At 42.2% G+C, this 71922-nt stretch overlaps 2 protein-coding genes, 2 long non-coding RNA genes and 1 pseudogene across 4 annotated transcripts; all 5 read right to left on the reverse strand.

Moving 5' to 3' along the window:
• Nucleotides 1-28663: 28663 nt before the first annotated feature.
• On the reverse strand, nt 28664-29611 carry LOC121775565. The gene is made up of 2 exons (XR_006045153.1): nt 29016-29611; nt 28664-28880 (listed from the first exon to the last, which is right to left on the reverse strand). It is a non-coding gene; the product is annotated as an uncharacterized LOC121775565 (long non-coding RNA).
• A 2745-nt stretch (nt 29612-32356) lies between these two features.
• LOC121775564 lies at nt 32357-33403 on the reverse strand. Its single transcript, XR_006045152.1, has 2 exons — nt 33003-33403; nt 32357-32664 (listed from the first exon to the last, which is right to left on the reverse strand). It is a non-coding gene; the product is annotated as an uncharacterized LOC121775564 (long non-coding RNA).
• Nucleotides 33404-37328: 3925 nt separating this feature from the next.
• On the reverse strand, nt 37329-38717 carry LOC121774385 (annotated as a pseudogene).
• Nucleotides 38718-54113: 15396 nt separating this feature from the next.
• On the reverse strand, nt 54114-54596 carry LOC121774387. Its single transcript, XM_042171272.1, has one exon. It carries the CDS (start codon nt 54594-54596, stop codon nt 54114-54116), a length of 483 nt encoding a protein of 160 aa, XP_042027206.1.
• A 2762-nt stretch (nt 54597-57358) lies between these two features.
• On the reverse strand, nt 57359-59161 carry LOC121774388. Its single transcript, XM_042171273.1, has 3 exons — nt 58767-59161; nt 58261-58699; nt 57359-58207 (listed from the first exon to the last, which is right to left on the reverse strand). The coding sequence occupies exons 1-3, from the start codon at nt 59159-59161 to the stop codon at nt 57359-57361; spliced, it is 1683 nt and encodes a 560-aa protein (XP_042027207.1).
• Between the last annotated feature and the right edge of the window lie 12761 nt (nt 59162-71922).

Consider the following 71922-nt stretch of genomic DNA (forward strand, 5'->3'; position numbering starts at 1 on the left):
CACTCCCTGATATCGCCTAATCAATCTATGAAGGAAGTGTTCTTGAAGAAATCCTAGGTCAAGTAGATTGAGAAGTTTTTTTTTATCCATGCCCTGACCTTGGGAATCTCAAGAATACTTGAAACATAATGTAAATATTTAAATGATTTCCTTAAATCAAGAAAACTCAAACAAATCAGAAAAAAATAATCTTCCAAATATATATTCGAAATTCTAGACTCCTTAGGAATTTTTTTCATACTATCATATCCTTGACCTGGGAGTCTGGCGTTTCATTTTTAGTTTGATGTTTTTCTAAGTGTGATATTGCAGAGAGTATTCACATGGGGCAGGGAGTTGAGGAGTAAAATTTTGGAGGGAGTTAGCACCGGTTCGAATTTCAAAAGATAACTTTATGGGGAGGTGTATGGTCGCTCGCGTCACGCCTGCAACCACCAACAAAACCGTCCTTTCCCATACCTACAGGCTATAACCATGCTCTCTCTTTTATTTTCCATATCATACTCACTCTCTCTACGAAAAAAATCCCCAAATTTTCTCTCTCAAATTCTCTCTCTAACCCTAATCGACGAAATTTTTTCTTCCAAGTTGTTGCGAAATTCTACAGATTCCGTCATGGAGAACACACAAAACACAGGAAGCACCTCTGGATCCGCCGAATCTAACGCAGCGTCGTTCATGGCCGATCTATTGCAGAAACTTGGGGGGCCAGATGAGGCGATAAAGGCGTTCGCCATGCTCATCACTATGATGGGGAAAACCACTGCACCACCACCACCACAAGTTTCAGAGACTGCGAAACCCCAACCGGAAGCCGTACATTCGATGGCCGAACCAGCCACCAGTGTAGCCGGAACAACCGCCGCAAACGTACCTGAGGAGGAAATGGATCTGGCTACGGGTTTGGAGCTTTTGGCGGTCAGTGAACCAAGGTTAGACCATGTTTCTAAGGGGGAAACCTCTGCCATTACTGCTGATGGTGTATCTGAGGGGGTAACCCGTGTTGTGTCAGAAAGTGTGGGTGTATCTGCTGTTTTGTCTACTAGTAATCCTGAGGGGGAAACCTTAGAACAAGATTTGGTTGGGGTGGAAACCCCTGTTTATATCACGGGGGCAACCCCTTTGCTGTCTGAGGGTGGAAAAAGGGATATATATAGAAAAAGAAAAAAAAACAGGGCAGGAATGCAATCGCAACCTGACCCAGGAAATCAATATGGAAAAGGAGTAGTAAGAAGGAGAAACTCTAATAACCCGACGCATTAGTGGTATAACTTTAACTTTGGAGCGTTTCGATCCTAACATCCCTGGTGAGGAATGAGTGATCGAGCGAACCTAACTGCTGGAAAATCAATAGGCTATCTTGACAAACTGACAGATCGTTTAAGTAGAAGAGGGAAGGGGGAGGATTTGAAGACTGTAGACGATCGGATAGGACTTATGCTTGTGGGGACGGTCGCCTAAAAGTTGAAACTAGTTCATGCTTATCTGTTGTGTTTTGTTTTTGTATGTTGTTTTCTTTTGTGAGTCTGTAGTTGTCTAGGTCTAGGAGTCGGTGCTTTGTTTGTGTTTTGCTTGTAGAGTCTTTCTTGGGAACCGTGCATTGAAATTCACCTTATTTCTTTTTCTTGTCTTTTATGCTTGAGGACAAGCATGGTTTAAGTGTGAGCAGTTTGATAAGGCTAATTTCATGCATAGGTCTAGGGGATAACTTCGTGGATTTACTGGGTCTAACACACGTTTTAAGCCAGGTGTGTAGAAGAATTTCACCAGGTCCAGGAAAAGAAGAGGACAGTCACATGTCCGAGGAAACTGGCGAAGAAGTGAGCATTGTGGAGGAAAATTACAAGACGGAGGAAATCTCGGAGCTGAAGGGTAGAATGGAGATTTCTACGAAGGCTTCTAGAAGATTATGTCTGCACCTATATAAGGAAGGAAGCATGCATTCTGAAAAGGGGAGAAAAGAACCTTCTGGGGTGGAGGCCTCATTAACAGTCTGTGGCTCGTAGCTCACTTTTCTTTTATACACATGGGTTCTTTAGAGGGAAATTCTGGGGGTTTGCATTTTTGGTTCACTTTTCGCTTTCTCGCATTTCAGTTGGGTTGTAACACCGTCCTGTTGAGGGCGAAGAAACAAGTTCCATTTTAATTCCTCGTATTTTGTGGATTTCACCGAGCTTCGCTGTTCGGAGCTCGGCTCTCTTTTTTTTACCGAATATTTTTGTGTTTAATGCAAGTTTAATTTCTGTTATGTCGTTGATGTTGATTTCCGATTTCACTACTGTGATTTTCTGGAGTTTGAGTTAGTTTACTTGTGTTGGATGCGTTTCTCAATTGCTCACTGAATCTGTGCAGAGTAATGGCTGGATCGGGTTGATCAGAGTTTGTTGGTGGTTGAATCGGAGGTTTGAATTCGGTGTTGTAGCTGAGTTGATTGGAATCGTTTGAATTCGGTGTTGATCGGAGTAGATCTGTTAGATCAGAAGATAGGGAGTTGATTGAGGATGTTGTTTGGTTCGGATCGCTTGGATCCGGAGTGGATTAAGCATCCGACGTGAATCTGAGTAGAGTTGGTTTAAATTTATGCCTAGCCTTCGTGTTTTCATTTCATTCCGTCTAGTATATGTAGATCTGTGTTATTTCCGGTTTGTTGTAAGTTTCCGACGACCCAACTTTTATATTCTGTTCGAATCTAGGTACGTGCTCTGTTTTCTTCTTCGTTTTTGATTCAGTTAAAAAATGGCATGTCGTTCTTAGTTAGAGTTTCAGTTTGTTATTTGCAGCCTTTCTGTCGTACTTGCTAATTCTAGAATTATGGTCTCCACTGTTATATGCTTCCTGTCTGGTTCTATTAAGTAGCCGTTTACACGGTCTAGGAAGGGAATTTAATATCCCGTAGTCTTGATGATGTTTGATCTCAGCATGTTTACAGTTTCCTAGGTTTAGTGTTTACATTTTCCATATCATACTCACTCTCTCTACGAAAAAAATCCCCAAATTTTCTCTCTCAAATTCTCTCTCTAACCCTAATCGACGTAATTTTTTCTTCTGAGTTCTTGCGAAATTCTACAGATTCCGCCATGGATAACACACAAAACACAGGAAGCACATCTGGATCCGCCGAATCTAACGCAGCGTTGTTCATGGCCGATCTATTGCAGAAACTTGGGGGGCCAGGGGAGGCGATGAAGGCGTTTGCCATGCTCACCACTATGATGGGGAAAACCACTGCACCACCACCACCCCGAGTTTCAGAGACTGCGAAACCCCAACCGGAAGTCGTACATTCGATGGCCAAACCAGCCACCAATGTAGCCGGAACAACCGCCGCAAACGTACCTGAGGAGGAAGCGGATTTGGCTACGGATTTGGAGCTTTTGGCGGTCAGTGAACCAAGGTTAGACCATGTTTCTGAGGGGGAAACCTCTGCCATTACTGCTGATGGTGTATCTGAGGGGGTAACCCCTGTTATTGCTGCTATTGATGTCGTTGAGAGAGAAACCCGTGTTGTGTCAGAAAGTGTGGGTGTATCTACTGTTTTGTCTACTAGTAATCCTGAGGGGGAAACCTTAGAACATGTTGAGGGCGATGAGGCCCTAATTTCTGAGAAAGCTATGGAGGGGGAAACCCTAGAAAAAGTTGGGGGCGATGAGGCCCAAGTCTCTGTTGAGAACGATGATGAGGGGAGGACCCCTGAAAAGGTTGTGGGTACTGAGACCCACAATGAACAAGATTTGGTTGGGGTGGAAACCCCTGTCTATATCACGGGGGCAACCCCTTTCCTGTCTGAGGAGGGAGAGGCCCTCGTTACTGAAGATGTACAGGAACCCATCGACGAGAAGGTAAATCTAGTCGTGGATTTGACTGATGTCCCGGAGGGGACGATTTCACCGGTAAATAAAAGGGAAGCCCGGAGACAAGCTCGCTGGAGCTTGATAGATTAAATTAATGACTCTGTCCAGAAGACGGAAGGAGAAGCGCTGGGTCCGGAGACCGTAGCCCAAGAGCAGGACATCTCTCCTAGACCCAGTGGTGGGGAGAGTGACGAGGAAGAACGCCGCCAGGCGGCTGAAAGAAAAGGAAGGGAAAGCAGGCCGCTCCTTCCTTGACCAAGAAATCGAAAGGAAAATCTGTTAAAACCTCTCTTCCTCCACCCGCAAAGGTTCCATACGCTGTCTAAGTGTGAGAAGGGCTTGTTCTGTTTTTGCATGTTTTGGTTTTGTTTGTTGCGCCTTCTCCCACTTAGCCCGTTGTACGGTCTAAGTGTGAGAAGTTTGTTTTGTTTTATGCACGTTGTTTGCTTGTTTGTGTTGTTTGGTCTGTTTTGTGCTGTTCATACTTCCCTATTTCCCCACTTCACTAGGATAGCTTGGGGACAAGCTTGAGTGAAGTGGGAGGTGGAGGGAGTAAGTGCAGTATTTGTTTTTGTAAATAGGAGTCTTAGAGTCACTAGGTCTAGCGTTTTTGTGTGTTGCATGAGCTAGTAAGATAATAAGGCAAGATTCCCTTAGTGAGAGCGATTGAAGATAGAATACATGTCAACTTTGATGCATTTTTCCTTAATAAACTAAAAGCGGTCTGGATGAAGTAAGGATGATAGAAAAGGCCTTAGATAACCTAGCTGTGCAGCCCTACTATAAGAGCGAGTTATAAGCCTAAACACTTCGAGCTAACATGTAAAAATGGGCTGCCACTTGATACTTAGGGAGTAGAGTATAAAGGAGAAAAAATGGGTTATGGAGGTATAAGCTGGACGAAGTCCAGGAACTGGTGGTATAAGCTGGACGAAGTCCAGGAAAAGGAGGTATAAGCTGGACGAAGTCCAAGGGAAAAAAATAAAACAGGAAAATGAGGTATAAGCTGGACAAAGTCCAGGGGAAAAGGGATATATATAGAAAAAGAAAAAAAAAACAAGGCAGGAATGCAATCGCAACCTGACCCAGGAAATCAATATGGAAAAGGAGTAGTAAGAAGGAGAAAATCTCATAACCCGACGCATTAGTGGTATAACTTTAACTTTGGAGCATTTCGATCCTAACATCCCTGGTGAGGAATGAGTGATCGAGCGAACCTAACTGCTGGAAAATCAATAGGCTATATTGACAAACTGACAGATCGTTTAAGTAGAAGAGGGAAGGGGAAGAATTTGAAGACTGTAGACGATCGAATAGGACTTATGCTTGTGGGGACGGTCGCCTAAAAGTTGAAACTAGTTCATGCTTATCTGTTGTGTTTTGTTTTTGTATGTTGTTTTCTTTTTTGAGTCTGTAGTTGTCTAGGTCTAGGAGTCGGTGCTTTGTTTGTGTTTTGCTTGTAGAGTCGTTCTTAGGAACCGTGCATTGAAATTCGCCTTATTTCTTTTTCTTGTCTTGTATGCTTGAGGACAAGCATGGTTTAAGTGTGAGCAGTTTGATAAGGCTAATTTCATGCATAGGTCTAGGGGATAACTTCGTGGATTTACTGGGTCTAACACACGTTTTAAGCCAGGTGTGTAGAAGAATTTCACCAGGTCCAGGAAAAGAAGAGGACAGTCACATGTCCGAGGAAACTGGCGAAGAAGTGAGCATTGTGGAGGAAAATTGCAAGACGGAGGAAATCTCGGAGCTGAAGGGTAGAATGGAGATTTCTACGAAGGCTTCTAGAAGATTATGTCCGCGCCTATATAAGGAAGGAAGCATGCATTCTGAAAAGGGGAGAAAAGAACCTTCTCGGGCGGAGGCCTCATTAACAGTCTGTGGCTCGTAGCTCACTTTTCTTTTAATACACTTGGGTTCTTTAGAGGGAAATTCTGGGGGTTTGCATTTTTGGTTCACTTTTCGCTTTCTCGCATTTCAGTTGGGTTGTAACACCGTCCTGTTGAGGGCGAAGAAACAAGTTCCATTTTAATTCCTCGTATTTTGTGGATTTCACCGAGCTTCGCTATTCGGAGCTCGGCTCTCTTTTTTTTACCGAATATTTTTGTGTTTAATGCAAGTTTAATTTTCTTTTATGTCGTTGATGTTGATTTCTGATTTCGCTACTGTGATTTTCTGGAGTTTGAGTTAGTTTACTTGTGTTGGATGCGTTTCGCAATTGCTCACTGAATCTGTGCAGAGTAATGGCTGGATCGGGTTGATCAGAGTTTATTGGTGGTTGAATCGGAGGTTTGAATTCGGTGTTGTAGCTGAGTTGATTGGAATCGTTTGAATTCGGTGTTGATCGGAGTAGATCTGTTAGATCATAAGATATGGAGTTGATTGAGGTTGTTGTTTGGTTCGGATCGCTTGGATTCGGAGTGGATTAAGCATCCGACGTGAATCTGAGCAGAGTTGGTTTAAATTTATGCCTAGCCTTCATGTTTTCATTTCATTCCGTCTAGTATATGTAGATCTGTGTTATTTCCGGTTTGTTGTAAGTTTCCGACGACCCAACTTTTATATTCTGTTCGGATCTAGGTACGTGCTCTGTTTTCTTCATCTTCGTTTTTGATTCAGTTAAAAAAATGCATGTCGTTGTTAGTTAGAGTTTCAGTTTGTTATTTGCAGCCTTTCTGTCGTACTTGCTAATTCTGGAATTATGGTCCCCACTGTTATATGCTTCCTGTCTGGTTCTATTAGGTAGCCGTTTACACGGTCTAGGAAGGGAATTTAATATCCCGTAGTCTTGATGATGTTTGATCTCAGCATGTTTACAGTTTCCTAGGTCTAGTGTTTACATTTCTTGCCTAGGTCTAGTCGTAGTTAAACCTCAACCCAGTTTGCGTGGCAGCAGCCGCCCTTGTCCAAAGTTTCTAAATGCTTTCTTACGTGTCCATCTTCGTGGGATCGACCCCTGCTTCTCTATACTAATCCATAGTATTCGGGTTGAGGGATCTTTGAAGGGGAGTTTAGTGTGCCCAACGACAGAGCATTCCGTGTTCTCTTGAGTTCCTAGACCAAGTGATCTAGTGGATTCATAGGACTTGGCATCTCGACCTAGCATAACACCAGAAGCACGCACGAGTACTTTTGCTATTCTCACCACACTTCAAGCAACTAACAAATCATATGCAAAATAGTAAGCACCATTTAATACCTGTTTACAGCTTTGGCATTTTGAGATGTTCCCATTTTGTTATAAAATGATTAGAATGTTGTTGTTATACCTTGTCATTCAGATTTTCATTTTACCCTTCAGTTTTGGTTTCCTTGAGCAAAAATTTGAGGCTGTTGCATAAAGTTTGTGGGGAGGGATTCTAATGCTGCGAAGGCCTCAGATATATACAATAGCATCAAAGATGACTCTACAAGGAGCAATGTATCTGTTTGTAACTCCACATTAAATGTGGCAAGTTCAACAGCAGCCTCAGGCTATTTAATCAAATGAAGCAAGCTGGTCTCATACCTGACATTATAACATATAGTACGGTATGTTACTCTATGTTTAACACCACCTCCTTCTTTTAAAAACAAAAACTTTTGAAACACCACGGGTTTTAATGCACAATTGATAAAGTAAGAGAGAGATAGAAAGAAAAAGTGATTTGAAATATTGTTAGTGGAGAATAGGTCTCACCTAATTAGAGAGAATTTTTTTTTCTAAAATAGAAAGTTTCTAATTTTAAGGGGACGGACTAAAATGGAAATAGTTTCTATTTTTAAGGGGCGGAGGTAGTATTACAAATAGAAGGCGATGTGGATTGAATAATCATATGCAAAAACACTCTTTTTCATGTTGTTATTCACATAGGGCAAGAGTACCCAATATATTAATAAAAATCTTAAATTATGAACTCACATGTACAAGAGTTGATACCATAGCTGCTTGTAAAATATATATTCAGATAGGTAAGAAAATTAACAATTTCTTGTTGTTATCAAATGGGTGTTTGTGGAGTTGTTCAGTTTTCATATGACCTCACAATTTTTATTTTCGTCATTTTAGCTACTTTCGGGTTGTCCAAGGTCAAAGGTGGTTACTCTCAGGCAATGGAACGGGTCCATTAAATGAAATCCAGGGGATTGAGTATGGATGATGTACTGTACGGAACACTAATATCAGTTTTGTGCTTCAAATAATCAATGCGATGAAGCAGAAAAATACTTTGATGAGATGAAGTCGGAAGGAAATTTACCTAATGTCTTTCACTGCAGCTCTTTGTTAAATGCATATGCTATTGCATGATGGGAATTATAGGAAGGCTGATAAAGTAATTCAAGACATGAGATCTGCAGGATTAACTTTGAACCAGGTTATTTATGAATTCCCAGCCTTTATTATGCAGACCTTATCCAATTATATGGCAATGTGCTGGTATTATCGCAGAGAATTAATCTATGTTCATGTCTATTAAAAGTAATGATGTAGAAAAATTTCATCGAGTATCTTTGTGCACATTTAACCTTAGAATTGGAGATATGGGGAAAAAAGGGAAATAATTGGTATGAGCAAGCAAGGCAGAAAGCATTAACTTATTTTATTGCTCCCTTTCTCGCTAAAGTTGAGGGCCTGATACGTTTATTATTCCACATATCTTGCATTATTATTTAATTGCATTATTTAGTTAGATATTTAGGGATTACATATCTTTTTCATATCTTTTGTCTTGCTCATTAAGTTAATATCCCTATTATAAATAGGGCTATTATTATTCTCATTAATCAATCAATGAAATAATCGTTTATCGCCTTTCTTCTTTTTTTATCGTTTTTCTGCCTTTCTTGTTTTCTTTATCGTTTTTGTGCCTTTCTTGTTTTCTTTATCATTTTTCTGCAAACCCTAGTTGTCGACGGGATTTCACCTCCCGGGACTTCTAATCTATCTTCCGGCGTCGCGTTAAGGAGATTATATATCTATATGAAGATCCCCATATCTTTATTAATTAGTTAATTAGTGATTTGTCATATCTTTTTCATATATGTTTAGGATATTTTCTTGTTCCTTAAGTTAGGGTAATTACATTATAAATAGGTGTCATTGTTATTCCTTTCAATCATCGAATGAATGAATTTATGAATTTACGTTTCTTTCTGTTTTATTTTACGCACTTTGTTTAAGCTTGAGTTGTCGACGGGATTCCACCTCCCGGGACTTCACTTTTATCTTGTTTATCTCCTCCGGCATCGTGATAAGGGAAATACCCTTATCAAATTGGTGCTTTCATCGTGATCTCTTCCTCCGAATCGCTGTCAACATGTCGTACACCTACACCGAATATCAACTCCGGCAGGCGGATTACCACCCATGGCAGCCCGTATATCAACCCCCACACCATCGGATCAGAGCGTTAGATCAACAACCACCACATCCACAGGATGGCCCAATCCACCAACAACACCATCCCTACCAAGCCCGTCAGCCCACTTCCTGGGACCCGCCATGGCTGCGCCAGGAAACTGCGTATCAGCAACCATCGTCCTACAAGCTAGATCTGTACTCGCCACCACCGCCCTCTTGTTGGGACCCGCCGTGGTTGTGCACGCAGCAGGGATACTCACCGTATGATCAGCCACTGCCCCTTGACCCTAATTCACGTTGGAATCGGCCCTGCATGACACGTGAAACAGCGGCGCAGCCGCACACCTTTGACAGTGGGTATTCCACTACACAGCCCACCTCTTGGCAGCCTTGTCCAACCACCACCACGGCAAATCCGATTCTCACACAGCTTCAACAATTATTGGAAGCGTGCTACAGGATGGAGTCTCGCCTTGATGCAGCCGACCGACGCATCGACAACATGCTTCCTCCCGAGCAGCCTGAACCTGCGCAGCCCAAAAGCTCCCAAACTTTCGGGTCTGGGGACCTTGTTCAATACCTTCCTCCATCAGGAAATAGCAAGTCTTCGCTGGGGCCGTCGGGTTTGGTCTCCTACGACTCATTGGCTCCGCTGCAGCAGTCGAGTACAACACCACTACCCTTTGCACTGCTTCCCGATACCGCCCTCGAGCCGCCGCCGTCGTACGCTGCATCGCAAATACGCGATCAAAACTTCTTCCTTGGCAAGTGGAATATCGCTCGTCGGCTTATGCTCTGTCCAAGACTTCAGATGGGGATGTTTTGGAGTGTAATAAGAAAGAGATTTTTATTCTTAACTGTGATCGAGTCGAGGAAGGATTTGATGATTCTTCGGAGAAGATTTTACATTCTTCTTCTCGCTTTTGTGGTGTTGAAAAGGTTGATATTGATGGGAATTTGGAAGCACATGAAGATGATGTTGCGAGAGAATTGAAATCTGTAGAGGAAAAGAAGTCAATTTTTATTATAAAAGATAAATTTGTGCATATGTGTGTTGAAGAAGAAGAAGCTACGCCTGATCATGGAGTTTTGACTCCCCTGAAGAATTGGCTCAAGCTACTATCTGATGGGAGTTTGCCAAGCATTAACGTCTGTGCTGCTATTCTGAGGATTTTCTTTGATCTTCCAATTAGTTTGGATCAGTTTGGTCAAAGAGAACAATTGAAGAAAAATGACCATGGAAAGGACATCATGTTTTTGTCTAAGCCGGATGAGATGACCAGAAGCAACCAGAAAATTGCTCAAGATTTAGTTTTCAACAAGAGTCCTCCCTCGGTGTATTTTTATGGGAATAATGAAGGGAGACCTTCAACCATTCGGTATGCGTTTGATCCCGGAGGAGATAGCTCGCCAAAGTTTTGTTCGCAACTTGTGCCATGGTTCCCACCTTGAGGGCAAGGTGGATTTTAACCGCGGGGGAGTTGATACGTTTATTATTCCACATATCTTGCATTATTATTTAATTGCATTATTTAGTTAGATATTTAGGGATTGCATATCTTTTTCATATCTTTTGTTTTGCTCATTAAGTTAATATCCCTATTATAAATAGAGCTATTATTATTCTCATTAATCAATCAATGAAATAATCGTTTATCGCATTTCTGGTTTTCTTTATCGTTTTTCTGCCTTTCTTGTTTTCTTTATCGTTTTTCTGCAAACCCTAGTTGTCGACGGGATTTCACCTCCCGGGACTTCTAATCTATCTTCCGGCATCGCGTTAAGGAGATTATCCTTAACAGGGCCCTACTTAGTGTTTATTGTAATGATATAGCAAACTATAATTATTATCAGCCTTTGTAGGTAACTCGAGCATATTATTTGTGCTCTGAAACTCCATCTTTTCTTATTTAGAAAAGATCAGTTAGGTAGGTCTAGGCATACTTATGAGTTATAGATGTGTAATTCTACTGAGTGCCAATGCTTCGTGAATATAGCTCCTTGTGCCCAATGATGACTGCTTGAAGTTGGGGAATGATTTCTGCTAGTATTTTACATCTTGCCGACTGTGTGATTTTTTTTCATCATGCTGTGCATTATTATGAAAAGGGTAAAATTGTAAGAGTGGTTCTGCTTTACAACATTATGTTTTAGTTTGTAATATCTTTACTTTGTTTTTTATCACTACAATTGCAGCATGCCATACTTTTTGCTGAGTCTGGGAAACTTGTAGAGGCTAAAATAGTTTTTGATGAAATGAGGAGAAAGGAAGTGAAAAATGTTAAGTGCATGGAAACGGTGGAAACTTTGTGTCTAATAATAGGAAACAAATTATTTTTGTAACACCCACTAACCTCACAGCCTGAAACCAAATGAAATAAGTTTGGAAAATTTCGTTGAGTGATTTAATCTTTCATCTTTACTAGATCTTCAGCAAGGTTGTTTCTTGAACTTTGTTTGGAACAGATATAAGAACCAGAAATTTAAAATCTTTTCGATCACAATTCACAAGATTTAACGCACATATTAGAATAGCTAGCCGTCAGTAGCAAATTCTCTAGTAATGGTCTGAAGGAGCGGAGACAATTTTAAAATGTTGCAAATTCTCTATTTGTTTCTATGTAGTTTGAAATGCAGAATAATATCACGATGTGGACATGTATTTTAGTTTAGTTTTTTATGTTACATTTCTGAATCTCCTTTTGGAGTTACCTACCTTACCATAGTAATTACAATCTTGGCTCAAAACACATGTAGATGGTTACTACTCCTACAGCATTATGATTTCAGCCCTCTGCCGTGGCAAACTTATTGATGAAGCAAAACAGCTGGGTAGTGAATTTGAGATGAAGTATGACAAATACGATGTGTTTATTTTTGAATTCAATGCTATGTGCCTATTGTAGATCAACGAAGATGATGAAGAAAATGGATGAGTCAGCAATTAGTCCTGATTGGAAAATTTTAATAAAATATTTCTATATTTAACTTGCCTATCGTACAATGGTGGATATGCACAGCAAAGGGTCACCAGGTAATAGTTTGTATGCAGTTTTCTGAGCCCCAAATGATTTTATTTGTTCTTATAGCTTTTACCTGAGGCATAATCAATATGCTCACATGTTCTTCTCATTTAGGAACCACGCTAAGAGGCAGTTTTCTTTTGTCCTCAACATTCTGTAAAATTATAAATAACAGTTGAGGACTTATATTTGCAACACCAAATTCAATGAACTTGTTTGCAATGAGTTTTATAAATATTTTTTAAATTATTTTTTACTGATTCTGGATTTTGTTAAGAGTCCTCTAAATCATCCCACCAAGTCCGTTTTCTGGAGACTATTAGTTGAGTTATGCAATTATTTGAACTATTATATTTGGTTGATTTTGTAATCGTTTTATTACTTTAAGTATTCAAACTTTACTTTAGCCTTTCCTCACCCTTTTACCTCACTGATAATTGTCATCTCATGATTTAATGAATATAATAATCCTACATGTGGTGAAGCAGTAACTGCTAAAAGATCAAACAATGTAAAGATGATGGAAATGACTCCAGTTACTATGATAGGACATGCTAAGAATAGTAAAACTCATTGAATTAGCTCTACATTTATTTAAAGTTTTTTATCTTTGCAGGATCTGTGTGTCTCTTTGATGAAATCTCTCGGTTCAATGGGTGCATATTCAGAAGCATTTTCAGTATATAGTATGCTGAAATATAGCAGGCCCTTGATGGAAAATTTTTATACATTTTACTTTCAGGTGGACTTCTTAAAGATGCATATCTAGTTGTCAAGGTACGAGTTCTGTTTTGAGTATCAAAATAGATTATCGTTCTCTGTGCCCTATCTATTTATTGCTCTTCCACTTCATCAGGATAATGTAGAGTTAATCCCTAAGCCAGCCATTAAGAAGTTTGCTATCTCCTTTATGAGGAACGGCAACATAAACTTAGTGAATGATGTGATCAAGTCTATTCACAACTCAAACTACAAGATTGATCAGGTAGTCATATATCACCATGGCCTTTACCTGTTCTTGCTTCATGTACAAATATCCCATTGTACTCAAGTGTAGTACAGGGCTTAATTCTAAGCTACATAAAGTTTTGTAGTTAACCTTGACATCTATCTTGCTTTAAACCTCATTGAATTTTTGTACAGGATATATTTCACTTGGCCATTTCCCGTTACATTGAGCAACCCGAAAAGAAAGACCTGCTTCTTCATTTGCTACAGTGGATGCCTGCCTGGCCTAGGTTATGCTGTTGATTCAACTACAAGTGATATGATACTCAAGAATTCACACTTCTTTGGGCACCGGATAATGTATAAGCATCATACCGTGTTGAAGACAAATAAATTACGTGGAGAGGAGCAACGGATAAACACGAGTTCTTAGCTTTTTAAGGTGTGCTTTTGATACAGATTGAGAATAAAGTTATGCATGATATTTAGGCTTACCTTTATCCTACGAGTTTGTTATTTTTCCATGTTTATCTTTAGTAGATTTGATTTAGATTTCATTTCAATTCTTCTCAAACAATTGAAGAGAGAGGTATCCAAGGGATCAAACAAGTGCCGTGGGGGTTAGGATTTTGTTCCTTTCTTGGTTAGGGTTCGTCCCAATCTTTTCTTTATCAATTTCAGTTTTCTATATTATATTCCAGATTTCTTTATCTATGGTTCAGTATGTTTCATATGCATCTATATTTTCGAATGCATTCAGTGAGTCCGCCTGTCACTCCGTATCAGCATAAATTTAATATGCCCTTGTTAGATGAATGCAAAGGTTGACTTAATGAAGAGGTACTTAAAACTGGTTCCCAGGCAAAACTAGGGTTGGGGAATAATACCGAAAAAATGATATATCGCTCGTATCGTATTGAAAAATATCGAAAAATTATCAAATTTGGTATATCGTAATTTTCGATACGATACAATACCGTATCGTAAGTTTTCGATACGATAACGATATGAATTTCCTTATACCGCGATATATCGTTTTATATCGAATATACGATATATATCGATATTTTAGGTATATCGAATTATATTGAAAATCAATACATATTGAATTATCGATATATACCGTATATGTCGAAATATATTGAAATTTCGATACGATATTGAAGTATCGATCTTTGATATATCGTTCTGAACGGCATACCATATCGAAAGTTCGAAATATCGATACGGTAATGATATTGATATTATCCATATCGAAAGTTCGATATATCGAAACTTTCGATACGATAACGATATGAAATTCTTTCATACCGATATTTTCGATACGATACACGATACAACGTTTCGATACGATACACGATACAAAGTTTTCGATACGATATATCGCATCAACCCACCCCTAGGCAAAACCTTGGAACTTAGCTTTGTAACCTTTTGCATTCTGATGACTATATATCTTGTACTTGCAGCTGCATATCTTCAGCTGTCACAATTTACTCATAATTCCTTACTGGAAATTGTGCAAAGTTTTCTCCCAGTGGATTCGGTGGATGGATCAATAATGGTATGAAAAGTAGTAGGCCCAACCTCAGTGAATTTTCCTGCAGTTGGAAAATGGAAATCTGCCCTTTTCTGGATTTTTTGTCATGCGAAAAGTGGCCTTGGTCTCTGATGTAACTCGTTTTCTTGCTGAATCTGCACAAGGTACAATCTTCTTGTTCCAGAAGTTTAAAGAATGCTACTAGAAAAGTTACTGTATGGCATGATAACAAACTCATGGAGATTAGCTTCATGAATGCAGATGAATGAAAGAGGGAGAGAAAAAGATATTTTGAGATAATGGTGAAATCTTATTCAATGAATTCAGAGAAGTACATACACCTCTCTGCCTCTCTTCCTGAATCACCAGTGAGGAAACCTTAGATAGAGAAGGTAGAGGAATCATTGATAAAATGTGAGATCTGAGTTGAGAAAAAGATGCATTCAAGCCAATGAGGAATTGCATGGTGCAATCATTCTTTTGATGTTGATTCCACTTCAAAGCACTATCACAAGTACATCTAGTACAAGTACACCAGGAGATCGCTTGAGAGTTTTTGTATTCATCCCAAACAATGCGTAGATTGGTGAAATATGTGTTGACATCAGAGGATCCTTGAGAGAGAGACATGAGCTGTTGTCGAAGTTGATAGATCCTAGCCGAATCACCTGTGGAGAATCGCTCCTTTAGATCGAACCAGATTGCACAAGCATCATCAATGTACATGATGCTCGAGCATATTTGTTGAGATATAGAGTTGCGTAGCCATGAAGTGACCATGCTATTGCAACGAATCCATGGTTGATAGAGTAGATCATCACGAGCTGGACGAAGAATAGATCCATCAACAAAAACAAGTTTGTTTTTGGCGAGTAGAGCGGTGCTGAATGATCTGCTCCAAGCGGTGTAATTGGATCCAGTGAGTTGTTGTTGAATAAGGATGATCCCCAGATTATCACTTGGCTGAAGGAAGTAAGGACTAGAAGTGTCCTCTGCAGGTAACAGAACACGATTTCGATTGGCCATCGCGAGAGAGAAGAGGAAGGCAATAGAGATTTGAAGCAGATTAGAGAGAGAATGCGGAAGCTTTTGTCACTAATACCATAACAAACTCATGGAGATTAGCTTCATGAATGCAAATGAATGAAACAGGGAGAGAAAAAGATATTTTGAGGTAATGGTGAAATCTTATTCAATGAATTCAGAGAAGTACATACACCTTATATATTCGGTGCAAAGGTGTAAAGCTAACTAACACACTTAATTAACTAACTACCATCCAGTTGTTACTAACTAACTAACTAATTATTAACTGCTCGTTTCATTCCATAGTCGAGCTCAAGTGTAGGTGAGGTGCATGGACGTAGCTGCAACAGCTGCATGATGTAGATGATGAGATAGCATCATTAATAGGCCCCCTCAAGATGGACTATATAGTCTCTTGAAGTCCATCTTGAATAACAGATTGTTGAAAGGAGTAGTGACTAGAGGTTTTGTGAAAATATCAACAAGTTGTAGATTGTTGTGAACATGAACTGTCTTGATTACTCCTTCAAGGATCTTGTCTCGAAGGCAATCAATTTTTATGTGTTTAGTGCGTTCATGAAACACAGGATTACTGCAGATATGAACAGCAGCCTGACTATCACAATATAATGGAACCGGTTTCTACACTTCCAAGGCAAAGTCTTTTTTTTTTAACAAACACCTTCGCGGCGGAGGGTTCGTGAGTCCCTCATCCCTTTATATCATCATCAGAAACCGTTACAACCTTGTACAATCCCAATCGAACTTACGGACTCAAAACCAAAGACAGAGTGCCAAGGTATCCTACCCTCTAGGGCGGATACCTCTCTACTCTTATCTATCATACTGTACACTACAATACAAGGACAAAATAAACAATTGATCAAACAATCAATTACGAGGTCTTTACTATCTGCTGAACCTAAAGTTCGGGAGAGCCCCAGTTGCTCCAACCTAACCATGGTCGTGATCAAATTTGATGCCGAATGACCCTCAACCAATTCAAAAATTGCTGTGTTGCACCCCTGCTGTGCCAGGTGATGGGCCACTTTATTACCTTCTCTTGGGATGTGGGAGCAGTTTACCTCCAGCGATTTCATTTTGTATATTGCCTCCGTAAATCTGTGTCGTATATCGGCTGATCCATGTTGCCTTTTGGCCAACATTGTAACCTATCCTTGATCTCCCATTTCAATCCAAATTCTTCGACCTCTTCCCATCGCCAAGTTAATACCGAGGCACACGACTTGTAGAATTGCATCCCTCCGGGAGCTTGCGATGATCTTTCCTCTAAAACCGCAGATGAGGCTTCCGGTGTCGTCTCGAAGTATACCTCCTGCTCCTGCTCCCGCACTGCTCCATGCTCCGTCAATGTTAAGTTTGTTCCTGCCCGTGTCAGGTGGGATCCACCTGATCATCCTTACTTGTTTTCGTGGCATCTCTTTCCACACGGAGGTATCAAGCCCTCTCTGACTTCACAACCGGTCCACTTTTCTTTCCCGAGCCTCCCCGACGTCATTAGATGCTGCAAGTGTTGTTTGACTCGGTTGAACACGATTTCTGCTGTGAATTGTGTCCCTCGATGTATCTTATTGTTTCATTCCGACCATAAGAACCAAAGAACCAAACATGGGATGATCGAGCTTACGTGTGGTTTATCAGACCTATTTAACCATCTTTGCCAGAACTTGATTCTCCCCTCCAAATCAGTGGATGCCCTGTTCCATGTAGGCAGGTTTGAGAACCAGCTTGCAAACCTATCCCATACTTGTCTCGCCACTTCATCCTGCAAGAAAAGATGCTCTCTTGTTTCCACACCCGGCGCACAAAAACACCTACACTTAGACGCCATTTGGATTTTCCTCCATTGGAGTTTTGCGTTCACCGGGACTCGGTTAGCTAGAAGCCTCCAGATGAATATGGAGATAGATGGGAGGATGAACTCATTCCAAGTTAGCCGGAGACTTGCAGGAGGGGTAACCAATCCCTGCAAAGTTCCCACGCTGAACCCGTTGTGAAATTTCCGTGAGGAGATGGCTTCCATCGGAGTGTATCCTTGGCCCCTGTATCAAATGGGGTTTTTACGATGTTCGCAGCTACTTCTGAAGGTACTCCAAGTGGTGCAAGCACACTCTGTACCAGATTTTCATCCCATGCCCCTGCCCTCCAGAAATCTTTTACTTTCAGAGTTGGTAGTCTCGCCCCTGGGTTACATAAATCACTGATTGGTTTGTCACCCCACCAAATGTCCTCCCAGAAATTAATATCCCCATCACCGAGGGCCCATTGGATGTTATTATGAATCCTGTTTCCAGCTCTCGCCATACGTTTCCATGTGAGACTTTGTTTCTTTGAGTAAGAGGCTTTTGATGGGGCCACATTTCGGCAGTAGTTCTGTAGCATAAAGGCCGCCCATAACGAATTTTGTTGCCTAAATCTTACCCAAAGTTTCATTCCGAAGGCTTCAACCATTTCCTCAAACTTCCGAATACTTAAGCCTTCTTCTTCCGTAGGGTGACAAATCTGCTCCCAACTTAACCAATGTATAGTTTTTTTCTCGTGTGTTGTGCCCCAAAAGAACCTGGCTAGAAGGTCCTCCATTTGTTTAAGCGCCACCTTTGTAGGTTCTAGAACTTGGAACACATGCAATGGGATTGCACTGAGAGTGCTCTTGATTAGCAGGAGTCTGCCCCCGAAAGATAGGTATTTGTGTGACCTGTGTGTATACGTGCTGAAATCTTCTCTCTGAGGAACAAGAACATGTCCGTTCTCTTCCTCCCCTTGAAGATTGGGACACCAAGATAAATGAAGGGGAAGTCCCCTCGTTGAAATCCACTGATACTCTCAATGTTCTGTTCCCAATCGGCATGTTTATCAGCTAGGTAGAACTGGCTTTTCTCCATATTTATCTTCTGGCCGGACGTTGCAGCATAATGGTTCAGGCATTCAACGAGCTCCTGCATCGATTCTTTTCTAGCTTGAGTGAAGATAATGATATCATCAGCGTATGCTAGATGAGAGATTTCCAGCCCATGTCGTGTAGTGGCGAATCTCATTTCTCTTCTTCCAATAATAAGATTATCGAGGCACCTTGAGAGATATTCCGCCGCAATGATAAACAGGTATGGTGAAAGGGGGTCACCTTGTCGGAGGCCCCTTGAAGACTTGAAAAAGCCTGCTGCAGTCCCATTGATCAAAACCGAGTACCAACAAGAGTTAATGCACCGTTCAATCAAACTAATCCGCTTTTCTTTTAACCCCATTTGACGTAGAACTTTCATGAAAAACAGCCACTGCACTCGGTCATATGCTTTCGCCATATCTAACTTGATAGCAACATTTGGCGTAGGAGAACACTTATCCAGGTCACGGATTATTTCTTGTGCAAGAAGTACATTGTCGCTTAGAAGTCTACCTTTGACGAATCCGCTCTGATTTGGAGCAGTGAGGGTGGCAGTAGGGTTGCGAGTCTCTCTGAGATCACTTTAGAGATAATTTTGTTTGTGATGTTACAGAGGCTGATCGGCTGGAAGTCTGACCACGTATGGGGGTTATCCTTTTTTGGTAGTAGCACAATCATGGTAGCGGTGAAACTGGAGGCATGTACACCCCGTTGAAGAAATCTCTAACTGTTTCTAAGATGTTTTCCTTAACTATCTCCCAGCAGACCTGGAAGAAGAGCGAGGAGAATCCATCTGGCCCTGGGGTGCTATCAGACGAAATCCCGAATACCACACTCTTAACTTACGCCATTGTCGGCGTGTCGCTTAGACTCTCGGCACCCATGTTCTCTGGCATTGGTCTGAGGATGTTGATGTGCGGTTCCTCGAGTGTGAGGTGAGGAGGTTTCGATAGAATGCTGCTGCTGAGTTCCTTATCTCCTCCTCATTTGTGATTACAGTATCTCCCGCTTGAATTTCATGTATGCGGGACTTGGTTCTTCTTTGTCGAGCCCAACTTTGAAGAACTTAGTATTTCACTCCCCCTCGAGCACCCAACGGACCGTCGCCTTCTGACGCCAATAATCTTCTTCCATTCTGAGCCATAATTGGTCTGAGCATTAGCAGCCTCTAGCTCTGCATTTATGAGGCATACGAACAGATTTCCAAACACTTCCTTGTTCCATCGTTTCAGTCCCTCTTTGACTAGCCCCAGTTTGATTTGTAGATTTTTCATTCTGAGGAATCCAGTTTCCACATTCCATAATCTCTGGATTTCCTCGAGGAATAAGTGATGTCTGGTCCACATGGCTTGGAATCTAAACGGGCTACCTCCTATGGTTCCTGACCCCTTGGTACGGATCAAGAGTGGCCCATCGTCCGATACAATCCTTGGCAAGACCGAGACTCTTGTTGCATCGAAGTTAATCGCCCAGCCTTTGTTGATGAGGACTCTATCAAGTCTTTCAAAAAGTTCCCCCCTCGCCCAAGTAAAAAGAGGCCATCGTGCCCCGGGTCAAGTAGATGGCAGTCGCTAATTGTCTCTGCAAAATCCAACATTTCCAATGACTTGGTCCTCGACACCTCCGATGCTCCACCCCGTCTTTCCATTTCATTTAAGTAGATATTGAAATCTCCCCCTACTGCCCACGGTTGCTCCTCCATCCCTTCTGCAATGTCCCGTAAAGATTCCCACAGAGGTACTCTCCCCCCGAGAACACTTTCCATAGACCACAGATATGAAGATTGGCTTTCTAAGGCAGTTTGCTGTGATCTGCACATGGATCATCTGTTCTGTATCAACCAAGGCCTCCACCTTCCATTCTCGCTCCGCAAAGAGCCATATTTTATTAGCCATGTTCCCCCCTTTGAATTCCAGTTTGGCCAGCCTGCAGGTCTCCGGTCTCGGAAGAGTTAATGGCTCGATTATAGTCAAGAAGGACAATTTATGTAGTATAATTAAATGATTTAACACACTCCAGGTCTTAGCATTAGCCATGCCCCGTGCGTTCCAAATCATTAAGCTTTGCACCATGGTTCTATTACACCAGCTTCGGGGCGGAATGCCCCTCTGTCAATAGTAGCGGTTCTTTTCCTGTTTTCAACTTGGCTGCCCGGGCTACGATCTCCCTCGTTATAACATAGTTGTGCTCTTTCTCCTGCCCCCTAGTTCTTCCTCCATGTGTGTTACAGTTATACCTTCCTCCACCATATATTCATCATGTTCAAGTTGTTGAAAAAGGTTACTTTCCTCAAACTGTTGCAGCACCCTTTCCATAGTTCCATTCAGCTTTTGCGCTATCGAGTTTCCCTGTTGTATGGTTTCTGTTGTGGCTGAGTAAATCCTCCCTTCCACTCCTGTTGTCTCCTTGTGTGTTCCTACTAGATTAACTTGATTTGCCGAGTTCGACCTTTGGATATTTTTCTCGACGATATTCCCCTGTTTGCCTCTTCTCCCTTTACGTCCTTGTTTAATGAACCCCTCGTCCCCAATGTAGTCTGCAAAGGTCAGGGACATCGGCCGAAGAACTGTGTCGGGGTTCCCTTGACGTCTCTGGTCCAACTCTCTGGCTTTTTCTTGTCCCTTTTGCTTCCCCATTTCATTCTCATCTCTTCGGATAGTTCTCTCTCCCCTCTGTGTGGTCCAGCTGTTTCCTCCTATACTCTCCTTGCCCCCCGAAGAATTTTGGCCTAGGGTATCTTTCTGGTTGCGCCTCTTTCTTGCCGAATGCGTGGTAGTTCCGACTTGCATGCCCAACATGTTTGCAATCCCTACAATAGAACAGAATTTTGTCCCATTTAACTTTGAGTACCATCTTCTTGCCCATGACGTCAAGAACCACTTCTTCCGTTGGAGGTTTAGAGATGTCTATCTCCACGCAGATGCAGGCGAAGGATAACCGTTTTCTGTTGGCCTTGTTGTGGTCTAGTTTGATGGGGTTACCCAATAGAGAGCCGATTGCGTATAATGCCGAGACTTCAAATAAATGGATCGGCACTGCAAATCACATTGCACCACACGGCTGCAATGGGTGTCTCAAAGAATGAGTCAAATGTAGGAGTCCATTTGAACACCCTCATCGGGTGATGATCAATGAACCACACTGGAGAACCATTTGGTCCATTAAGTATCTTTGTGAATCTTCTACATTCTCAAGCTGGATGATGATATGTTTGGCGTTTATGTAGTTCCAGCTGTAGCTCCTTGTGAACCAGATATTTTCAAGCATTTTTTGCACTTGGTTAGATGATGGTATTGAGTGTGAGAACTTACCTACTATGGCATGCCCCATTTTGGCCGAGAGGTAGCTCGTGTCTTCTACCGAGAGGCATAGCGATGGCCGTCCTTCACTTGTTCCCACGCAACCAATTCTTGTGATTTTGTTAGGCTGGAGTACAAAAGGTTCGTTTGTCTTGCTTGACGGACCTCCGTTCTTCACCTTACTCGCCGCCGTGGGGGATGTAGGGTCGGCCCTTTTGGAGCATCTTTGTTTGGGATCGTATGTTGCACTTCTCTAATATCTCCTTCAACTGGTTCATTGGGCCGACACGATGATCCTGTCCCGTTCCTCACCCGTTCCTATTCCTTATTGCCGTGTGTTAACCCCTCGAACCTTGCCGCCAACAGCTTTGTGGATCCTTGCGCTAAGGGAGGGAAATTTTTTTTAAATCCGCCATTTGTTCCAACTCCTCTCTCATGACCCCATCCTCATCCTCAGATTATGTGTGTTTACTATTCAAAATAGAGGGTGGCACGCAAACTAGAGGCTGGGAGCTGACTAGGTCCAGTAGGATGTCGTTATCCGTGCACGAGACATTAGGGTTATTTGTCTTTGTTGACCAGACTGAATCCATATTTGACTTTGAAATTATACTTCTTTGCTCCACTCTTACCAAATCTTTCCTGTTTTGGAGTTCAAACAAGGATCCCGCCCAGATAGTGGCTTGCGTGTCCTGTACCCCAATTTTGTCTAATTGCAACCTGTGCGCTTCACCGTCAACGGCCATATTTTCCTTCTCATGCGGCGCTGGCTCCTTTTTCCGGCAGGTGCATTTGTATCACGTGTTTCCCCCTCCTCTCCACATTCGCTACCGGCGTGATTTCACCGCCTTTTCCCTCTCTCTCTACCCTTCGTGGTTTCAGGTTGGTTCCATCTCTGATTTACGATCCGATCGTGTACCGTCTGAATCCTGCCTCCTCTCCTCTGGTAGTTGTGCTATTACCTTCACCCTTGTTATCAGCGGCATCATTCATAACCTTGAGGAGGTTTCTATTAAGTGCCTCCTCTGTTTTTAACCCACCGGCGAGGACGGAGAGATTTGCGCGCTTGCGCACCGGCTTCTGGTCTTGGGCCGGAGATAGGTTTAACCTTTTTTTGCCGGACCCTTTCATAATCTGTCGGGGAGTGGACTTGCGTCTTCTCAGCCGTTACCCAATGCTTGCTTTTGTTTCCTTTTTGCTACCGGCAGTTTTGGGACTCTTTGTTTCCGTAGCCGTAAACACAACCGGTGTTCCGGTCTGGTCAGGGTCGCCGATTGTGCTTGTTCCCCCCTTACCAGCTTGATGTTGGTCGCCTTTGTTATTCCCTCCGGCGATGTGGACCGCCGAGGCCATTGTTAACCGTCCACTATTCCGTGGGCTCACACTTGCCACCGTTTCACCGCCTCATGTAGTGCCTTGTTCGAGAGACCACCCGTCCCCTCGGTCGATTCGTCAGTGGGGCATCCGCCAAGGTTGCCGTCGGCGACGTGGATTGTAGAGAGAAGTTAGAGAGAAGTTGTGTAAGCAAGAGAAGTTGCTACTGATATGTCGAATCTCCAAGGCAAAGTCTTCGAGTAAGGCAATAATCCATACTACTTCACAGCAAGCAAGGGCCATTGATCTATATTCGGCCTCGGCTGAAGATCTGGATATAGTATGTTGCTTCTTGGATCTCCAAGAAATTAAAGAAGTCACAAGAAATAGGCAAAAACCAGAGATGGATCTTCTAGTGTCTGGACATCCAGCCCAATCAGCCTCAGAGAGGATGCTTAAAGAGGGAGCTGTCTGGGTTGAATAGAAAAGACCATGGCCTATGGTGCCCTTTAAGTACTTGAGGACTCTTTCAGCAGCAATGAGATGATCGGAGCATGGTTTAGACAAGAATTGGCTGAGTTTGTTGACAGAAAATGTGACAGTGCGTGTGATGCAGAGATATACAAGTCTTCCAATGAGTCTTCTATAAACTTTAGGGTCAGAGAGGGGTTTCCCTGCATCCATCTGCAGCTGCGTGGTGGAGTCCATGGGAGTGGATGCTGGTTTGCAACCAAGTAATCCAGCATCAGTTACAAGATCAAGAGCATATTTGTGTTGAGAGATGAAAATTCCAGTGCTATTTCTATTTCAATACCAAGAAAGTATTTAGGCTTTCCCAAATCATTGAACTTGAAGTGGTTAGTGAGGAAGGCTTTAAAGTCAGAGATCATGGAGTCCTCACTACTAGCCACCAAAATGTCATCAACATAAATGACAACTCCAAAAAATTTCCCATCAGAAGAGTGTTTGTAGGAGAAGGAATGGTCAGAGGCAGATTGGACCAATCCAAAACCAGCAAGAACATGAGAGAATTTAAGATACCACTGTCTGGAAGCTTGTTTGTGGCCGTATAGAGATCTTTTCAACCTGCAAACTAGCTGACCAGAACCCGGTGGAGGATCTGTGATGATCAGACCAGGAGATAGAGTCATGTAGATTTCTTCATTTAGATCTCCATACAAAAAGGCATTGTTGATGTCCAGATGAGCTAAGAACCATCCTTTTATGACAGCAAGAGATAACAACAATTTAACTGTGGTGAGTTTTGCAACAGGGGAGAAGGTGTCATGGTAATCCACACCAGCCTGTTGAGTGAAGCCTTTGGCAACTAATCGTGCTTTATATCTTTCCACAGTGGCATCAGCCTTGAATTTGATTTTATGCACCCATTTGCAAGAGATAGGTATCTTGCCTGGAGGTAGATATGTGATCAACCAAGTATTGGTTCTGATCAAAGCTTACAGCTCATCTTGCATAGCCAAAACCCACTTTGGGCATTGAGAAGCTTTCTTATATGATGAGGGTTCAGTGAGCATGGAGAGAAGGCTAATGAAGTTGAGATATGGCTGAGATAGCTTGGAAAGAGAGAAGTAAGATGAGATAGGATATTTAGAGGATGTAGTTACTGAGTTACAAATGTAATCAGTGAGATGAGATGAAGTTTTGAGGGATCTCCCAGATTTTGAGTGAGGAGGATATGATGAAGATGATGAGCTGGGAACATTTTGAGGGATGATAGGAAGGTCAGTGTGAGATTAAGAGTGGGTGGGAGGGTGTGAGATATTTGTTGGAAAAACAGACTGAGTTAGAGAGGAAAGAGGGAATTCAGATTCATGAAATGAGACATTTCGGCTAATGAAGATGTCATTGGTGGCTATATTCATCACTTTGTATCCTTTTTATAGCCAGAGGGATATCCAATGAAGATACACATGATGGCTCTTGGAGAGAATTTGTGTTTGCTCTTATCCAAAGTGGAGGCAAAGCAAAGATATCCAAAAACTTTTAGGCGTGTGTAGGATGGAGGCTTTTTGAAGAGAGCTCGAAAAGGAGTGATATTATCTGGCAGAACATATGAGGGGGTTCGATTTACAAGAAATGAGGTTGTGAGAATGCACTCTCCCCAGAAAGATATGGGCAAGTGAGACTGAAACAAGAGGCTGCGGGCTACATTGAGTACATGCTGATGTTTCCTCTCAACTCTAGCATTTTGTTGCGGAGTTTCTACACAAGAATGATGAGCTATAGTCCCATAGGCTGAAAGAAGAGAATGGAGGTTGAATTCAGGTGCATTGTCACTTCTTATGGCCTTTATTTTCTTGGAGAATTGAGTGTTGACAGTGGAGAAAAACTGGGTTAAGACTGATTGAACCTCAGATTTGTGTATGAGAAGGAAAGTCTAAACAAAACGTAAGAAATCATCAACTATAGTCAAGAAATATTTGAAACCATCATGTGTAGGGGTAGAAAAAGGTCCCCATACATCACAATGAATCATGTCAAAAATTTCAGATGAAGTATAAGTTGAGATGGGGAAGGGAAGTTTCTTTTGTTTGGCAATGGGACAAATTTGACAGGTAGTAAGATGTGAATTTGAAGGAGACAAAATACTGGATAAAAGTTTCATTTTATTGAATGAAGGATACCCCAAACGTTGATGCCAAATATCATGCTTACAATAGAGTTTACAGAGGCAGAAATCAAAGAAGGCTGAACACAATCTCTGGAATGAGTCTGAGATGCATCAGTGTTACAGCATAGTGGTTCTGAAAACTCAAAGATGTAGAGATTTCCCACTCGATTACCCTTCACAATCACTGTCCCCAGTGAAGCTTCCTGGATTTTGAAGTTATTGTGAGTAAAAGTGACAATGCAAGCTGAATTTTGGGTGAGAGCACTGACTGAGATCAGATTGAATGAAAAGGATGGTACATGTAGAACTGGAGAAAGAGTGATGAGAGAGGTAAGTTTTACAATACCTAGATGAGTGACAGGAGCTGTATTACCATTAGGAAGGTTGACAGATGCATTTGCTATTGGTGAGGCAGAATTGAAGAGAGATTGATCATAGCATACATGGTGGGTGGCTCCTGTATCTAGAATCCATGTAGATGAGATAGAACATGAAGATGAGATAGAATTTACAAAATGAGTGAAGAAAACAGTACCAGAGAAATTGTTTGTGGTATGAGTTGAGGATTGAGCAGGGAGATAACTGACTGATGTGAAGGTTGAAGTGGAGGGACTGTGGAGTTTATGACTTTGCAAGAGGCTGATAAGCTGTTGATATTGATCAAAACTTAGTAGATTTGTAGAGTCTTCAACAAGATTAACAGACCGTTGTTGATGAGAATTAGGATTTCCAGCAATTCCAGATGATTGTGGATATTTTCTTTTTCCTCTGACAAATCCAGGTGGATAGCCATGAAGAATGAAGCATTTTTCAACTGGGTGATTGTTTCTTCCACAGTGAGAACAGATGAGTTTGCCTTTACCATAAGAAGATGCTGCATTGGCAAAAGGTAATTCACTAGTGACTGGAGCTCGAACAGGAGCAGGAGATATGTTGTTGCCATCAATCAATCTCTGCCTCTCTTCCTGAATCACCAGTGAGAAAACCTTAGATAGAGAAGGTAGAGGAATCATTGATAAAATGTGAGCTCTGAGTTGAGAAAAAGAAGCATTCAAGCCAATGAGGAATTGCATGGTGCAATCATTCTCTTGATGTTGATTCCACTTCAAAGCACTATCACAAGTACATCTAGTACAAATACACCAGGAGATCGGTTGAGAGTTTTTGTATTCATCCCAAACAATACGTAGATTGGTGAAATATGTGTTGACATCAGAGGATCCTTGAGAGAGAGACATGAGTTGTTGTCGAAGTTGATAGATCCTAGCTGAATCACCTGTGGAGAATCGCTCCTTTAGGTCGATTGCATAAGCATCATCAATGTACATGATGCTCGAGCATATTTGTGGAGATACAAAGTTGCGTAGCCATGAAGTGACCATGCTATTGCAATGAATCCATGGTTGATAGAGTAGATCATCACGAGATGGATGAAGAATAGATCCATCAATAAAAACAGGTTTGTTTTTGGGGAGTAGAGCGGTGCTGAATGATCTGCTCCAAGCGGTGTAATTGGATCCAGTGAGTTGTTGTTGAACAATGATGATCCCCGGATTATCACTTGGATGAAGGAAGTAAGGACTAGAAGTGTCCTCTGCAGGTAACGGAGCACGATTTCGATTGGCCATCCCGAGGGAGAAGAGGAAGGCAACAAAGATCTGAAGGAGATTAGAGAGAGAATGCGGAAGCTTTTGTCACTGATACCATAACAAACTCATGGAGATTAGCTTCATGAATGCAAATGAATGAAAGAGGGAGAGAAAAAGATATTTTGAGATAATGGTGAAATCTTATTCAATAAATTCAGAGAAGTACATACACCTTATATATTCGGTGCAAAGGTGTAAAGCTAACTAACACACTTAACTAACTAACTACCATCCAGCTGTTATTAACTAACTAACTAATTATTAACTGCTCGTTTCATTCCATAGTCGAGCTCAAGTGTAGGTGAGGTGCATGGACGTAGCTGCAGCTGCATGATGTAGATGATGAGATAGCATCATTAATACATGACTGAAGTAGGATAACACTAGTAATAGCTTGAAACTATTTACCAGTTTTATATTTGTAACTTCTTGATAGTTTCAAATTAAAACTACTCTAGTGATGTTAAATTTTGAGAAATGGACGGTCATGTGATTTGCTATTCATAGCAATTGTCTGCATAAGAATTTTGATGGGTACTTCCTCTCACTCAGTTGGCAAGTTAGATTCACATTTGGGTATTTTCACGATTATAGTTTTTATAGATGTAGATTCTGTTATTGGCTTCAACAATTTCAAGGAAAAAATTTTACTTCGTATTTATCCCCCTATAATTTTTTTTTCTTTTACATCAGTGTCTTACTATATAAGATGTACTTATAAACAGATTCAACCATCCAAGTATGACATTATCATAGAGAAATGTATTAAGAAATTGTTTGATTTATGAGCTCTGGAAGATCATACACTATAAGTATTTGTAAAGTCTATGAACGAAGTACTTGTAAGGTTACAAGAAGTTGTAAAAACAGGTAGCGGAAATTGATCGTGAATAAAACTGGACAGGACAAGGTTGTGAAGGACAAGTAAGACTGGTTTTATTTTGTGGAGGTCAAAATGTGTAACACCCGTACTTTTTAAGTACTAAATTAATATATATCATGAATAAAAAAAATATAATAATAAAATGTTATCGTCATGTTATGCTTCTCGTTAAATGTGCTTTGGAAAGTATGTATTTATTTTGGGCTTTTCAAATTTAATTAGAGTCCAATTGTCTACAAATAGCTTGGACTCTAATTATTTTAAATCCACTAAATAATAATAGTAACACCAACTTGGGCTTACAACATTTGAGCCCAACAACATGTAATTAATTTAATTGGAGCCCAATATCTCTCCAAGAAAATGGGGTAAGCCCAAGAACTCTTCTTCCTTCTTTTTCTTTCCCTCTCGGCCGGTTCCTTTGTTCATGGAGACCCTCCGCCTTTCAAAACTTCCATCTTCCTCATTAATCCTACAAATCAAAGGTCACACAGTACTTATTCATGAAACCTCTTCCCTAACTCTTCCCAATACACATTACAACTTCACACAAAAAAAAATTGAGAGAGAGGGCCGAGAGATAGAGAAGAGCCGAGAGAGAAGAGACCTTGCTACCATTCTTGCTCATCCACCACCAAGTTCAATCTTTGTTTGAGGTATAATCTAATCCCCAAAGCATGAGTCTTAGCATCTCTATCATACATCATTTCACAATTTTCTTTTCCTTAACCAACTCAACAATTTAGCAATTGAAACAAATCGAATAGTTGCCGTATGAAATAAAAAACACAAAAGAACTTAACTTTATAATGATAACGTATATTGCGGGACGTTTCGGGGTGGTTCCGGGCGTGTTCGGGGCTGCGCGGTGCCTGGCCGGCGGCTGGACTCCCGGCGACGGCAGGAGGGTGGCCGCTCCAGCGGCTGGGTTGCCTCCACTCCAGGAGCGACGACCGACGGCGAGCTGCAGCGGGCGACGGCGGCGTTCCTCCTCGCTGCGGCAGCAGCTTCTCCCGGCGACTCTGCGACGGCGGACGGACAGAGGCGGCGAGGCAGCAGCAGCTGGCGACTTCCTGGCGACCGCCGCGGCAGCTCCGACGGCGGCGTCGAGCCGGAGAGAGAGCGACGGAAGGGGGATGGCTTCTGCGATTGAGGGAGCGGGTAGAGAGAGAAGAAAGAAGAAAGAAGATAGAGGGAGAGAGAGTTGACCGATTTGGGGAAAATGGGAGTCAAAATTGGGCAATTGTATTGATAAAAGAATTTGGGCCTTTACTTGTTTTCTTGGGCCTATTAATTAAAATGGGATGGTTGCTAGATTGGGCTCCTTTATTTGTTTAATTGGGGCTTTTAAATTAAATGAGAAGTAAGAGGTGAGGTAAATAATTAAGTATTGAGTTTTTAATTAAATCTTTGGGCCAAACTAATTAAATCCCAGAATTTCGAAAGGCGAATAATTTTATTCCAAGTGCGAAATAAATAAAATTACGAAGAGAAATAGTTGTGATAATTTAATTATACGCTTAAATAATTTTTGGGAATTTATTCCGACATCGTGGAGGAAAATTATGAGGAGTCAACGAAGGAGTTATAAGCGTAAATGGCCGACCGGCGCCGCAAGCGACGCCTTGGGCGGCCGCCGAATAATCGAAAATACACAAAAATCGAGAAAACGAAATAAAAGACTTAAATTAGAGTGCATGCATTCTAAATACCTTCGTTACCGAGATTTGATGTGAACTTTATGTATTTTCAGAAAAGGTGGTTCGCACGCACGCTAAAAGTCGGAACGAGGAACTGTTTACGGAAATCCTAAGCTTTTGAGGTGGGCTTTCTAACTAAGTATTTTGTGAGCATTCGAACTAAATTATTTTCAAGAGCTTGCGATTTATTATATCCGGTTTGAGCATCTTTTAAAGTGATGAATTGCTTTCTAAGTGTGATTGCCAAGAAATGGCCCAAATTAAGTTAGAATTGGGCAGCCCCAATTTATACTAAGCTCCGTCAGCTCCTTTTCCTTTCTCTCAATTATATGTCTTCTTCTTAAACAAAACCTTCTCAACGTAAATTCCCAATTTGGAGAACACAGTAGCGGTGGTTCCTTCTCACTCCGCTCCTTTCGGCGAAATCGTCTCCCCCTTGCGTCGCCAGTGTGCTGCCGGCTTCGCCTCCTATCTCAATTTCACCATTTGTTCCTTCCCCAAATGGAGAAGAACAGCAGCTTCTTCCCCTTCCTCCGCCAGCGCCAGCCGTCTCTCGGCTTTCTCTCCAATTTCAAATCGGTAAATCTCTGAAAAAAAGAAAGGTAATATAGGATGCAGAATACAAAAAAAAAATTAGAAAATAAACTCCAAATTTAGCCAACTGGATTTACCAAAATGCCCTCTCACATACTATAATGTTTTCCCGCCAAAAAGGGTAAATACGTCTTTTCATTAAACTGTCACTTTATATTAGTATAGATTCGGGTCCTAGCAAGGGTGCGTCCCTACTCGGACTAGTGTACACGATGAGGACCGTGAGTCATCGAACAGGTTGGCCGGTTTTCGTGCTCGTGGTAAGTGGCCCCTTACACGGCACCCTAAAGAACAGATATGGCAGTTTCTTAAGTAAATCAAGGAGAAATGATTGTTTTTGAAATGATGAGGAAATGATTTTAGTGTTTCTCGGCATTTTTAAAGTAAAACCCGAGTTTCACTCAACGGTGGCTTGACATAACTTTATTGATGAAATGTATTTTGGGCATGAGTTCACTGAGTGCATCAAGTACTCAGCCCCTGCATATGTTTTCCCTATGTGCAGGTTGAGCGTTGACGAGGACGGAGGATGTTGAGTATTTGGACAAAGACAGGATTCAATAAACGTTCCGGTTACTATTGTGTCTTCATACATAGTAGTAGCTAACTCTCAAATGCTTCCGCTATGCCAAGTTTTAAGAATTTCTTTGTTTTCCTTTGAATTGTCAAACTATGTCATTCACGTACGTACCTTCGGGATTTGAAACTTTGATTTGATAATGGAATTTCGCCTTTTGATCTACATGTTGTACCCCTTGATTGTTTTTCCCATTCTTCTCCGCTTCTTAATTCCCCCACTAGTCGCGATCCACCGTGTTTTCTATCCTCAGGAAGTGCGGTCGTGACAGAATGATATCAGAGCAACTTTTCCTTCCGCTCTGGACCGAGAGTCTTTTATTCAATCTAGTCTAGACTCGTTTCGCTAGACTAAAAGAGTATTCATTGAAGGCTCAACATTCCGTCTCGCCGCGCTCAACGAAAGAGAAGGTAAAATGTTTTGAAATGAGAAATGTTTATGCAATTGATGTTGGACATGATAATGAATGGAGTATGATTGATAATATTATGAGATGTAGACTTCGAAGGCCTTAGATGTAGGCTAAGTATACGCCCGGACTATGCTTTCTTTTAAGGCAATATATTTATCGATGGAACGAATGAGGCATAGAAAAGAGTGAATTCCAAGGGGTGATGAGATGACGAGACAATGACAACCCTGTGAAGCACGACTTGTTCTAGTTTGAAAGATTGACGAGATTGCAAATTACTACGTTCTTTCATACCAGGGCGAAATGCTCGAACAAAAATAACGCACGAAACATCTATCCTTAGATGATAACTGTAAAAGAAAGAATCATTTGGGTGAATGCAGAATTGGGACTAATATGTGCTACGAATGTGGTGGACTTGGACATTTTACCAAAGAGTGCCCGAGCAACAACCATGCTGGTTATGAGGAGGCTACCTGAGAACTCGAGGATAAAAGGAAAGAGAAGTACCCGGATTTGTTTGTTAGAAATGAGCAAATTTCGGGATGAAATTTTTATTAGGGTGGATAGAATGTAACACCCGTACTTTTTAAGTACTAAATTAATATATATCATGAATAAAAAAAATATAATAATAAAATGTTATCGTCATGTTACGCTTCTCGTTAAATGTACTTTGGAAAGTATGTATTTATTTTGGGCTTTTCAAATTTAATTAGAGTCCAATTGTCTACAAATAGCTTGGACTCTAATTATTTTAAATCCACGAAATAATAATAGTAACACCAACTTGGGCCTTACAACATTTGAACCCAACAACATGTAATTAATTTAATTGGAGCCCAATATCTCTCCATGAAAATGGGGTAAGCCCAAGAACTCTTCTTCTTCCTTCTTTTTCTTTCCCTCTCGGCCGGTTCCTTTGTTCATGGAGACCCTCCGCCTTTCAAACCTTCCATCTTCCTCATTAATCCTACAAACCAAAGGTCACACAGTACTTATTCATGAAACCTCTTCCCTAACTCTTCCCAATACACATTACAACTTCACACAAAAAAAAAATTGAGAGAGAGGGCTGAAAAATAGAGAAGAGCCGAGAGAGAAGGGACCTTGCTACCATTCTTGCTCATCCACTACCAAGTTCAATCTTTGTTTGAGGTATAATCTATATCTAATCCCCAAAGCATGAGTCTTAGCATCTCTATCATACATCATTTCACAATTTTCTTTTCCTTAACCAACTCAACAATTTAGCAATTGAAACAAATCGAATAGTTGTCGTATGAAATCAAAAACACAAAAGAACTTAACTTTATAATGATAACGTATATTGCGGGACGTTTCGGGGTGGTTCCGGGCGTGTTCGGGGCTGCGCGGTGCCTGGCCGGCGGCTGGACTCCCGGCGACGGCAGGAGGGTGGCCGCTCCAGCGGCTGGGTTGCCTCCACTCCAGGAGCGACGACCGACGGCGAGCTGCAGCGGGCGACGGCGGCGTTCCTCCTCGCTGCGGCAGCAGCTTCTCCCGGCGACTCTGCGACGGCGGACGGACAGAGGCGGCGAGGCAGCAGCAGCTGGCGACTTCCTGGCGACCGCCGCGGCAGCTCCGACGGCGGCGTCGAGCCGGAGAGAGAGCGACGGAAGGGGGATGGCTTCTGCGATTGAGGGAGGCGGGTAGAGAGAGAAGAAAGAAGAAAGAAGATAGAGGGAGAGAGAGTTGACCGATTTGGGGAAAATGGGAGTCAAAATTGGGCAATTGTATTGATAAAAGAATTTGGGCCTTTACTTGTTTTCTTGGGCCTATTAATTAAAATGGGATGGTTGCTAGATTGGGCTCCTTTATTTGTTTAATTGGGGCTTTTAAATTAAATGAGAAGTAAGAGGTGAGGTAAATAATTAAGTATTGGGTTTTTAATTAAATCTTTGGGCCAAACTAATTAAATCCCAGAATTTCGAAAGGCGAATAATTTTATTCCAAGTGCGAAATAAATAAAATTGCGAAGAGAAATAGTTGCGATAATTTAATTATACGCTTAAATAATTTTTGGGAATTTATTCCGACATCGTGGAGGAAAATTATGAGGAGTCAACGAAGGAGTTATAAGCGTAAATGGCCGACCGGCGCCGCAAGTGACGCCTTGGGCGGCCGCCGAATAATCAAAAATACACAAAAATCGAGAAAACGAAATAAAAGACTTAAATTAGAGTGCATGCATTCTAAATACCTTCGTTACCGAGATTTGATGTGAACTTTATGTATTTTCCGAAAAGGTGGTTCGCACGCACGCTAAAAGTCGGAACGAGGAACTGTTTACGGAAATCCTAAGCTTTTGAGGTGGGCTTTCTAACTAAGTATTTTGTGAGCATTCGAACTAAATTATTTTCAAGAGCTTGCGATTTATTATATCCGGTTTGAGCATCTTTTAAAGTGATGAATTGCTTTCTAAGTGTGATTGCCAAGTATTATTTCATTCCATGACGATGTGATATATGTGTTTAAGGTGTGAAAGTGATGGTCATATGTTGTGAATTGATTGTGAAAGTGATAGCTTTTGAGTGGTTGTGAATTGCTCAACTTTGTGGATGTGATATGATGATGCTCGAGCTTGACAGAAAAATGAGTTATGTTTTAAATATGTTTTTGAGGAAAAATAAAGTTTGCAAAGGGTATGTCATGCCATGTTTTTGTTTTGGAGAAATGCCTATCTGTTTGTTTAGCAAGGGAGTTGTCTCTACTAGACCTATTGAAATCGAATTCGGGTCTGACTGGGGAGTGAGTCCCTACTCAGGCTAGTGTACACCAATGGAGATCGTGAGCCGTCTTTTGGGTCGGCCGGTCTAGTGAACGAGTTTGCGGCCACATTCTCGTTCACAGGATGTTGATGAGATTGATGTTGATGTTGATGATTGCTTAGTGGGGAGTGAGTCCCTACTATGAGTTTAATCGAATTCGGGTCCTAGCAAGGGTGCGTCCCTACTCGGACTAGTGTGCACGATGAGGACCGTGAGTCATCGAACAGGTTGGCCGGTTTTCGTGCTCGTGGTAAGTGGCCCCTTACACGGCACCCTAAAGAACAGATAGGGCAGTTTCTTAAGTAAATCAAGGAGAAATGATTGTTTTTGAAATGATGAGGAAATGATTTTAGTGTTTCTCGGCATTTTTAAAGTAAAACCCGAGTTTCACTCAACGGTGGCTTGACATAACTTTATTGATGAAATGTATTTTGGGCATGAGTTCACTGAGTGCATCAAGTACTCAGCCCCTGCATATGTTTTCCCTATGTGCAGGTTGAGCGTTGATGAGGACGGAGGATGTTGAGCATTTGGACAAAGACAGGATTCAATAAACGTTCAGGTTACTATTGTGTCTTCATACATAGTAGTAACTAACTCTCAAATGCTTCCGCTATGCCAAGTTTTAAGAATTTCTTTGTTTTCCTTTGAATTGTCAAACTATGTCATTCACGTACGTACCTTCGGGATTTGAAACTTTGATTTGATAATGGAATTTCGCCTTTTGATCTACATGTTATACCCCTTGATTGTTTTCCCCCTTCTTCCCCGCTTCTTAATTCCCTCACTAGTCGCGATCCACCGTGTTTTCTATCCTTAGGAAGTGCGGTCGTGACAAAATGTTATGATCAATATGGTGTTTTGTGTGTAAGTTAAAACCGTTATTTTTCATTGTATTTATCACTAAACATAACACTATATATTGAGATAGAAATATAAACTGTTAAATGCTATGTTTCATGGAGTATCAAACTTAGTATGACATTCAATCTTCATGTATCATGGAATTTTAAACTTCGTATAACATAAAATGTTACTTCTTTAGTTAGATAATGATTTGATTTAACTATAAGTAGGTATATTGAGCTAAAATATGTAGCTAAAAGAAGACACGTTGATCCTTGGCACTATCTCGAGAAGATAACTGGAATATCCCTTGTAATAACTACTAAGCCCCAAAGCATAAAAAACCATATTATTGAGAATGTTAACAGAAACACCTCAGTTTGTAACTATTTAAAAAGATCGTTTCTTATTCTTAAAATAAATCTTATGCAGAACTCTCTAGTTTTAATATCTTAATATGAATCATCAGATCTTAAAGCTCCATGGCTAAGACACTTGGTCTAACGTCAGGCTCATATACAAGTTGTATTTAGGGGCATATGATCTTCCAAATAAATGTAGTTTATGTTCTGCTCATGAAAATTAATTTTCAGCATTATCGGTATTTTCTTCTACTGTGTTTTTTTTCAAGAAAACCTTGGAACCAATTATCTAGTATGCAATAGTAATTGTTTTGGAATATCTTATTTATGTTGGCTAGTGTTTCTCCCTTGAATACTAGTACATTGGAGCACCCCCAGATGAAACTCCATTAAGCATATAGAGTCTACATTTTTCAGTTACTAACACAGTCTTCCAGTTCGCCGTTATAGAGTTTTCACAGGTAATATATGATAAAAAAAGGTTGATTTTGTAGGCTTAATTGTGTTCCAGAAAGAAGCTAAAAAGCAAGCTTAACCGGCGAGAGCACTATAGTTTCTTTTATCAGACCAACTTTTGGTATCACAGCAAGGAGAACGATTACATGTCTTCCCCCTTATCTTTTCCTGCATAAAAGAGCTTAAACCCGGGGACGAGGAGAACGATTAGATGCTAAAGATAACTTTATATATTAGGATTTACACCATGTTGGAATAAATATCAGATTCCATCTTTAGGTGATACTTCTAACTGTTTCTGCGTAATAGAATGGCCTGTTTGTATATTACAGTTATTATAGTCATACTTTATTTACTTTATAGTTGTGAAACTGATCAACTTTCACAACGCATCCTTTTTAGTAATGCTAGCATGAAAGGCATTTCAAAACTCAATGCTGATGAGAGTATCAAAGTTGTGTCTAAAACTAAGAGTGAATTGCACTACCTGGCGGCCTGGCCTTTCCCTTTGTTGCTATTTGTCTATAGTTACTGAAAGGGCATGTGCTTAATTCCAATAAGCAGAATTGACACTGCTCCACTCAGCATAGCATAGTTCTGTTTCTTTTAGCATCTGTAACTATTGCAAATTTTGGTACAGTATGTTATAATTGCATCAAGTCCAATAACTAAACTATGTTATATGATAGATTCTGGACCAAGTACAGTAAACTATGCACCATTACATGTTGATTTGTGCACAACTGTGTATGTACAAATACTCACCTGTGTTATTTTTTTGCATATGGATATTAGATGCTAGCGTGTGTCTAATGCCCGCAGAACTATAAATTGCTAAAATAAAGTTTTCAGAGAGCGATGCCAGGTCAACTAGTGTGTGTGTGTGTGCGTGCATAAAACTTTTGGGAGCACTAAGTTAGATGGAAAAGGGAAAGTTCTTAAGTGTCTTGCTCCGGAGCACCCAATGCTTGTACAATGTACATTTAACTTGTAATGACTCGATAAATATCTAATGATACATTAATTCCCAGATAGTATGCTTGATATAACATCTTAGAATTTTGATTGTCTATCAGACCTTTAGTTTTCGTAAGGTGTTCTGGTGTTTCTAATCTGTATTGATGTTGCATCTATGAATAATGAAACATTGCAAGTTTAAAAGATTAGCGGGCATCAAGGGCTCATTACTGATCTGTTACATTAGGGATCTGAACTGGGTACACATGTATGCTACTTGACCAAGCTTTTCGAATGTTATGATCGAGTTCAGATATGCATTCCCAAACTGCGCTATTGCATTTGAAGCCACTACAAAATGCAATTTGCCACACCCGGTCACCCTTTCTAATCCTGCCTTTCGCCTCCAGATAGCTCAACTCGTACCAAACAGAAGAAGATGAAGTGTTGCCGAATCTGTGGAGGGTCATCCTGGATGCTTTGCCATCTTCTTTTTTCAGCCTCAGCCTTTCCTCCACAGCATCAATGATTCCCTTTCCACCTACATGTATGCAGAAATGCTCAAACGCTTTCTTGAAGTTTGGTACGTATACTTCCTGCTTTGTTGCTGCATTCTGAAATTTCCCTTGCAAGACTGACCATCCATACAGAAGCTGCTCAGAAAGTGGTAAGCAAGAAGGGCCTAATTCTATTAAATTTATCTTCAGGGCATTTGCTGCGACATGTAGAAGAGATCTCGATAGTGCAACACCTACAGAGCCTGCTCCATCTTCGTTTTGGATGACTGATTGGTATGACTGATCATCTGACCCCATATGTGTTCGTAAGAGATGGTGAAGTTTGTATTTGGCTCTCAACCTGTCTTGCTTCTTGTTCGACAACAAGACAACAACGCCTCTCATGCGAAAAAACATGTTGGCTAAAATCATGAAGCTGATGCTTCCATCATAGCCACAAGGGTCACTGCTTCCATGCTGAGAACCAGAGCCAACAAGTTTCCTTGTATTCTCAAAAGATCTTTCGCTAAACCAATGGTCACAAGGCTAGCACTGCATCCCATTCCACTGAGGCTGACACTCTTGATATTGTTTCTGAACCCAAACTTGTTTATGATCATAACTGTAATGGATGGTGTGGGGCAGAAGATGCTACAATTGGTTACTAGAATGTCAATGCTTTTGGGGTTGATACTTTGCTTGTTGAGGTCTTTCACAACCGTGAAAATAACTGTTTCTGTTTCTTCTTGGGTGCAGCTGAGAGATTTATCAGGTGGGATTCGATGTACTGAAACAGGAAGACATGCCTCACAACCAATACCTGATCTTTGGACCATCTTGGTTTGGAAGTCGATAGCTTCTCTCTCATGAGCAGCACATAGTTCAAAGTGTTCTATATAGTTTGCTTTTGTGGCACGAAGATTAGGAGGTGGTAGGTAGCAGCAGGAGTCTAGTAGGTAAATCGGACGGGTTTTGGAGGAAAAAGAGAAGTATACAAGTAACAGCGAGGCGATGGTGATAGCAATAGCTACTCCATATTCAGAGAAGAAGATATTGTTTGTATCTGCCAAGGTAATAGACATTTTCTCAGAAGCAAATTCTTAATTTTTTTGCAGGTTGCATCGGTCTTCTGTTATAAATTAGTTGTGGTTAATGGGATTACTACTTTAATCATGAATAGTGCATGCATCGAAGTTGGAGCTTGTTGGTATCATGCATTTTGCTTGTCGTCTGTTACTATATATGCGTCAAGCAAGCAAAATTATTAAACATTGTGTTTAGTTTCGTATCAAACTTGGAACCTTTTTCCTCGTTTCTCCCTTACGTTTGTGATTTCTTCTTGGAATAAGTAGTTAGATTGCATATAACATGCCAACTTGATCGAATGGTACTTGTTCTCGACTAATATTAGTGGTGTATCTCTATTCAATTCGGCCCCTCCAGAACAAAAATTGATGAACCGAAAAGCAAAGATTTGGTTGAACTGATTAACTGAATTTGGATGACCAATCGAAAATCAAACTGACGAAACAATTGGTTTTGGTTGGCCTTCCGAACAGATCCGAAAGTTGCACTTTTGCTTAAAATTGAATGCAGACGCAAGGTGATGCGATGACGGTGGATGACTAGTTTTGGCAATGAGACAATAAGTGATGTGGCAAAGCAACAACATAGAGGGACGAGGTGGTGGACCAACAAGTTGACGCAATAATGATAAGTGGTAATGCATGCAATGAGTCGTCCAAGTAGCAGAGGGACGGGGAGAGGAAGAGGGTGTCTGGAAATACAGAGATCAAGTAATATAAAAATATAACCGATCAGTTGGATCAGTTTGCAATTGTCGTTGCGACTTGATCAAGGCGCCTCTCTCTCTTCCAAAACTATTTATAACTCCCTAACTGCAACATACTTTAAACAGTAAGCGGCAAGTACGGGGTTGATCCCACAGAGAAGCCGGTGCGTTGAGTGTGTGTTTAGTGAACAGGGTTTTGGCTGTGGCCACGCTTTAAGTTGGGAGTTTTTTTTGTAAAACCACTGAATTAAGCTAGGCAGAATGTAAACTATCTACTTGATCAAGTGACATATCATGCCGGAAATAGTGAACAGATCAGGTAAGTGACAAACTAAAATAAATGACTTAACTACTTAAGCATGCTACGAATCTACGAATTACTTTACCATTCAACATTATGCAAGTTCAAACATTGGATCTGGGAATTTAAAACTGAAACTGAGCTAGAACAGTCGACGAGATTTTCGAAAACAAATAACTTTGATTCGAAACAGTATTTAGAACAAAACTTGGAAAGTGCAGAATACAAACCAAGAATGATTTTTCAACTACGTAATAAACATGGAATTTAACTAAGTGACTAGATCTGAAATGTAAGAAAGCGATAAATCCAAAAGGTCCTCGGTTCGAAACTGAAACTGCGCCGAACAGATCTGGGTTTCTCTATCGCGCTCCTTTATGTCGCACTCGTTCTTACTCTCTAGCTAACCATTGCTAACTCTCGAAACTGGAACGTAACTTCTAAAATGTAACAGAAAGAAAACTAAAAAGCGGAACTAAAAAGAAGATAAAAGGAATAAAGATCATCCTCTATGGCGATGCGTCCTCTATTTATAGACTCTTCATAACAACTTCCAGCCGTGATAAAAACTTTGGCAGAGAATCTTAGTCCTTGCTGGAATTGCGCATCTTATCCGTCGAGTCAGCTTATACGTGTCTCCTTTCTGTTTCGCAGTGGTTCTTGATAACCGATTGAGGATCACTTTCCAGCGCATCGGCTATATGTGTCCTCTTCTGCAATGTACTGGTCCCCGGTTAAATGCTTGCACATCACCTTGATCAACTCACACTGTTTTGGGCCTTTTTCGCCTTCTGCGCCAGCATGATCAGTTTGGCCTTGCCGTCCTTGGTCAAGCGGCATTCCTGTACAATTAACACTCGATTTCCACGTGAAACTGATCAAGTAGCCTACATTTTACCCTCTAAACCGATGCATGAAATAGGCTTTATTAAACTACTCACACTTAAAACATACTTGTCCTCAAGTATAAAGAAAAAGAAAAGAAACAAATTTCAGGCATGGTTTCTCGTTTCAAGAAAGTAAAAGAAGAAGAATCAAAACACAAGACTCGAAACATAGACACATATTCACATAGATGCATAAAACCGAATAAACTTCTAACAATCGTACCTGAGGTTGAGGTTAATCCATTTGCCAGCAGCTTTTGTTTCCAGCCTTTCACGTTCACTTGATCAAGGTGTTAGTTCGTCAAGATAGCTCAAATTTAAACCAACTGTTGGATTCACTCAGTCACTCATTTCTCACCAGAGATGTTAGGACTGTTCACTCAGTAATTGCTACACATTTAATACCTCGAGTCTGACTGCACAAGATAGTTCCTTAAGGTCTTTGTTTTTGTTGTAATGGGGCTTAGGGTAGTAAAGTGTTTAGGTAAGGTCCTAGGGGTTCTAGGTTAAAATTTAAAAATATAAACTGGAAAAAGAAAAATGAAAAGCACATGAGTCAAGAGACCAAGATCTGAACAACTTTGCAAGATCAAGCTAGGTTTACTTCTTTGCCACTTGGCAGCTCACTTGGTCAAGCTACGACCTTAGCCTTTAACTTTCTGGCTTATTTCTTAACTATCGACTTACTGGGTCAGGTTACAAACTTCTTTCCTGCCCTTTTTCAACATTTTTTTTATCAACCTAACTGATTAACTTGATCAACCTGGCTACCCATTTATTTCGACCCCTCTATCGCTATTCCCTTTCCTTTTGAAATAGTCCATCTCTCGACCCATTTTTCTCATGTGCTTATGAAATGTAAAAAAATGGGTTTTAGGTTTCAAAAGACGGGTAAAAGTATATACAGGCTCAACTTGGTTTACTAGGGGGTGCCTTGTTTGATGAGGTGGGTTTGAGAAACGATGGAAAAAGTGGCTCAAATGGTTAATTCCTAATGCCTTTAGTCCTTATTACTTGTGCAGTTTTCATCTAACTATCAAAAGGCAGCCTCTCTTTTTTAGTAAAAATAGTAGAAAGTGTTCTACTTTGGCTTATAACTCACATTTTAGAGAGGCTTTACAGAAGCATTTCCATCATACTTACATCATCCAAACTGATCAAGTTGAGAGCAATTAAGTTTTCACATGTAAACATGTTGTATCCTTTTTCTAACTCTTCCCCAGGCATTCATATATTTCATTTACTCAATTTCATGCATACTACTCTAATTAATTCTATCTGTTTGTTTGGTTTTTAAATCTGACATGTGTGATTACAATTAGGTTAACCCTTCCCCCTCCCACTGCATTATAGCTCGCCCTCGAGCGACTTGATGAAGTGAAAAAATGGTTAGGCAACGACACAAGTATATCAAAAACCAAGTAAAACTTCTCATACTTAGACCAGACACTGAGCTAAATGGGAGATAGTGCCCAAATCAAAATCATGCCGAAAACAAGAAAAACAAGAGTAAAACAAAAACACTCAGTCAAGAAAAAGAACAAGAAATCCATAAACATCTCACACTTAGACCAGGCACTGGGCTAAGTGTGAAATGGATAAAAACATGGTAATTACAGACCAAAAAAAACAAAAATAAAAACAGAGATTGTTTTAAAAATTGAAACGAGCTGGGGTAAGATGTCACTGCTACTTCTTCCTTGGTGGCTGGGCAGCTTGAGTAGAGGTGGGCTTGGTTGGAGTAGTGGCATGCCTTGCTTGAGGGGAGCGAGTAGATGGAGGTGGTGGGTGTCGTGCGCTGGGTTGTCGCACTAAGAAACTGCTGGATCACGCACTGACTCCAACAACTTTTCCATGACAGTGCCAATCCTGGTCATCTGAACCAGGTGGGCTTGGGAGTTCTCCACCAGCTGCGCCATTATCTACTCAATGCGCAGCTTCCAGTCGGCGTCTTTCTAGGCGGCCTCCTCTGTTTACTCGACCCCTGGGGTGGCCACTATCGCCAATTGGGGCCCTTGATGCTTGCTTGGGTTGGCTGGGAGTTCAGTAAGCCTCTGCCTTGTTTCTAGCTGGCCTCTTGTCTGCTCACGCTGGCCGAGAGTGTAGAAATGGAATCTCCCCAGTCTTCCCTTCTCTAACACCTGTATTCTGAAAAAAAGTCGATGTCAAAAAGTTCAGGAAGGCAACGAAGGGGGCGCCTGACACTCTCTTGGTTCTCCAAGTTCCAATTCCTCCATAGGTAGGCGCCAAGGAGATGGCACACATTCAGGCGGCGTGCCGGGCGTGTAGCGATCTGATTGATCGAGTAGGCTAGCCAGAACCACATATGGACCTTCCGCTGCTCCGTCATACACCACATAAAGTAAAGTTCAGCCAAAGTATTTATTGCGGTGGTGTTGGCTTGGCCCAATAGATTACAACCAAGATAGACTTGAGCAAGACGGAGGGCAGGGTCGGCAATGTGGTTCCCCCGGGACTCAGATGCCTTGAAAGCTGGAGCACGGTCTTGGCTGATTGCTTGCCAGACTGCCTGCTGGTCAAAATCAGCCTTCTTGCCTGGGAGGCCTATGTCGTGCCCAAACCACTCTCCGTTGGCCACCTGATCATCGTTATAAAGTCCCATACGGATAGAGAACTCATTGAGGCAAATTTGTTGAGGGCGGCCAAATACCCTAATTGTGATGCTCCTGGCATCGAGGTTGGTCTCTCCAGTGAACCGGAATGAGGTAAAGAACTCCTTGGCTAGAGCCTCGGGAACAGGGGTTGCATTGATCTCCAGCAACCACTCTAAGCCTATCCCGGTGATATACTAGGCAAATTTCTCCTCTACCTCTATCTTCTCCAAGGTGGGCTGGTGGAGCTTCTTCCTGGACCTGAGCCGTTTCTGCTTGATAACCCTATGATTAACCTCCTCTTGCCATTTCGGGTTGTCAAATTCAAGCATTCGCTTGAGGAGATTTGCCGTCAGAACCACAGATTGTTTGGAGTAGTTCACAACAGCGACTGGCTCAAGACTCCTCTCCATGCTTCGCTTGGAGGTCCTGGTCCAGCGTAGTTCAGGCTCTCCAGTCTCACTGCCTTCGTCATTATCGCGCGACAGTGGGAGAGTTTCTTGGTCAGCTTCCTGAATGAATATCCCCTGGTTGTCAGGGCGTGTTCTCTTGGGGGAAGGCTGGGCTAGCTCCTTCCCCTTCCTCTTTTTCTCCATTCTTAACTGGCTGTCATCCACAGCCTCTTCTTCGTCTATAAGGGTCCGCACACGGCGCGGCCTTCTGTGTAATTCCTCCTCCTCCCTCTCGAGGATGGGTTCATCATCGAACGTCTGCAGGAGGTTCCAGTCTGCCCCCTGCTCTGAAGCAAGATGTCGCTGGGGAGGGGTTGACGGACCTCCATGTGGTCGGAGTTAGAGCCTCCGCCACTCGGTGGTGACGGGATATTGAAGGCATGGGCGTCTTCTTCTTGCCTAGGGCTAGGTCTACCAGACCCCTCGACTGGCAACTCGACTTCTGCCCCCTCCAGCCTTGAGGTAGGGCGACCAATTTCCACGAATGATAGCTCGACGTTCTTCTCCTCCAGCCTTGAGGTAGGTTTAGCAGTGTCCTCGGCTGGGTGAGCAATAGGCTGTTCAACATCCTCCCCCTTCTCTATAGCTTCCAGGTCTTCCGCCAGTACAGTAGCTCCACTGTAGTTGTCCTCTATATCCGTTGGTGTAGGTGTGTTGTGCACGGGTGGGTTGGATATGGGATTGTGGAATCTAGGGGAGGAAGGCTGAATTTGTGATTTGGGAGAATATGCTGAAATTTGGGCCGCAGAAGTAGGAATGAGATTTTGATATCTGGAAAATACCAAATTCGCTCTAAGGTGGGCGAAAGTCGTCGCGGCGTCCGTCCCTATGGGCAGGCTGTGTAGGAGCCTCTCCAGTTGCTCTGACAATCGTGGATCTACTATTGGAAGTGGGGGAAGTGGAGCGGTGGTGCTAGGGTTTGCAGGCAGCGGTGCCAAGGCTGGGACGGAAGACCGTCGTCCACTGCCACTGCTACCGGAAACGACGTTCCTTAAGGAGGTGGCTTGGTCGCGTGCTCCGTTCTTCTTCATTTGGACGGTATTTGGTGGATTCTTTGTTGAAAGTTGTGGCGATTTTGGCTAGGGTTCCTCCGATTTGAGAGAGAAAAAATGAGAGTGAAATCTGGGCACAGTTAGCACGTGAGGGAAAAGGTGAGTGATATTTCAGATGAAATCCCTTTTATTTGGAAGAGCAACGGTTGGCTTCCCCTCGACGCTTCATTAATTAAGCGCGCCTTTTCATCGATCCTGTCTTGAACAAGCCATTTATTTTTAAAATTTTTATACTTTTTAGTTGTTTAACTTTAATAAAGAGAAAATCATATTTACACTAAGTTACTGGCGAGCTAGGAAACGCGCGGATTAAGATTGGATCAAGTTATATGGAGGATAACTGAATCAGTTGGACCAGTTAGCAAATTGTCGTTGCCACTTAATCGAATCAATCCTCGAACCGAAACGCGCTAAAGATAATATTTATAACTCCCGATTTCGCACTACTTTAACAGTAAAGCGGCAAGTTCGAGGTCGATCCCACAGAGAAGTTGGTGTGTCGAGTGTGTGAGTAGTGAACAGGGGGGTTGGCTGCTGCCACGCTTTAACTTGGGAGTTTTAACTACGGTTTTTATCTAGGCAGAATTCAAACTAGCTAGCTCGATCAACGGAAATTTAAACACTGGGTCAAGTAAATTGCAGGTAATAAGAGAAAAGTAAATGCGTGATTTAAAAGAGAGAATAACTTCGATTAAATTAAGATGCGATTACAGCGTGAAAATAAACTAAGCTAACACTTCGAAAATAAAGAAAGCGGTAAACTGAGAAGAATCTCAGCGGGAAACTTAAGTTACGCCGATAGAAATGGTTATTCTGCAGTGCTCCCTTCGGTCGCCCTTTTAACTACGCTATCTAAGCTAAACTAGAGATCTGAACTAAACTAAGCTAAGAGAGCAGAACTAAGCTAAACTAAGCTAGAGAGATGAACTAAGCTAAACTAAGTTAAACTAGGCAGAAAGTAAAGTCTCGGATACTTTCTTGTGGTGGCGCAGCCTCTATTTATAAGCTCGATTCGGCCTCTAGCTGGATAACGATCTTGACAGGGAATATTCACTCATGCAGAGGATGAGCGACTCATTGATTGCTACGTGCTCTTTCTTCTAGATTAACGACGCTTTTGGATAACAAATTTCTGATCGGTTCGTCCTGGCGTCTTCACAAGCTGGCACGTGTCCCCTTCTAGAACGTCGTCCTGGGTAACAGAATGGTGCACCACATCCAGCTCATTTCCTCACGTTTTCCTTCTAGAAACCAGCGGTCCCCACTTTAACTGCTTGACCTCGCCCCTTGATCAACTCCCCCGATTTTTGGCCTTTTTCACCTTTTGTACGTGATTGATCAGTTCAGCCTTGCTGCCTTGGACAAGTAGCATTTCTGCACATTTTAACATTTGTTTGCGCGATAAACCGATCAAGTAGTATATGTTTTACCCCCAAAACCGATGCATGAAATGAGCCTTATCAAACGGCTCACACTTAAAACATACTTGTCCTCAAGTATAAAGAGAAACAAAAAGACACAGAAAAAGATAAGGCAAATTTCAGGCATGGTTTACTTATTTCACAAGCAAAAGAAGAACAAGAACTAAAAACACGTATTCACATGTATGCATTGGACCGAATAATTTTCCAACAATCATACCCGAGGTCGAGGTCATACCATTAACCAGCAGCTTATGTTTTTGCTTTTTCACTTCTGCTTGATCAAGGAGTCAGCTTGTCAAGATTGCTCAATTTAAAAACCACTGTTGGATTCACTCAGTCACTCATTTCTCACCAGAGATGTTAGGACTGTTCACTCGGTGTTGCTACAAATTTAATACTTTGAATCGGACTGCACAAGATAGTTCCTTAAGGTCTTTGTTTCGGGTTGTAACAGGGCTCAGGGGTAGTAACTTGTTAGGGTAGGGTCCTAGGGGTTCTAAGTTTAAAAGAGAAAATCACATGAGTCAAAAAGCCAAAGATTTGACTAAACTTGCTGGATCAAATTTGGGGTGTTTATTATTTCTTCCACTTGATGCTCCTTCTCGGTCAATGTTGACCCTTAGCCTTATAACTTTCGGCTTTATTTTATTTTTTTCCTGGGTCAGGTTGCAACTATTTCCTGCCCCTTTCTTTTCTTAAACCTTTTCTCAATTTTTTATATGATCAACCCGATTGTCTAACTTGATCGACCCGGCTACCTTTTATTTTTTTTTTATTCTATTGCTATCCCCTTTTGTTCCCCTTGATAAATTTCATCTCCTTGACCCTCTTCCCTCATCTGATACGAAAATTTTTGGTTTTAAGGTTTCAAAGAATAGGTAAGAGTGTATGGGCTCAACGTGGCTAACTAAGGGGTGCCTTTAGTAATGAGGCGGGTTCGTGGAACGAAGGAAGAAAAACGGCTCAACTGGTTAAATCCTAATGCCTTTAGTCCTCACTACTTGTGCAATTTTCATCTCAATATTAAAAGTTAGCCTCTCGTAATTTTTCATTTGTAAAGAATAGTAGAAAGTGTTCTACTTTTGGCTTATAACTCACATATAGAGAGGCTTCACAGTTGGTTTAGAAATTGAGCGATTCCATCATACTTGCGTCATTCAAATTGATCAAGTTTTTGCAATCAAGTTTTACATGTGAGCGTACTGAATCCTTTCTCTACTCTTCCACGAAGTAATCAAGTCTTTCATTTATCCGATTTCATGCATATTTCCTATCTTATTGCTATCTAAAATTTGTTATTTTTGAAAAATTTTAGCATGTATGAATTTTCTGTAACTAACCCGTCCCCCCTCCCCACTGCATATGAGCTCGTCCTCGAGGGACTGGATGCAGTGGAAAGAAGGGTTAGGTACAAGCAATTTGCACAAAAACAAACAAGGGAAACTTCTCACACTTAGACCAAGCATTGGGCTAAGTGTGAGGCGGTGCCAATAATCAAAACATGCTAAGAAACATAAAACACTTAAGCAAAACTAAAAACAATTTTCCATAAACTTCTCACACTTAGTCTCGACTTAGAACTAAGTGTGAGAGTGGAGTCAAAACGCAATTTGCACAAAGAAACATAGTTGAGGGTGATGCTGTTGCCTTCTGGATGGTTGGATCAGGGGATGTTGCACGCCTTCCTTATAGCCTCCATTTCACAGGCCTTCCTTATTGCCTCCATGGTTCTTACGTTTATTGGAGCTCCTCCTCTTTGGAATTTTTATTCTTTTTCTCCTTGGGAGGGGGAGACTTATACTGGCGGCGTTAGTGGACTTTCACACCTTGATTTGTATGGTGGTCCTTCTTCGGAGGAGGAAGAACACTTCCTTCATCTGCTCTAATTTGGCTGCCTCCCACAGTCTTGCTTGCTTTTGCGGCTGGCATGGTCCTTCGGTCTACTTGTCTCTTCTCATCCACCTGCTGCCTTGAACCCTCAGCTTCAAGAAGGAGTTGGTTCGGAGTCTGGTGACGCGTCCTTTTCGGGATGGAGTAAACCTCTATAGTCAAAGAAAGGTTACATTCTGTCTCTTTCCGTTGCCATAGGGGATTACTAGGAAGAGGCACCCCTTCGTGAAGGTGCATAAGGTCCTTGCCACTGGGTAGTGACTTGGTGTTCTGAGCAAGCATACCCTCCGTCGGTGGCGGCGTAGAGAAGTCCTTTGGTCGAGAAATTGTTTGGCGAACCTTGACGGCGATGTGTCTTTCCACGGGGTCAGCGCCTTATGTCAGTCGGGCTCATAACTGGGAGTGGGCCGATGACCCTAGGAGGTAATGAAGGGGTTCTGGTTGTTGGTGGGTTGGGCGGTAACAAGGATCTCTGATTATAACTGTTAATGCCGGCTCCTGAAGAAAAACGAGGAGGTACTGGAAACTTCGAGTTGATTGTCCTTCATCTCTTCTGATTATGTTTGCAGGTGATTTGCATTGGAGAGAATTAGATAAGGATAGTAAAAAGGTAGATGATGGAAAGTGAGATCCGAAAGATCCCTTTTATGCTTGACCTTTCGCATACCGATGCGCCTTTTTAGAATGCCAGGTGGCAAAGCTTCCCCGACACGCTTCGTTCCTCTCTCTTCAGGGTGTCCTTTCATTTCAACAGTCGGCGCCGCCTGACACTCCTCTAATTACTGCACACTTCTTATCATCTCCTGTTTTTAATCAACTCAATCCCTGCACCACTAATTGAACTCAACTTGCACTGATCACGTGGGCCATGACATCTCACATAATCCTACTTGATCAGTTTCTTGCTTTTACTTCCGACTTTTGATTTAAATAAAACTAAACCTACTAAAGACTATTTACACTAACAAGGGGCTGACCGAGTTTTCTTGGAATGTCACTTGATCAGATTAAGAAATTTAGACATTATCGATTGATCAAGCAGACTATCCATGAATACTCGATCACTCCTTTTACCTGTTTACTGGCGCGAGCTAGGCGTCGGTAGTGACATGTAGTCCACTACAAATGCCTCCCTTTTGTCCTTTCCGGGTAACCCTTCTTCCTTCAATCCGTTGCTACTTGCGAGCCTTGCCTTCTTGGAATCAAGTCGTTCCCAGCTATTCTGTCTTCCTTGATCAGTCCTCCCTTTTTGGTAGACCCGCTGTTTCTCAGACTTGGACTTGATCAAATACAAGTGCTTTTCAGGGATTCTATCTGAAAGGCCCCCATTTCTTTCTTCCTGCAGAGCTCGGCGCTGGTGATTTGCCTCTGTATTTTCACATTTGTTCCTATCAACTGCCTCCCACTCAAATTCCTGTAGGAAGAGTAACCATCTGATCAATTACGGGTTTGACTTCTCCCTTGACGGTAGGTACTTGATGGCCGCACAGTTAGTATACACCAGCACCTTCAAACCAAGAAGGTGCTGTCTGAACTTCTCAAATGCAAAAACTACTGCCAGCATTTCTTTTTTGGTCGCATCATAGTTTCTTTGCACCTGACCCAATGTTTTTGACGCGTAGAGGACCACATGACGCTTCCCTCGGATTCTCTGACTCAGTACCGCTCTGATTGCATGGTCACCAGCTTCACACATCACTTCAAAAGAGTGATTCCAGTCAGGACCGCGTATCATAGAATAACTCCTGAATCGATCTCTTAGAAATGGGAATGCGGTCTCGCAGACATCAGGATATTTAACGTTGCTCCGGGGTGACTTCGTCAGGACCTGTGCTCTTTCAGCGAAATCCTTTATGAGTCTTCTATGGGCTCCAGCACGTCTTAACGATGCTCTGACCTCCTCTTGGTCAATGGGGTATGGAAGTTTTGCCGTGACTGCTCGAAGGTCCGACCAAGTTGAACTTCGCTTCTTAGGCATCAGCTGGGATTGATGTTGGGGGAGTAGTTGCCTTGTAAGCGAGAGATCCCTTTTCAGCATTCCTTTTAGTGGGGCGGTTCGGTCTGGAGGTTTTTCGACCCTTCTCGGTTGGGTACCCTCTCCTGCCTCGGTGGGTCATGATGGCTGGCAAAATTCCATAATTGCGCCCCCAACGGCTTGATCATCCCTTGCTCCAGTCATTCTCGCTTCAAGCCAATCTTCAAGACAGATGGTGGCTCCTTGAAGGACTCCTCCATCGGATGCTTCTGTCTCCGAGGGCCAATGGCGTCTACAGTTTGTGTGCTTTCTCTGTCCTGCAACCGTTTTGCAGCTTTATTAATTTCGACTGTAAGCCGCTCTCCTTTAAACTCCAAATTAATTGTTCCCTAGCGAACGTCAATGACCGTGTTGGCGGTGGATAAGAAAGGTCTCCCCAAGAGGATTCCAATAGACTCCTCCGCTCCTGGTTTTGTCATCTTTATAACAAAGAAATCCGCGGGATACATGAATCTGTTTACCTTGACGACCTCATCTTCTAGAACTCCCTCGGGGTAAATGCAAGATCCGTCTGCTAACTGTATTTCCACATTAGTTTCGACGAGCTTGGCATTCCCCAGCTTCTTGAGTATAGAGTATGGCATAATATTGATGGAGGCCCCTAGGTCGCACATTGCGTGCTCTATTTGGACGTTTCTGACGGACCTTGGGAGCGTAAATACCCCTGGGTCAGTTCTCTTGGGGGGAAGATCACCAGTTCGGACCATATTGGTCACTTCTTCTGCTTCGATCCTCCTTCTCTTTTTAGCAACCTGTTTTCGGATGTCAGATTCTTCATCCGTTGTGACTTGATCAGAGGTAACGGATTTAGAGTTTGCATTATGACTGATCCTGGGTGTCGGAAAACTTATAGTTGAGCTTTGATAAACTCCTTCTGATTTCAAGGACACTGTGTTGACGTTTTCCCGCCCTGCTGGTGGTTGCACTGTAGCCAGAATCTTTCCTTCATTACCTCTCAGCTCGCCCAGCGATATGGCAACTTGAGATAACTGCTTGGTAAGCATCTCTAATGCAGCCCTCTGTTCCCTCTGGGTTTCCTGTATTTCACGCACCGCATCATTGGGCTGATGTGGAATCGTCATATCCCCTGGATTTTCATTTTGCTGCCTGTTATTTCTCTGATTAAATCGGCCTCCTCCATAACCTTGCTGATATAAGCCGGACGATCCATACTGCTCTGGTTGGCTCTGGAACTGGTGGTTTTGTTGGTTTACTTGGAAGTACTGTGGAACATAACTCACCATTTGGTTACTTGACTGCCTTCCCTGGTTGCTATACCGGGGGATTTGGTGTTGGTATCCTCCCCAGTCTCCTTCCTTTTTGTCGGCTTGACCAATTGGATTGTCCCCCGCTTGACCAGTTCCCTTGAGGGGCACTTGACCAACCTGCCTGACCCCCTTGCACTCTGTTTCCTCCAGTGTTTGGTCTATCCATGATTCGGGACGGCCAGTTGGACTGCCCGTCAGAGGAGTGCGTCTGTTATGGAGGAGGTAGTTGTGGTTGGTTCTGATTTTGATCGGTCCATCTGAAGTTTGGGTGATCCCTCCATGGAGCATCTCTCAGCTTCCCCTGGATCCAATTGCCATTTGCATTCCAGTGGCCTGCGGCTTTCACTTGCTCAACCTCAGGGGGAAACTCGCAGTAGTAGTAATGATGTTCCTCTGGCGGCGGTGGTTGCGGCACTTACTGCGTTTCTTTGGGTGCAGTTGGTGGTGGTGGTCTGGCTTTCTCCACTGCCTTCAGCAGCCTTTTTCTCCATTTGCTCAAATCGAGCTTCTAGCTTTTCATCATTGCGCGCCTCTGTTGTGTGCACTGCCCGTCGTCTGTACTGCCCTCGGGTTGTCTCATACGACCGCTTGGCCTCGATCAGCCTCTCCAGAATATTCTTAGCTTGGCTAAAAGGTGTTTTTGAGAAATCCCCTTGAGCTGCGAGGTTGAGGTCGTTCTTGCTGTCCACCGTGAGTTCGCCGTAGAAGATCGAGTAGATCTCCTTTTCTCCCAGCTTGTGGTTGGGGCATGCTTGAAGCAGCCCTTGAAATCTGTCTCAGTACTGGCCGAGGGGCTCGTCGTACTCTTGTCTGGCCTCTGTAATCTCCCTTTTCAGGGCACTTGTCTTTGATGCTGGGAAGAAACGGTCCAGGAATATCATGCGGAATTCCGCCCAAGTCCTGATGGATCTCTCTGGTAGCCTTGACAGCCATACTCCTGCGACCCTTTTCAAAACGAAGGGGATCACCTTGAGCCTGCAATCTTTAGACGTGGATCCAGCCGGGACGGGCTGAATATCGCTGTATCGGCAGAACTCCTCCAGAAAGGCGTACGGACATTCCTTCGAGAGTCCGTAAATGTGGGTCAAGACGGCCAGCACTCCTAATTTGATAGCGATGGTCCGCATCCCAGGAGTGGCGGCAATGGAATGTGTGGGCTCCTTCTCATCATGAGCGTGCAAAGAGCCGATTCCCGAGTCATCGATGACAACGGCCATCTCTACTTCAGTTTGCTTTGGTGGTAGTGGTAGTGGGTTTTGCTCAGCTGCTGCTGCCTCTAAAGCTGCTCTGTAACGAGTGGTAACTACGCCGGCTTCCTGGACTCTCCAACGATGGTTAGTTCTTCTATATATCAAAGGATGATTCCAGTAATCGCCTTGGTGGTACCTTCTCATCAACAACAGGAAAAACAAATAAGAAAAGAAAGAAATAAACTATTTACTCCTACGCACTACACACAAACATAAAGTAACAACATACTTCCCCGGCAACGGCGCCATTTTGGCGGGCTCGGAAACGCGCGGATTAAGATTGGATCAAGTTATATGGAGGATAACTGAATTGGTTGGACCAGTTAGCAAATTGTCGTTGCCACTTAATCGAATCAATCCTTGAACCGAAATGCGCCAAAGATAATATTTATAACTCCCGATTTCGCACTACTTTAACAGTAAAGCGGAAAGTTCGGGGTCGATCTCACAGAGAAGTTGGTGTGTCGAGTGTGTGAGTAGTGAACAGGGGATTGGCTGCTAACACGCTTTAACTTGGGAATTTTAACTACGGTTTTTATCTAGGCAGAATTCAAACTAGCTAGCTCGATCAACGGAAATTTAAACACTGGGTCAAGTAAATTGCAGGTAATAACAGAAAAGTAAATGCGCGATTTAAAATAGAGAATAACTTTGATTAAACTAAGATACGATTACAACGTGAAAATAAACTAAGCTAACACTTCGAAAATAAAGAAAGCGGTAAACTGAGAAGAATCTCATCGGGAAACTTAAGTTACGCCGACAGAAATGGTTATTCTGCAGTGCTCCCTTCGGTCGCCCTTTTAACTACGCTATCTAAGCTAAACTAGAGATCTGAACTAAACTAAGCTAAGAGAGCAGAACTAAGCTAAACTAAGCTAGAGAGCTGAACTAAGCTAAACTAAGCTAAACTAGGCGGAAAGTAAAGTCTCGGATACTTTCTTGTGGTGGCGCATCCTCTATTTATAAGCTCGATTCGGCCTCCAGCTGGATAACGATCTTGACAGGGAATATTCACTCATGCAGAGGATGAGCGACTCATTGATTGCTACGTGCTCTTTCTTCTAGAATAACGACGCTTTTGGATAACAAATTTCTGATCAGTTCGTCCTGGCGTCTTCACAAGCTGGCACGTGTCCCCTTCTAGAACGTCGTCCTGGGTAACAGAATGGTGTGCCACATCCAGCTCATTTCCTCACGTTTTCCTTCTAGAAACCAGCGGTCCCCACTTTAACTGCTTGACCTCGCCCCTTGATCAACTCCCCCGATTTTTGGCCTTTTTCGCCTTTTGTACGTGTTTGATCAGTTCGGCCTTGCTGCCTTGGTCAAGTAGCATTTATGTACATTTTAACACTTGTTTGCGCGATAAACCGATCAAGTAGTATATGTTTTACCCCTAAAACCGATGCATGAAATGAGCCTTATTAGTTACGAAGGAGTCGACTGTGTGCCCTTAGGAGGTCACTTGATCAGTTTATCAATTCAAAAATCCACATTTAGCTCGATCAAGCAGACTACCCAAAGGTACCTAGTTAACTCCTTTTACCGTCGATCAGTGGAAAGATTCAGATTTGAGTAGTGGAATTTCTTCCACCACGCACACCTCATTCTCGTCTCTGTAGGGCTTTACCCGATGACCATTTACCAAGAAGGGAGACGAATCAGGGTCGCTTCCTTGGAGTTCGATTGCTCCATTCGCGCGTATGGCAACTATGGTATAAAGGCCTGCCCACTTTGATCTCAGCTTTCCCGGCATTAGTTTGAGTCTGGACCTGAAGAGTAACACTTTCTGCCCCACCTTGAGCTCTTTCCTCAGGAGATTCTTGTCGTACCACATCTTTGTTCTCTCCTTGTACCACATGGCTGAATCATATGCATCGAGGCGAAGCTTTTCAAGCTCCTGCAGCTGTAATCTCCTCTCTCCAGTGCAAACCTCGGTGTTCAAGTTCATCTCCTTTATAGCCCAGAAGGCTTGATGCTCAATCCCCACTGGTAGATGGCACTTCTTCCCAAACACCAGTCGGTAGGGGGACATTCCAATCGGAGTTTTAAAAGCGGTCCGGTATGCCCAGAGCGCGTCCTCCAGTTGGCGGCTCCAGTCCTTCCTTGTCGGGTTTACTGCTTCTCTAGGATCGCCTTGATCTCTCGGTTTGACACCTCTGCTTGACCATTCGCCTGGGGGTGGTAGGATATAGACAGTCGGTGGTGGACTCCATATTTTTTCATCAGTGCTTCGATGGTCCAGTTGACGAAGTGAGTGCCTTGATCGGAGATGACGCCCCGCGGTACTCCGTAGTGGGTAAAGATATTTGACTTCAAGAATTTGGCCACCTCCCTGGACTCACAAGTCCTGGTTTCCTTCGCCTCGATCCATTTAGACACATAGTCCGCAACCAAAATATATAAATTCCCCTCAGATGATGGGAATGGTCCCATGAAATCCATTCCCCAGACGACGAAGATCTCGCAGACTATCATGGGGATCTGCGGCATTTCATCTTTCGCCGAGATTCCTCCAGTCAGTTGGCATCATGGGCATCTCTTGCATAATTCGTAAGCGTCTTTATGAAGAGAAGGCTAATAAAACCCACTGTCAAGAACCTTCCTTGCCATTTTCTTTGGACCGAAATGACCGCTACAAGCTAGTGTGTGGCAGTGAACCAGTACGTCCTATTTTTCCCACTCGGGTATACAGCGGCAGATGACTTGATTAGCTCCCATTTCCACAAGTATGGATCGTCCCAGTAGAAGTAGTGGGAGTCGCTCTGGATTTTCTGCTTCTGCGCTCTTGTGACCACAGCATTCGTGGGCAGTTCGCCCGTTACCAAATAGTTGGCCATATCAGCAAACCATGGCTCTCCCTTCTGCTGGATCTCCTTCCCTTGATCAGCTCGGTTTATCCTCTCGGCATGGTTGATCAACTCAAGGCTGGACTTAGAGCTGGACTTGATCAGGTACAGATGTTCTTCAGGGAATGCGCCAGAGATGGCTTCCCCGTTATCCACTTGCATAATTCAGCTCAGGTGATCGGCCACCTTATTATCCGTGCCTTTCTTATCTACTGCCTCCTAGTCAAATTCTTGCAGCAAGAGCACCCATCTGATCAAGCGCGGCTGCGACTCTTTCTTGGTTAGGAGGTATTTGATAGCCGCGTGAACTGTGTAAACAATCACCTTGAACCCAGCAAGTAGGGTATGAATTTTCTGAAGGCGTAGACCACTGATAGCATTTCCTTCTCTGTAGTATCATAGTTTTTCTGCGCTTGGTTGAGAGTCTTCGAAACGTAGAATATGACGTAGCTTTTCCCATTGATTTTTTGGCTCAGAACCGCTTCTACCGTGTAGTCGCTTGCGTCGCACATCACCTCGAAGCGGTGACTCTAGTCGGGGGCGCGGATAATCGACGCACTGATCAATTTATCCTTCAAGATCTGAAAGGCGACTTTGTATGCATCAGCAAACTCAAACTCCACTTCATTTTGGAGCAGCCTCGTCAAGGGGTGGGCAATCTTCGCAAAGTCTTTGATGAAGTGTCTGTAAAAGCCCGCATGGCCCAGGAAAGCCCAGATTTCTTTCTAATTGGTGGGGTATGGAAGCTTCGCAATAACAACCACCTTGGCATGATCAACTTCAATCCCCCTGCCTGACACAATATGGCCCAGTACGATACCCTCAGTCACCATGAAATGGCACTTCTCAAAATTCAAGACTAGGTCCCTATCGGCATCTCTCCAGCACTCTGTTCAGGCTATGGAGCCCTTGCTCAAACGTGTCCCCATAGACAGTAAAGTCATCCATGAAGATCTCGATGCAATCTTCTAACGAGTCAGAGAAGATGCTCATCATGCATCTCTGGAAGGTACCCGGGGTTCCGGGGCATTGCAGAGTCCGAACGGCATTCTTCTATAAGTGTAGGTGCCGAAGGGGCATGTGAATGTGGTCTTCTCTTGATCATCTGGGTTCACAGCAATTTGGAAGTAGTCGCTATACCCGTCAAGGAAGCTGAAGTATTGCTTCCCGGCTAATCTCTCGAGCATTTGGTCAATGAACGGCAGCAGGAAATGATCCTTTTTAGTGGCAGCATTCAGCTTTCTGTAGTCTATGCACATTCTCCATCCAGCGACGGGCTTCGTTGGAATTAGCTCGTTTTTCTCATTTTTTACCACTTTGATTCCACTCTTCTTTGGCACCATGTGAACTGGACTGGCCCAGTTGATATCCAGAATGGAGTAAATAATTCTGATGGAGACCAGCTTGACTATCTCCTTGAGCACTTCGTCCCTCATATTGGGGTTGAGTTTGCGCTGGTGATCACGGTGGGGCTTTGCTCCTTCCTCTAACCGGATGTGGTGCATGCATATATCTGGGCTTATTCCAACCAAGTTCGTCAATTTCCACCCGATTGCCTTCTGATTGCGCCTCAGCACCTCCAGCAATTGCTCTTCCTACCTCTGGGTCAACTGTTTGTTGATGATTACTGGCAGCGTTTCATTCTCTCCCAGGTAGGCGTACTTCAAATGAGCTGGAAGCGGCTTCAATTCTTTGGCGGGCGTGGGTATTTCAGTCGGCAGAGGATTCTCGTCTGCTTCTCTTCCTAGTGGAGTGCTTTGATCAGGCGCTTCTCGATGCTTGACAGTTGAGCGATCCCGTTTGACCCAGCTGGCCGCGGTCGCTCACAGAAGTACAGTACTGCTTTCGCGATGGCTTGGTCATCCATCTCGCCAACTTTCATAGCCTCGTACCAGTCAGTGACTTCTTTCTCAATCTCTTCGTCTGCTGCGGAGTCTGTGAATTGTCTCTATAGGAACGCCTCTTCTAGATACTCTTGCACCAGAGGCTCGGTTATGTCTACCGAGTGCACGTTCTCACTGTCCCTCGGCCTTTTCATCGCTTCGTCGATGTTGAAAGTGAATTGTTCTCCATTGAAGTCCAGACTGATCATCCCATTGCGGACGTCGATTATTGTGCTGGTTGTAGACAGGAACGGTCTTCCCAATAGGACTCCACTAGATTCCTTCGCTGTTGGCTCTGTCATTTTGATGACGAAGAAGTCGGCTGGGTACAGGAAATTGTTCACCTTTACTATCACATCTTCAAGAATTCCCTCGAGGAGAATGCTAGACCTGTCGGCTAGCTGTATCATGATGTCGGTGTCGACAGGCTTAGCCTCTCCCAGCTTCTTGTATATAGAATATGGCAGTACATTGATAGAAGCCCCTAGATCGCACATTGCGTGCTCCACTTGAATGTCTCCAATTGAGATTGGGAGTGTGAACATCCCTGGGTCGGTCTTCTTCGATGGGAGGTCACTCCGCTGGATCACTGCTGAGACATTCTCCTCTATGACTATCCTTCCTTCTTCAGTGACCTTTCCTGCCGAGTAGTCTTTGATAAATTTACTGATAGGGGGCATCTTCAACGCCATTGGGAGTGGCACTTCGACTTCCACGCCCTTGAATAAACTGGTCACATCAATCGTGGCATCTCTCCTCCTTGTAATCATGCCGCGGTAGGGGTAGGGCTTGGCCTTCTCAGTTGCTTCGCCTTGACCTTCTCCTGTGGTCTCGCCGCATACTTTCCCTTTTCCCTTATCTCTTCCTCCGGCGGCTTGATCAAGGAAACTGGACTCTGCTCCTTCTTCGCGGCTCTATCCAGATGTAGATACTGGGGACCTGCAGGTGGAGGGGGGCTTAGTTATACCTTCCCTGACCTCAGGGAGACCTCGCTGATGTTCTCTCGCCCAGTAGGCTGCACGGTAGCAGGGATCTTTCCTTCATTCCCTCTCAGTTCCCCTAGTGACATGGAAACTTGAGAAAATTGCTTTGTAAGCATGTCCAGAGCTGCCCTCTGTTCCTTCTGTGCCTCCTGGATTCCGCGCATCGCATCATTTGGATGGTGCGGAGCCATAACCTCTCCTGGACCTTCATTGGCGTGTCTGTTATATTTCTTATTTGAAGGTCCTCCACCGTGGCTGGGCTGAGGATAGTCCGACTGCCCATAGTGCTCAGATTGATATTGTGGCTGATGGTATGGTTGGTTCCCTTGGTGTTGTTGGTTTCCTCTTTGATGTGGCGGAATATAGTTCACCACCTGGTTGTTTGGTTGTCTCCCGGAGTTGCTTGACTGGGGGCCTTGATGTCTGTATCCCCAGTTCCTTTCTTGTTGTATTCCCGACCAGTTGGGCTGACTTCCGCTGAACCAGTTACCCTGGGTCCGCCTGACCTGTTCCCTTGACCACTCTGCCCTTTGTTTCCTCTAGTGTTCGGTCTTTCTTGAATTCGAACTGGCCAATTGGGCTGCCCTTCGGAGGGCTGTGTCTGTTGTGTAGATGGTTGAGGTGGTTGTCTTGGGCTCTGATCATTCCACTTGAAATTTGATGATCTTTCCATGGAGCATCCCTTTGTTTCCCTTGGACCCAGTTGCCATCCGAGTTCCAATGGCCGATAGCGTTTACTTGATTCGGAGCTTCTGCTTTAGGAGGAAACTCGCAGTAGTAATAATGGTGCTCCTCCGGAGGTGGTGGCACATACGTCTTTTCTTTAGGAGCTGGAGGTGGAGACGCTCTGGTCTTTTCCACTACTTCTAGCAGCTTCTTCTCCATTTGCTCAAATCGAGCCTCCAACTTCTCGTTGCTTCGGCTTCTGCTGCATGCACCGTTCCTCTTCTGTACTGGCCTCGAGAGGTCTCATATGATATCTTTGCTTCGATCAATCTCTCCAGAATGCTCTTTGCTTGGCTGAATGGGGTTTTGGAGAAATCCCCTTGGGCAGCTAGATTGAGATCATTCTTGCTGTCCACCGTCAACCCACCATAAAAGGTTGAATAGACCTCCCGCTCTCCCATTTTGTGATTAGGACACGCTTGCAGCAGTCCCTGGAATCTGTCTCAATACTGCCCAAGAGTGGGCTCCTTCTTGTCATGGGCGTGTAGGGAGCCAATTCCCCAATCATTGTCTACAACGGCCATCTGTGTTTTTGCTTCCTCGAGTAGTGGTTCGTCCTGTTTAGGTGGCGTGGACAACTCTCCTTCCTTCTCACTGGTCAGTTGCTCAGCATTAGATGATGATGCGGCTGCTGCTAACGCGGCTCTGTAGTGAGTGGTTACTACACCGGCCTCCTGGACTCGCCATTGAGCGTTTGTATTTCTGTAAATGAGAGGTTGATTCCAGTGTCCTCCGCGGTGGTACCTTCTAATAAAGGGAAAGAAAAATAGATTAAAAAAAGAAATAAAACTATTTACACCTATGCATTAAACACATCTTTGTAATAACACCATGCATCCCCGGCAACGGTGCCATTTGGAAAGGCAGAGATCAAGTAATATAAAAATATAACCGATCGGGTGGATCAGTTTGCAATTGTCGCTGCGACTTGATCAAGGCGCCCCTCTCTCTTCCAAAACTATTTATAACTCCCTAACATGCAACCTACTTTAAATAGTAAGTGGCAAGTACGGGGTCGATCCCACAGAGAAGCTGGTGCGTTGAGTGTGTGTTTAGTGAACAGGGTTTTGGCTGCGGCCACGCTTTAAGTTGGGAGTTTTTTTTTAAACCACTGGATTAAGCTATGCAGAATGTAAACTATATACTTGATCAAGTGACATATGATGCTGGAAACAGTGAACTGATCAGGTAAGTGACAAACTGAAATAAATGACTTAACTACTTAAGCATGCTACGAATCTACGAATTACTTTGCCATTCCATATTATGCAAGTTCACACATTGGATCTGGGAATTTAAAACTGAAACTGAGCTAGAACAGTCGACGAGATTTTCGAAAACAAATAACTTTGATTCGAAACAGTATTCTGAACAGAACTTGGAAAGTGCAGAATACAAAACAAGAACGATTTTTCAACTATGTAACAAACACGGAATTTAACTAAGTGACTAGATCTGAAATGTAAGAAAGCGATAAATCAAAAAGATCCTCGGTCGGAAACTGAAACTGCGCCGAACAGATTTGAGTTTCTCTATCGCGCTCCCTTCTGTCGCACTCCTTCTTACTCTCTAGCTAACCATTGCTAACTCTCGAAACTGGAACGTAACTCCTAAAATGTAAAGGAAAGAAAACTAAAAAGCGGAACTAAAAAGAAGATAAAAGGAACGAAGATCATCCTCTATGGCGATGCGTCCTCTATTTATAGACTCTTCATAACAACTTCCAGCTGTGATAACAACTTTGGCAGAGAATCTTAGTCTTTCTTAGAATTGCGTGTCTTATCCGTCGAGTCAGCTTATACGTGTCCCCTTTCTATTTCGTAGTGGTCCTTGATAACCGATTGAGAATCGCTTTCCAGTGCATCGGCTATACGTGTCCTCTTCTGCAATGTAGTGGTCCCCAGCTAACTGCTTGCACATCACCTTGATCAACTCATACTGTTTTGGGCCTTTTCGCCTTCTGCACCAACATGATCAGTTTGGCCTTGCTGTCCTTGGTCAAGCGGCATTCTTGCACAATTAACACTCGATTTCCGCGTGAAACTGATCAAATAGCCTACATTTTACCCTCTAAGCCGATGCATGAAATAGGTCTTACTAGTGTCCCCAATGTAAGAGTGTCTGGATATTGAAATTAGACTGAATATGCTTTATCAGAGTTTAGGCAATATTCATGGGTTTCATTTCATACTACGCTTTATTAGATCACTTAATCCTCTCAACTCTCGCTATTTGATCCATTTGCTTACACTACTCATAGTCATCTTTTATTTTTTATTTCTATTTTATATAATTTGCAATTGTGTCTATTTATATCTCTTAATTTAATTCATAATTACTGTATAAGAATTTTATTTATTAAAATAATTACATAAAAATGAGCTCAGATTGTTTTTTAATTAAATCACGTTGAAGTTGGGTGGCACGATCAGGTATTGACGAATGACGTTTGTAATTTTAGAATGTTGTGGATTGAACCTCGTGATACGTTTTTGCATGCGGTCGAGGAGCTCAATGCGTCGCTAGTAGGGAAGTCAGTGTAGCCCGAACCCGATGGGTTGGCCAGAAAAACCCGCTAAAATTACAGGGTTAGGGCCGAAAAATCACAGCCTGTTAATGAATTGGGCTTATCGGGCTGGCCCTATTGAGCTGTCGGGTTTTTTCAGGCTGGCCCGGCGGGCTGTCGGGTCAGCCCAACGGGTTATAGAAAAAAACCCTAATAATTAAATGCCTGCAGTGACTCTTCGTCTTTTTCACTTCAATTTTGTTTCTTTTTTAGATTTTAAAGACGGTTCCTTTTTCACTCTCAAAAAATTACTTTCACCCTCATAATCTTGTTCTCACTTCCTTCCTTCCTTCCATCAGGTGAGTTTCCCTCTCCCTTCTCTCTCTTATGCGTGAATGCATTTTTTTATTATTGACGATGGTATGGCTTAGCTGTAAATTGTATTCCTTCTTATATTTGGTCAAGTGGGAGAATCCATATTTATTTAATTTGTTTTGCTGCTGTGTGAGTATATATAATATTGTACGAAAATGTTCTTTAGCTTGACATGTCACGACCGCACTTCCTAAGGATAGAAAGCGCGGGGAATCGTGACTAATGGAGGATTTAAGAAGCGGGGAAGAAGGGGGAAACGATTAAATGAGTACGACATATAGATCAAAAGATGAAATTTCGTTTATCAACAAGGTTTCAAATCCCGAAGGTACATAACGTGAATGACATGGTTTGACAATTCCAAGGAAATCAAGGAAATTCTTATAACTTGGCATAGCGGAAGCATTTGAGAGTTAGCTACTACTATGTATGAAGACACAATAGCAACCAGATCATTTATTGAATACTGTCTCTGTCCAATGCTCAACATCCTCCGTCCTCCGTCCACGCTCAACCTGCACATAGGGAAAACATATGCAGGGGCTGAGTACTTGATGCACTCAGTGAACTCATGCCCGAAATACATTTATCGTTAAGATATGTCAAGCCATCATCGAGTGAATCTCGGGTTTTACTTTAAAAGGCCGAGAAACACTAAAAATCATTCCTTTAAAAGTGTCCGCGCGGACTAACATCATCCTCCATCATATACCATATCTGAACCATCATGTGAAACGAGAATGTGGCCACAAACTCGATCACTGGACCGGCCGACCACAAAGAACGGCTCACGATCCCCATCAGTGCACTAGCCTAAGTAGGGACTCACTCCCTAGTTAGACCCGAATTCGTTAACCATCAAAGTCTAGTAGGGACTCACTCCCCAGTAGACAATCAGATAGGCATTTCAAAACATAAAATTCGGCATGACATAACATTTGAAACCACCCTTATCTCTCCATTTCATATACATGCAAATAATAGAGTTTAAAGAATAAAACCCACCTCGAGTGCTTAATCCGAAAACACTTTCTTTCCCTTGCGATCACGATTCACTTGCGATGTTTCACCTTTAAAAATTTACATAGCACATATATCAACATATTTTCCAATCACATAAATCACATCATAACATACATCTTTGCATATCCTATCACTTCATCACATATATAATTTCATTTGAAAACTGGCAGCACTGCGCAACGATTTTATAAAAATCATTTAAAAATCATCCGACTTCCGTTGGGGCTAAAACTTTACCACAATACAGAAGACTCATCAAAGGACTTCCAGTTAAAATTTCATGTCCAAATACCCCTTTTAGGTCAGTCAAAACAACCACGTAACCTACTGGTCGAGAAAACATTTTCGGCAGAGTTGCGCAGTTAACTTCAAAAATTCACCAAAAAAATCATCTTTAATCCAAAAGGGTTGAAATTTACACACAACATAGAAGACATCATGAAGTTTACTCAGGAAAAAGAATTGGTCAAATCGGAGTTCATTTGGTCGGTCAAAAACGTGTCGGAACTTACTGTTCGGAATTCGTCGAGCAGACGAGCGGTGCCATCGCTGTTCGGCCCGTTGCTGCACGTTGTTGCTGTTGTTGGCTGCTGCACAGAGCCGGGAGACGCTGCTGTACGAACGTTGCTGCTCCGCCGTCGCTCCCTTTCCTCTTTCGACCACCATCACTCATCTCTCTATCAATTCGTTTTGTTCCATCACTGTAAACTCTGCAACTCACGGTCCAGATCGGTCGTCGTCGGCTACTGCCCGTTGGTCAGCCTGTTCGCCGCCGACGTCGCCGCTGCTGACTCCGATTCGTCACCCGTGTCCACCACAGACGCTCGGCGCTGCTGCGTCGTCGCTGCTGGATCGTTGCCGCTGAACTGACGTTGCTGCGTTCGATTGAACCGGAGCCCTCACGCTTCTAACGTCGCCATTTCTCTTCCTCATCGCCGCTGCCTCACTCTTCTTCTCCCCTCATCTCTCGGTTTCTTCTCCTCTCTCTCTTTGTTCTTGTTGTAAAGTATAAAGTGAGAAGAGAAGTGAAAGGGTGGATGTTTAAATGGGGTGTCTTTTGGTTGTAGGATTAATTGAGGGAGTTGGAAGGTGGAAGATGAAGGGTGGAAGGTGTCGTGGGGTTGAGGAAAGGATGCATGTATAGAAATCATTAATCTCTAATTGGGCTTCAAAGTGTGGTTTCCAAATAAAATGAATTGGGCTTGGAAACTTAAAGTTCTTTGATGAAATTGGGCCCAACATGTAAATTGTAGAGTTTGGCTAAGTTGGTTAAAGAATAAGAAAATTTGGATGACCCAACACTCTTAAAATTAATAGCCCAAAGCCAAATTGTAAAATTATTCTCTCGACAAAAGAAACAAGGTCGAAAAAATTTTCAAGTGTACAAACGACGGTCCTTTCAAGAACACAATAAAAAGAGTAGAAAAAGACTGGGTGTTACATGACTCCTACACAAGAAATTCCCTTTTCAAATATTCAACATTAATCATACAAAAAAGCACACACGAGGTGTTCAGACACAATTCAACTTTTTTAATAAAAAATGTTTTTATTAGGATCACAAATTCAAAATACACGAAATTTATGTCAATCTTTAATTGCAATTAGAGATTTCTATATCGTATGTCGCTATGACTATGAGTTACAAATTTCCATCCCTTCTATGTTTGAGTACTCTATACTAAACAAATAAACATGTATAACTGATTAGTGTGAATACAGTAGATGCTAAACTGGGTATTTTAGTTAGTTTATGAATTGGTTATGCATGATTATTTGACTAGTGATTAATTCATGCTAATTATATTTATATTTATGTTGCAGATTTAGAATTGTTAAGAATGGAAGATTCTTCTTCAACAATTAATATTGAAAACGCAGAGATTCAAGGTGATTCCAAGCGTAAGATGAGACGAAAAACTTCCGATGTTTGGAATAACTTCACAAATGAAGAACCCGACAAAGATGGAAAGAATGTCAACTGCAATCACTGTCTTAAAAGATGGAAATATGAAGGTACGAAAATGGGAACTTCCACTTTTAGTTGGCATATGTTGGTTTGTAAGAAGAAACCAAATTTTGGAGATGTGGGTGCTATGCTTCTTAATCATGATGGGAAGTTAAGGGATAAAGATAATGTGATAGACCCAAAAATAGTTTGGGATTTGTTTATTAAGGTATCAGTTGCACATAATCTTCCATTAAAGTGGGTTGAATTTAAAGAAATTCGAGTTCTTTTGAAGTATTTGAACCCTAGTGTAAGATTTATCTCTAGAAATACTCATGCTTTGGATGTCATGAATATGTATGAATCCAAAAAGGAAAAATTGAGGATAAGATTGAATAGTGTTCCTGGAATGATGTGCTTAACATCTGATATTTGGACTGCTTGCACTAATTCGGGGTATATGTGTTTGACTGCACATTATGTGGATGAAAAATGTAAATTGGATAGCAAAATACGTGCATTTTGTTCAATGCCTCCTCCACATTCTGCACCTGAGTTAGCTCAAAAGATTTCTGACATTTTGGTGGATTGGGAAATAGATAGGAAAATCTTTTCGTTGACTTTGAATAATGCTTCTGCTAATAACGCCATGGTGAAATTATTGAAAACACGGCTTCAGTTGCAAAACTCATTATTGTGCAATGCGGAATATTTTCATGTGAGATGTTGTGCACATATTTTGAATCTTATTGTGCAAGAAGGATTGAAAGTAGCTAGTGATGCTTTAGATAAAATTAGAGCTAGTATCAAATATGTAAAAGCATCAGAAGCGAGAATGATCAAGTTTAAGGAATGTGCACGAAAAGTTGATATTGAATTTACTACTTCATTGTGCATGGATGTGCCTACACGTTGGAATTCCACGTATTTGATGCTTGCCAGTGGAATTAAATATCGACGGGTTTTTTCTATGCTTGGATGTGATGATTTAGCTTATAAGCATTGTCCGACAGAAGAAGTGGGAAAGAGGAAAAGTAATGTGTGAATTCTTGGAACCATTTTATGAAATTACTACTTTAATTTATGGTTCATCATATCCTACTTCCAATCTGTATTTTATGGAATTGTGGAATATTGCTCGATTGTTGGAGATGAATTCTAGAAGTCTCGATGAAGTGGTAAGGTCGATGTCTCTTTTGATGAAATCAAAGTTCGAGAAATATTGGGAAGATTATAGCGACATTCTCTCTATTGGAGCCGTGTTTGAACCAAGAATGAAGTTGAAACTTGTGGAGTATTGTTACTCAACACTTGATCCTCTTTCAAGTCTGGACAAAGTCAATAGGTTGAAGATGAAATTGTATACTCTATACGATGAGTACAAGAAATAAATGGTTGATGCATCTTTGTCTAAAGGTTCTCAATCTAGTGGGAGTTCTAATCACGAAGTCGGAAAGCCTAAATTCATAGGTGGGGGAGAGTAAGGAAAATTAAAATGAATCCAAATGTACTGGCTGTAAGTAATCTGTTTTTCTTTAATAGTTCTTTATATTTAAATTTGTATCTAATTAATTCTATTTATCATTTTTACTTACATTTTAATATTATTGTTTTAGGGATATAAGAGACACAAAGGTCTAACTTCCGATGCAAAGTCAGCATTGGATGTATATTTGGAAGATGTTTCGATGGACGAAAATGCTGAAATCGATTTGATTAAGTATTGGAAAGATCATTCATCCGGCAATTTTGGAGTACTTGCTAGGATGGCGTGTGACATGCTTAGTATTCCTATAACAACGGTAGCATCCGAATCTTCCTTTAGCATTGGAGCACATGTCTTAAACAAATACAGAAATAGACTCCTTCCCGAAAAAGTGCAAGCTCTTATTTGCACGCGTAATAGGTTGCATGGATATTCTAATGGTAAGATCTTATTTTATTTTATAAAATTCTAGATTATCTAACTATATTATATGTTAATATTTGTAATTTTGTTAATAGACGACGAAGATTCTGAAGATGATGAGGAGGAAGCTAAAGATCAAGCTAAAGCGTCAAATATTATCGACTTGGAAGAATGTCATTAAAACGTTAGCTAATGCTTGACTTTTTGGTTATTTCTCATGGAGCCATGGACTATTTTGTTTATGCAATAGGGCAGGTGGAAACTCAATTTATTAGGCACAAGTCTGTTTTTGTTGTTCTCCTTGAATGATTTTAGGCTTTTAGCTTAATGAAGCATATATATCAGCCTTGAATGAAAGTGTTTTCTTGAATTATTTCTTTCATTGTCGGCTAGTCACCATAGAATTGTGTGTAAACTTTATGTGCTTAAAAAATTTATTTTTAACTTTATGTTATGCAATCATATAATTATGTCATGAATATTTTAAATTTTAAATAATAACTTTTTTATATGATTGACTTATATTTTAGGGTTAAGGCTGAAAATTTAGAACCTGATAAATAATTAGTAATTTTAATTATTTGTCTTAAACCCGACTAGCCCGGTGGGCTAGCCTGAAACCCGAAGGTTTAGGGTTAGGGCTGAAAAATTAGAACCCGATAAAATTCCAGCCCGATAAGCCCGCACCCGATAAGCCCGAAACCCGAGTAGGGCCGACCCGAAACCCGCTGGGCTGGCCTGATTTACATCCCTAGTCGCTAGTATGTTCATCTTCCGATTTAATGTTGAATCTCATTTTTATCTGTCTATGATGAATGATTCAAGATCAATTAATATGCATATGCAACTAAATTCTTACAAGTAAAATACATTTAATCACATGCATAGGAAATAAACACGTAAATAAAGCAAAAATCAATAACTTGTATTGATCTTTAAAGATCAGATGATGGATTGCGCATCTTTATGAATAGTAATTTTCAATAGACTAAAGTCCCATTTTGGTTCGTAACATATTGCGATTTTTTTATTTTGGTTCAAAACATTATCTTTAGAATTATTCGGTCCCTCGCATTTGAAATCGGATTACATTTAGTCTGAAATGGACGGAACAGTTAAAATGTAACGGCCAATGCATTTTAAATCGATTTTGACCGGATTAAGAGTTATAAAAATTCGAATTATTATTCTTATTCAAATAAATTCAAATTTGTTTCAAAATTATTTTTATTAAAATAAATTTCTTGTCATTTATAAAACGAATTTTAATTCTTTTTCTCTATTCATCTTCTTCATAGGTTTAGGGTGAGAAACGGTGAGAAACCCTAGTTCTTGGTAGAACCTCAAGTAACCCCAACTCGTCAATCATGGACCGTTCGAACTACAGCAAAGAGACCGGCGAGAGTGGCGGTGGACGTGACCTCCGATTCCGGTACGAATTTTGCCATTGCAAGAATCGGGCTTCACTTTGAATCGTCAACACCCATGGAAAACCAACAAGGGGGAAGCTATACTTTGTTTTTTTCAAAAAAAAACTCCTATATAAGGGAGAAAATTACAAATAAACTCATATATAAGGGAGAAAATTACAAATAAACTCATAAAAAAAATAACTCCTATATAAGGGAGAAAATTACAAATAAACTCATATACTGAAGATATGAGGAAATTACAACTGATCTCAAGAGGGCTCGAACTCGGCACCTCATGCAACAATGTCTAAGCTCCTTGCCGCTAGGACAAAGGCTCTGGCCGGAAGCTATACTTTGTTTGTGAGAGAAAAGATTGTCGTTTTTTCAATTGGTGTGAGCCAATTGATAAGGCTAATTTTATGCATTAATTAAGGGGTTGAAATTATGCATTTACGAGGTCTAACACATTTATTTAAGCCAGGTGTGTAGAAAGTTTCGCCAGGTCCAGGAAGAAAGAAGGACGATTGCATGGAGAAGGGAATCGGCGATAAAAGTGAGCAATATGGAGAAAAATGACTAGACGGAGGAAGCAGCGAAGCTGAAGGGCAGAACTGAGATTTCTGCGAAGGCTTCTAGAAGATCCTCCGCGCCTATATAAGAGCAAGAGCATGTAATCAGAAAGTAGGAGAGAGGAAGAAAAACTTTTTTTTGGGGGGAGACGCTGGGGTTTTTTGCTCTTTTATCTCACTTCTACACACTTGGAGAGAAAAAAATACCTTTTTTTTCAGAGGGAGTTGTAGGGGATTTCGGGTTTCACTTTCTGTTAGTTGTTGGGTAACACCGTCTTTGCGTAGGGCGAAGATACAATTTACCGCTTTCATTTCATTTCCGTTGTTGTGAATTTCACCGAGATTCGCTGTTCGAAGCTCAGCTCTATTTTTTTGTCGAATTAACCAGGTTTTATGCAATTTCTGTTTTCTGATATGACGATGTTTATTTTGAGTATGAATGGTGTTTATTTCTGGGTTCGTCGTCATTTACTCGACTGGGTGCTTTTCGCATTTGCTTGTTGAATTGGAGTAGAATCGTTGATGATTGTTGTTGATCGGAATACATTTGCTGAATTGGAGTTTATGGAGTTGATTTTGGTTGTAGTTGGGTTCTGATTGCTTGGATTCGGAGTGGATTGAGCATCCGACGTGTGGATCTGAACAGAGTAGTTGTAGTTGGATGCCTCATTTCCGTATTTTTATTTCCTTCCTTCTAGTATATGTAGATCTGTTTAACTTCCGACTAATCGCAAGTTTCTGACGTCCAAACTTTTACATTTTGTTTTAATCTGGAAATCTGCTCTGTTTTTCTTCATGTTCACGTTTGAATCAGGTAAGGAATGCATATTGTTGTTAGTTAAATTCGTAGTTTGTTATCTGCAGCTTTTCATCCGTACTTGTTGTTTCTGGAAAATTGTCCCCACTGTTTACTCGCTTTCTGTCTAGCTATATTAGGTAGTCGTTTATTCGGTCGAGGAAGTTAGTTAGATATCTCGTAGTTACAAATATGTTCCAAGCATGCATGATGTTTACAGTTTCCTAGGTCTAGTGTTTGATTTAATTCCTGAATCTAGTAATAGTTCCACCTCAACCCAAGTTTGCATGGCAGCAGCCATTCACCTTTCCAGAGTCTTCTAAATGCTTTCTTACGCGTCCATCTTCGTGGTATCGATCCCTGCTTCCCTGTACTAATTCATAGTATAGCGGGTTGAGGGTTTTGAATGCGCATTTGTGTGTCCAACGACTGAGACTTCTGAGATCCTCCGAGTTCCTAGACCTTGTGATCTAGTGGATTCTCTGGTTTGAGAAGCTTGACCTAGCATAAAAGCACACACAGTATTTCTATCAGCAACTTCAAATGGCGCCGTTGCCGGGACACAGTATCTACGGTCACCACCAGATCTGGATTATCTACGGGAGATCCATTTCTGTTTGGTTCGGGAAGTGACGACGATTGGAGTTCGTCGGGAAGGGAGGATCTAAGTCATCTTCAGAAACAGATACAGAGGAGGCAGAGATCAGAGACATGGCACACGTAGTCGACCCAGATCCGGAGATCGGTTCGCTCACTGCCCATTTAGATGGTGAGCCAGCCTAGGCTATAGTTATGAATCCGCATTAGAGGGCCGTCGATATTAAAACAAATGTGTTAGGCATTCTACCGACTTTCTTTGGATGTATGAACGAGTGTCCATACGAGTTCTTAAATGAGTTTAGCAAGTTGTGCAGTATTCAGAAAAGGCCTAACGACACAACAGAGGAGGATTATCGCCTAGGTGCAATTCCATTTGCCCTGAAGGGAGAGGCTAACACATGGCTACTGAGGCTACCTCCAGATTCGATTCGTACATGGAGAGATTTCAAATTGGAATTTCTGGATTACTTTTTCCCATCAAACAAGACCAACGCTCTGAAGAAAGAAATTGTGGAGTGTAAGCAAGAGTACGATGAGTCTCTTAGTCAGTATTGGTCGCGGTTTAAAGGATTGTTGGATGCTTGCCCGAACCATAGAATGATCGAGGCAGAGATTTACTATTTGTTTTATGAAGTAGCCAACCCTGAGTCAAAGGATTTGATGAATTCCTCGAGTGGAGAAAATTTTACGAAGAAGAAGGGAAGTGAAGCGAGAGAGATCTTGGGGAAGTTGATAGAGGCTAAAAAGGCGTACGACAGCCCAAGGAATGTTATGAGAAGGGGGTCAGCAAATGCGCTGAGAGAGCAGGATGACAAAAGAGTCGAGGCAAGAATAGATAGGCTTGAGAAAGCACTTTTGAATGCAATCGAGAAGACTAATCCACCAGCCTCACAAGAAAAAGAAAAGCCTCCAGGTCTAGGAGAAGCTCCACCCCAGCAATATTATGGTCCTCGGGAAGGAGATTACCAAGCCCAAGTTAATGCGATGGGGAGTTGGAACCCAGATGGAAGTTGGAAACCAGGGAGACAATAGGGATGCACCATGGAGAAACCATCCCAATTTTAGATGGTCTGACAACGATCCGAACCAGCCACCCCCACAACAGAACGCTCAGTTGGCACATGAACCAGATAGGCAGACTAACTGGTTGGGAAGAAATCAGGAGGGGCAGAACAACTGGAGCAACCAGAATCCAGGAGATCGTTTGAATTGGGGAAACAGGAGTCAAAACCACCAGGGGAACTCATATGTACCGCTACATCAAAGGAGTTACCCAGGAAATTATCAAAATTCCCACCCTTCTTACCAGGGGAACCAAGGGCTGGGAAATCAGTACAACAACAGTTTAGGAAGTCAGGGGAATTTTTGCCAGAACCAAGGAAGTGGACCGAACCAGGGTTCGGAACCGAGTCCCAGCCAACCCATTTCTAAGCCACCAAAGAATATTGATGATATGGTGCATGACCTAGTCAGTTCGCAACGACATATGCAGAACAACTTGCAATCTAACAATGACGTGGTGCATAAGCTTCAAGACGCTCAGTTAGAGCAGAAGGCAACAATGGACATGTTGGCCAAACAATTGTCCCAGATCGCGACTTCCTTGAGCGAGATGCGAGGGAACGAAGAAAGGATTCCTGCCTCAGTAAGGCCACCCGACAGAGCTAATATCAGCCAAATCACTTTGAGATCCGGTCGTGGTTACGAAGGTCCAGTGATGAGGCAGGATGAAGAAACACCTCCCGTGAAAGGCAAAGAGAGGAAGGATCTAGTTCCTGAGTC

Source organism: Salvia splendens, chromosome 17 (genome assembly GCF_004379255.2).
Source record: "Salvia splendens isolate huo1 chromosome 17, SspV2, whole genome shotgun sequence".
NCBI lineage: Eukaryota > Viridiplantae > Streptophyta > Magnoliopsida > Lamiales > Lamiaceae > Salvia > Salvia splendens.

Excerpts from the sequence above, each read along its gene's own strand:
- LOC121774388 (XM_042171273.1), bottom strand. The coding sequence starts at position 59,161 with ATGGAGAAGAAGCTGCTAGAAGTAGTGGAAAAGACCAGAGCGTCTCCA. Across the intron at positions 58,700-58,766 it reads ACAGGTCAGGCGGACCCAGG|ACATCAAGGCCCCCAGTCAA; the intron begins GTAACTGGTTCA and ends CTGGGGATACAG. Across the intron at positions 58,208-58,260 it reads TCTCCCTGAGGTCAGGGAAG|AGCCGCGAAGAAGGAGCAGA; the intron begins GTATAACTAAGC and ends ACATCTGGATAG.
- LOC121774387 (XM_042171272.1), bottom strand. The coding sequence starts at position 54,596 with ATGTCCCCCTACCGACTGGTGTTTGGGAAGAAGTGCCATCTACCAGTG.